The sequence below is a fragment of the Xyrauchen texanus genome, chromosome 3 (assembly GCF_025860055.1).
Source record: "Xyrauchen texanus isolate HMW12.3.18 chromosome 3, RBS_HiC_50CHRs, whole genome shotgun sequence".
Taxonomy (NCBI): domain Eukaryota; kingdom Metazoa; phylum Chordata; class Actinopteri; order Cypriniformes; family Catostomidae; genus Xyrauchen; species Xyrauchen texanus.
Window position 1 is genome coordinate 44,236,186 of NC_068278.1, and position 67,494 is coordinate 44,303,679.

Here is a 67,494-nt window from a genome sequence, read left to right on the forward strand (position 1 = left end):
GAAAAGTCACAACCTCCGCTAATGCACCTGTATGGCTCTGTAGATGGATAAGGCTCAAAAGGACAGAGCAGAGAGAGCACAAAGCAGGTGTGTTTTTACTCACAGACTGTTCTCAAGTTCTTAAATGTGCATCTCTGATCATTTAAGTGCTATTAGAACCAGTGAGAAGCACGGCGAGAGACACGGAAACCATTTGAATTAGGCACAGAATTCTACATGACCACCCCTGAATTTACTATGGCAACACTAACTGTACTTTAGGCTGAAATAGATTCATAATAAATATTATCATAATCACTACTTTAGCTCTATTAAATTTGTCTAGGCTACATTAGGGGAGTGAGGGAATATAATACATTTTGCTACAACTTTTAAATGTTTACATTTATTATTTTAAATGTTTAGAGTAGGCCTACTGTTGGTAATTACAAAAATGCAATAATTTGTTTTAGAGAAATTATATTTCATCTAACCACGGTAGTGAAGAAGATCCATGCTTCCATGTGATTACTATGGTTTTGTTACAAATACCACTGCAGGTAAATCTGCCAGCAGCCATATCACCCTGTTGCTAAGACTGGTTGACTACTAAAGTTAAGCAGGGCTAAGCCTGATCAGTACCTGATTGGTAGACCTCTTGGGAAAACTAAGGTTGCTGCTGGAAGAGGTATTAGGGAGTCCAACAGGGATTGCTCACCTATTATTCCTAATGCCCAAGAATAGTGATGTGGCACTATTCTGTAAAAAGGCACTGTCCTTTGGATGAGATTTTAAACTGATGTCCTGACTCTCTGTGGTCATTAAAAATCCCAGGACACTTCTTGAAGAGTACGGGGTGTAACCCTAGTGTCCCGGCCAAATTCCCCCCATTGGCCCTTATCAATCATGGCTTCCTAATAATCCTCATCCATTAGAAAATATCACTTTTGAAATTCCAAGAGATGACAGAATTTGAATCAAATTAAAGGAGTTCCAACTGACACAGGTACACTGTTAGAATACTTTAGTAACATAAATTAGGTGTTAACTTTTTATAGACGTTATAGATAACCTTACTGTTGTTGATGCCAGTAAATTTACATCCAACTCAAAATCAATGCTGTTATGCAGAATGAGCATTTAAAGTGGGAACAAATATGCAATATTATTGGTCTTTTCAATTATTTGTGAAATATAATAACAATATCACTTTTATTATTAGTTTGTCTTTGCATTTTCATTTTATAGGGCCTAGATATAGCCCTCCATCTGCTTCAATTTAAGAAACGCAAGATTTGGTCTCACATTCATGTTGCGTAAGCCTGCAGAATTTATTAACAAAACTTCAAAATTATGCAATGCATCAAATTAAGCAAATAATACAAATACTGAGTTTTTTTTTTTAAGTTTGTTTCTTTTGTTTCTTTTTGGGGGGGGTTAAGGGAATGAACTAGGCAGGTGTTCATCAAAAAAAGGTTGAGAACCACTGATCTAGAGCTTGTTGTGGTCTTTCCTACATCTGTACTAAAGAGAGCCATCACTTTTTTATAAGAAGCATTGCCAAAATAACCAAGAGCTCCTCACTGCAGACTGTAGCACAATGATGTAGTGGTAGTAGTTTTATTTCCAAAACGAAGTTGGATTATGGACAACACATATCTTGTTAAAAAATATGACTTACTTGAGATGACAAGTATAAAAAGATGAAAACATTTATCTTTATGTACCCTGCAATGATCGATTATGATACGGCACAAGTAGAGTAGTTTTGTGGAGATAAAATACAAAACATTGCATACATCCAGTATTTTAAAAAACAACAAACATTGAAGCTGCCAGAGAGAAACAAACATTTATTATTTGGAGGAATTTATTAAACATTAAAACTTACATAGATACAGGTCTACCAGCAGTAGTTAATCTACTCACTTTTAATTATCCACTAGCCTATTATAACCTGTCAAACAAAACTGCGAAGACCTATAGGCTATATGCTGTACTGACAACTAAATAACATAATATTGTAAAGAATCTAATATAATATGTAGCTGTGGGCATGCACATTAAAAACATCAAGTAAGTCACGGAAAACGAATATGTAGTGGATTCAATCCACTACGTCTTCGCGCTAAAGTCAGCAGCGAGGACATTTCTCAAAATGACACACATCTCAGTACCTAACAAAGTGTGTGTCCCCACCTTATCCATCCTATGGTAGTTTGAGGGCAAGTTGTCCTCAAATGGATAGCTTAAGTAAGTTGAATTCATTTATTAAAAAAGAAAGTTTATTTTAGTTAAAGGTTAGCCTGGATAGTCTGTAGCATAGTAAGATTATAGATTATAGAATGATATATATATATATATATAAGATGTGTGTGTGTGTGAATACATTGCTTTGCTTGTCCTTGTTTCATAAGGCGTTCTTCTTTAAAGGTGCTTTATGTAAGAATGACAACAAGTGTTTGAAATGGGTACTGCGGTCCAATATTGGAGTTGTCTGCCCCGCCCCAGACTCTACGTTGTGAATGTTGACACCCAAATTAGCCAACTCAGTATCCTCAGCAAAGATTTCTGCGTTTTAGCTGTCTCCATCTTTCAAAGGCAACTCCAATATTTATCATTGTTTTTCATGGTGGTTTGTAGACAGATGGTGAGGCTTTTTAGGTCGGGTGGAATCTGTTATCTCTGATTATGTTCGTTTGCTGACTTCCTTTGCTGCAGCATGTAGTGTTGTTTGCCTGCAAACGTGTTAAAATCTGGAAACCCGGTGGTGTTGAAATACTTTTGGTGAGTGGCCATTGGGCGGGATCACACAGGCCAAAACATAAACAGAAATTCCGGCCCAGAATGGAAACTTCAAAGTAGAATATACTAGCTGTAGCATTGTTATGGGAGATGCCATTATTTCAACTTAGCATGTTTCCTAAATCTCCAATGACATATTATGGTCATTTTATGATTTAGTACAGTAAAAATATTACATATAGCACCTTTAACATCAGCATTTACTGATCTGCTTGAAACTTTCTCCACAGCTTGGCCCTGGATATCATGGGTGTCTGTAACAGGGAGAATGTGAGAAAATGTTTCTCACATACTAATATTTACCCATCAGCACCTAGTTGGTTATTTTCTCATTTTGGTGTGAATAATCAAATGGAAGTTGACAAAAGCTCAATAATAAATAGGCTCTTCACAGATGAAAAGAAAATTGTCTTCTGAGGTAACTTTGTTTTAAAGCTCTGTCTTGCGCAAAAGGCGCCAAATCTAGCCTATCGGTCGAAAAAATGAGTGCTGGCATCCGAAACTTTCAGTTTATAAAAATAAAAGTAACAATCGTTTAACGCCAATTTGAACTGTTTGCTAGATTTATTCCTTCTTGCATGAACGTACGCGCATATATTTTATATTTATTATAAGTATAATAAAATCAAGACACTACTGCCCTACGGTCTGTAACAGAACTGAATGGTCTTGGATTAAGCACTGAGGTTGTGGATAACACGACAGAAGGGATGCTAGTCATTAAATTAAAATGTATTTGTAACTGTATTTTAAATTAATTAAAAAGATGAATGAGATTTAAAAACAAATTAAGAATATACAGTATAATATACTGGTCTTCCAGTTTTAAACAAACAAAAAAGTAAACAAATTAGTAATGAGATCAAAATGCTTTGCATATAGGGCAGGCACATCCTGGAGTTTGAAAATTGTTGTTTAATGATTCCAGATTCATTTTAGTCATCGTTTAAATCGCTGAATTTCTGCTTTTCCTTTGCGCTGTGTAACTGGATAAAGATTAGCATGGAAGGACAATCATCGTTCCAACAAATTAAATCAGCAATAACCCAATATTTAGCATCTCAATTTAGTTAGCCTTAATTTGCTGGAAATACCTCCTGCTCCATTTAATTGTGCACAAGTGGGGGGCAGTTAATCTACAAGAACAGTTAATCAGCAACAACTTGCATCCACATTAAAACCCCCATGTATTTTCAGTAATGGGCTACTTTAAAATACAGATACGTCAGTCCTGTTTACCTCTGGTGTTCACATGTTCAGCATGTGTGGCTACCTTTAGCACATTTATTTGGTTTGTCAAATTCACGCTTTAGCAAGGAAATACAGATTTCCAAATCAAGGGACATTTCTGGCAAAAGTAACCTGCAGCACCAAAGACAACTCAATTTTAAATCAACACCTATGTTACTTAAAGGTGGGGTATGTGATTTTCTTTTTTGACCATTTTTTCAAAATAACTTGAAATCCTATTCCTAACCCACTTACTGGCTGTAAATTAGAAGCACTGAAATGAAAATTAAGCAATTTAATCATCTGTGGAACGGGCAGGACTCGAAAAACTCCAGCCGATCATTTTCAAGACCATCTAGAATCATTGGACAGAAAATGTGTCAATCAAACGGTCGTACCATGCCCCCCTCCCCCCACCACCCTGGCGCGCGTGTCCCGTTCGTCATCAGCTGCTTTCAGATGGAGCGGCATTTACTACACAGAGCTGTTCATCACTGACAAGCTGGGCAATTTACCCTTCATTATCACGGCCCATCTTGTTAGTGAACTACGGCTCTGTGTAGTATACGCCGCTCCATCTGAAAGCAGCTGATGGCGATTTACTAATCAATGAATGCACTTTATGTTATGTGCTTTACTGACGAGATGCGCATAACAATCTCATCTGATAACGTTATATCGGTCAGCCCTATATTTAGCCATAAACTTCGGTGACAACCAGGACGTCCAATATATTTTTATATATTTTATATTTATACAATATATATTTACATTTCAAAAACATCAATTTTCTAACAATACTAATGATTTATGTGACTGTTGAATGTTAATAATATCTGGTGCAACTTAACGCTGAATGTTGTGCCATGTTGACGGTCTTAGCAGGTAAATGGTGACGTCATGCAGAAACTCCAACCTATGCTAGCCTGGCTCGCTCTCGCGCATCTGAGTTTTCGCTCGTGCATGATTGCGCGTCCATGTTTTTCGAATGGGTGGAGTCAGGGCCAGCGTTGGAGGAGAGAAGGTAGGACATTATGAGTTGTGTATTTTCAAAATCTGCCGGCCGTTTTGCAAATCACATACCCCACCTTTAACTGAAATACACTTTTGCTTTATGAATAATGCGTACGACTGTTGGCTCTGACATTCAAGTAGTCTTGTCTGACCAAATCTCTTATATATAAAACCATCAACAACCAATATCACCTTAAAATGATTAAGGTCAACACAATGTCATTTGTAATGCTGTACAATGGGAGAATTAGTCATGGTCCGTGTAGGGCTGTCAATTGGGCAGAGAAACTAAATTCAAATTTTTACCTTAAATATTTCCAAAATTCAAATAATATTTGATTATTATAGTCAGCTGATTTTTAAATTGACGTTGTTTCCTTAGTCCACAAGAAGGTTGCATTAAATACATAAACCATACAGAAACCATATTATTGCAAAGAACATTCTGTTTTCAACTAATGTGCATGAAATAAATAAATAGTTTGTCTGAAGTGGCTCAAATTATTGTAAATATACATTAGTGAAGATAAGATGGTGACTTCAAGAACTCCCGAACTTGCCAAGTCTGAACTACTTGGTATAGAGAAACGGCCAATCTAATGTCAAAACCAATATTTAATATTAATCATTAGCATTAAATACATAAACCATACATCAGTTATTTTATTGCAAAGAACATTCTGTTAAAAAAAAAAAAAAAAAGAAAAAAAAGACTATGAGCACTGCAGGCAGGGACTGTTCAAAGCATTTAGAAAACTCATAGCTCACCATCTGGTGGTGAGTTGGGTCAGGGGGTGGGGAAAGACTCTGGACAGACCTGGGAAGCCCAAGCGAGTAGTGCGGGTGAACTGGGAGCGTTTGGAGGAGGTCCCTGTCCGTGAGATCTTCAACTCACACCTCCGGTGGAGCTTTTCAGGCATCCCTGCGGAGGTTGGGGACATTGAACCGAGTGGGCAATGTTCAAAGCTTCCATTGCCGAGCAGCGGTGGAGAGCTGCGGCCTCAAGGTTTTAGGTGCCGCAAGGGGTGGTAACCCTCGAACACCGTGGTGGACACTGGTGGTCAGGAAGCCGTCCGACTGAAGAAAGAGGCCTTCGGGATTTGTTGTCCCGGAGGTCTCCGGAGGCAGTTGCAAGGTACCGAAGGGCCCGAAGTGCTGCGGCCTCGGCCGTGAGGGAGGCAAAGCAGTGGGTGTGGGAAAAGTTCGGAGAAGCCATGGAGAAGGACTTTAGGTCCGCACCAAAGTGCTTCTGGAAAGCCGTCCGCCACCTTAGGAGGAAGCGGGGAACCATTCAAGCTGTATACAGCAAAGATGGGGCGCTGTTGACCTCAACCGAGGAGGTTATTGGGCGGTGGAAGGAACACTTTGAAGAACTCCTAAATCCCAACACGCCCTCTATGGTAGAGGCAGAGCAGGAGGATGATGGGGATCAGATTCTATTTCCCTGGGGAGGTCACTGAGGTAGTCAAACAACTCCGCAGTGGCAAAGCCCGAGGAATTGATGAGATCCGACCAGAAATGCTGAAAGCTCTGGATGTGGAGGGGTGTCATGGATGACACGCCTCTTCAACATTAGCGTGGAAATCTGGGACAGTACCTAAGGAGTGGCAGAGCGGGTGGTGGTTCCCCTCTTCAAAAGGGGATCAGAGAGTGTGTGCCAACTACAGGGGTATCACACTTCTCAGCCTCCCTGGTAAAGTTTACTCCAAGGTGCTGGAGAGGAGGGTTAGGCCGATTGTCGAACCTCAGATTGAAGAGGAACAATGCGGTTTTAGGTCCTGGTGGGTGGAATGACGGACCAGATCTTTACTCTCGCAAGGATCCTGGAGGGTGCCTGGGAGTATGCCCATCCGGTCTACATGTGTTTTGTGGATCTGGAGAAGGCGTATGACCGGGTCCCCGGGAGAGACTGTGGGAGGTGCTCTTGAGAGTGCGGGGTGGGGGGTCCCTTCTTAGGGCGATCCAATCCCTGTACGTCCAAAGCGAGGGCTGTGTCGGGTCCTCGGCACAAAGTCGAGTTCATTCCATGTGGGGTTGGTCTCCGCCAAGGCTGCGCTTTGTCACCAATCCTGTTTGTGATATTCATGGACAGGATATCGACGTAGTCGAGGTGGGGAAGGTGTGCTTGGTTCGGTGGGCTGGGGATCTCATCAGCTGCTTTTGCAGATGATGTTGTCTTCATGTCATCATCGGTCCGTGACCTTCAGCTCTCACTGGATAAGCAGCGGTCGAGTGTGAAGCAGCTGGGATGAGGATTAGCACCTCTAAATCTGAGGCCATGGTTCTCAGCAGGAAACCGATGGAGTGCGTACTCCAGGTAGGGAATGAGGTTTTGCCCCAAGTGAAGGAGTTCAAGTACCTCGGGGTCTTGTTCACAGTGAGGGGACAATGGAGCGGGAGGTTGGCGGAGAATCGGGGCAGCAGGGGCGATGTGCACTCAGCTCTATCGCACCGTTGTCACGAAAGAGAGCTGAGCCGAAGGCAAAGCTCTCGATCTACCGATCAATTTTCGTTCCTACCCTCACCTATGGTCATGAAGGTTGGGTCATGACCCGAAAGAACTAGGTCGCTGAGTACAAGCGGCGAAATGGGCTTCCTCAGAAGGGTGGCGGGCTTCTCCCTTAGAGATAGGGTGAGGAGCTCAGTCATCCGTGAGGAGCTCGGAGTAGAGCAGCTGCTCCTTTGCGTTGAAAGGAGTCAGTTGAGGTGGTTTGGGCATCTGGTAAGGATGCCCCTGGCCGCCTCCCTAGGGAGGTGTTTCAGGCACGTCCAGCTGGGAGGAGGCCTGGGGAAGACCCAGGACTAGGTGGAGAGATTACATCTCCACACTGGCCTGGGAGCGCCTCGAGGTCAGCCCAGTCAGAGCTGGTTAATGTGGCTCAGGATAGGGAAGTTTGGGGCCCCCTGCTGGAGCAGCTGCCCCCGCGACCCGACTTCGGATAAGCGGTTGAAGATGGATGGATGGATAGCTTAATCTGAGAAACATTTATGAGAGCAAGATGCCAACGGCAAAGTACCTTCACCAACTGTAAGGGGCTGTTCACAGGAGGTTTTTACAGATATCCATATTTGTTTTTTTGTGTAAATGCGTTAGACGAACGTATTTGTTTTTTTATTAAGCGTCTTAAGCGAGTGCTGTTTTTTAGATGCTGTGTCTAATTAAAAAGAAATTTAAAAGCATAATGAGACACATGCTTTCTGTTAAACTGTATATTTTTTTGCGCTAATGTAGCCTTTTGTAGAACAAGAATGCGATCGATCTAAAGTCATCGTCAGTGCTTAACACACATACAAAATTCAATGTGCATTTATTTTATTAAATTTGATGAACATTCACATTTTTATTTGACAGCCCTAGGTCCGAGTACTACAAACAACATAGAGAGGGTCACATCCAAAACACACGTCACCTGCAAATAAAATCACATGGTTTTAACAAGTCTATATACAGACACTACAATATTTCTGTATCAAAGACATGAAATGTCCTGTTTGTGTTGTAGTCTGTCCTGGTTAATGACTGGGGTACAGGACACAGATGAGGTACAGGAACTGGCATTAATGTCAGGGTTGTGGAGAAATGGAATACATGTAATGGGATTAATACAAAATATAAGTAACTATTCCATTAAAGTTACATTTTAAATAATTGGTAATTAGTATACAGTTACATTCAAAAGGTATTTTGATTACTGAAGAGATTACTTTGCATTTTATTGTCATTTGTTTCATTTAATATTTAGTCCTTACAGATGGAAAACATTTATGCAAATGATGGGATCCAAAGTGCATTTTAACAGCGGTGAAACACTTTCTTAGGATTTATTACATTCATACGAGCAGACTGAGAAGTTTTAAGTATGTTGGAGCAGAAGAAATAGAAATAAATCTTGTGTAAATGGTCAGCTTTATGCAAAGCTAAAATGCCATTTCTAGCCATTTTACATGCACGTGTTACCAAGCATGATCATATTTTTTTTTTAATCAAGAAAATTCACGTTAGATTATAATACATTTTTTCTAGTAAGACATTTGATATTAGGGCAAAAATTATAGTCTTGATAATTTTTGTATCGTTTTCCTGTAAAAAATATAAACACATCCTTAAAACAATATCAAATTGATTGATCTTGTTTTAGAAACAACACTGCATAAGATATTTAGGTCACTGAGTTGTTATAGAAAAAAAAAAGGGGGAAAAAAAAGAGAAAACATCTACCAGTGCTGAAGTAGTAATCCAAATAATTTAGAATAAGTTTCTAAGTAATTTAACTGAAATATTTACAAATTACATTTTACAGCATGTATTCTGTAATCTGTAATGGAATACATTTAAAAAATAACCCTCCCAATCCGGTGTATAGTGATGTTTGTGCACCCAACTGTACAAAGCCTGTCAGACGGAGTATTAACCTTGTGATGTTGGAGTACCAAGAAGACAAATGGCAGGTATGTATGTGGAATGTAGGCAAATCAATTTCAATATTATTAACTGTCAAACCTCCCCAGTACTTGCCAGTTTACTAGGTAGACCTAGATAAATCTAATGTAGTCTAATACAACAGCCCTGCAATAAATTTGAACATTATAACCTGAGGTTAAGATTTTATATGTAATCTGTTTTTGAGATGTATTTGTCCATCTCATTTATGAATGAGGATAAGCTAAATATTAGAAACACCTGCAAGTATAACCCAGTACAGTTCAACAGCACTACAAACTACAGCTGATACATACACACACACACACCTCTAAAATATTAAAGACTAAATACAATATTAAACTGCATTCATTTTGTTTCTCTATTCATTATTTTTCCCCATCACTGGCTTTTGATATTTTAACTACATACTTATTAATATTTTTCAAAGAAAAAGAGGCAGGGTTGTTTATATCATAGTTAGTTTTATTGTAAATACACATTACAGTGAAGATAACCAGAGTAGTCACGTATTTCCAAGACGAGATGGTGACGTCATCAAGTACTCCCTACTTGGTATAGAGAAACGGCCAGTCTAATGTCAAAACCAATATGTAATATTAATCCCATTTACCGGGCATGTATACGAAAGTCATATGTAATATACACTCACTGAGGTCCTAATAATTTCCCGATGTGGTCTCCTGATGTTGTAGCCCAGGGGCGCCTGCAGGATTTAATCTGAGGGTACGCACAGAAATGGGCCTAATAAACCTTATGTCTAGGAGGGTCCGGGCAACAGATTTGGATGTTGTTACAAAAAGCAATACCAAAGCGTTAAATTCAGGTGACTGAGATAAGCAGCGTTTTATTTTCTTGAGTACGAGACGAGTAGCATTTATTCCAGTAACCGTTCAGACAGATGAGTTTTCGCGCTTATAAAAAAAAAAAAAAAAGAAAAAAAACAGCACCACAACGAAGAGCAGAACGCAAGTGTCACGAGACTCGTTTTTAATCAGTTGTAGTTGTTCTTTTTAACTTGACACAGCGCCTAAAAATGCAGTGCTTGCGTGAGAGATGCTAAAAACACAGTGAAACGTGACGCTGTTGTCAAAAGATGTCCATCTAGCGAATGATTACATGAAAGACAATTGAAGAACAGCGCGAGCAAAAATGCATTCGTTTTGAACCCTTGTTCACATGACGCAGCACTAGCTGAAGTTTCTCAAAGTTACCTCTCAAAAATACAGCCTTTGTTTCAAATGACTGTAGGTACATTTACACTATATCCAGCGCTGTGTTTTTTCTCTATTCGTAAACATAGATACATTTTTCCTGTGTGAGAAACCGCTCCAAGTGATTCAATGAGAGTGCTCTGAACGAATTGTACTGAATCACGACTCGATTAAGACCGTCTTGCAAGCCTGTTTGGCCAATTCACTGAAAAGAACAGACTCAAAATAATTATTAATTCACAAATTGGGCATTGCCTGTTCTTTTAAACTGCCAACAGAAATGCGAGACACGTTTCATGATTGGTGAAATATTCTGAGAGTCAATTTTTCTCAGGTCAGTCTCATGGTACTCACAGAGCGTACTGCCGTCAGCTGTTGAAGCCCATCTGCCTCAAGGAGTTGTGCATTCCGAGATGATATTCTCCTCACTACAATTGTTTAGAGTGATTATCGGAGTTACCATAGTCTTTGTGAACATTAACGAAAACACCTGGAGCCACGCAATTAGCGGATTAGAAATCGCATGAATATGTGAGTGTACAGGTGTTCTTAATTAAGTCCTCAGTGAGTGTAGATCAACATTTAAAATAAACAGTGCATTAAGTATTTGTAGAAAGTCTTTGTACAAAAGAACAGCAAAAATTGTATTTGGACAAATCACATCAATTAAGAGTCCTAAAATGCATTCACAATACTTAATACAAATTCAAACATCAGGTAGCTTCAAACTAAAAAGAGCATTTAAAACAATGAAAGTAATAGCCTTGTCCTAGCATTTTGAGCATGCGGAGAACAGTCCACTGGCATTACACCAAGGGATAGCTAGCAGATGTTGCAATGCCACAGTGGTTATTATGGTCCTTAGCCATGTAGATGTAGCCTTTGTCACCCCACTTCTCAGTCCAGCTAATAAAGGAAATTGATTTAAATTAATAGATTCCATTGTAAGGCTGTGCCCTTAAGAGTTTTTTTCCTACCCCAAGCAAGACTTATACACATGTAATTGTTCTTTTCGGGACAGTGGAAATGCACCCTTGAAGAGCATACCTGTTCTTTACGATCCAGTATTTCCTCCCTGCAACATCAGCACCTTCATTTCCATAACCAACCACCAAAACTCCATGGTCCAGTTCTTCACTGCTGCACTCCTTTTCATAATAGATGCCTAGAGTAGATGTTAGGGAAATAATGTTGAAATTGCAAAAATGTGATAGTAGTGCAACCAACATAATTGTCTTTAACAGGTTTAAAATGAAAAGGCCCGATAACACTCACCAGACTGGTAGAACTGGAAGGATTCATGACCAGCATCAATAGCAACAGCTATAGGACCAACAGCTGCAACAGCCTTCATCAGATCATGTTCTTTACCACTGGGAAGGTCCACGAAACCAGTGTCATTCGTAGCACTGTATCTGGGGTCATAGTGGCATTGCTGATCATCCTAGAAGCAAAAATAAATGGGACAGTACATTATACACTTCATCTGGAGTTGCCCATTCAAATGGCCAGTTAGTGTTATGGGGGTTAGAGGGAAGCAATAGATGGACTTATTGTACAAGTTACAAGATCCTTCAAAGATAGGACTCTTAATAGTACCATTATGACAACAGCATGCATCATTACAAGCAAGTAGTACCACACAATTCTTACCTTTGCAAGGTAGGGGTAGGACTCCTCAGAATCCAGTCCATTGTTGTCCTGAACATATTGGAAGGCCTGGTCCATGTGACCTCCATTGCAGCCATGATTGCCCTCCGGCCTGGAACAGTCCATCAAGTTCTGTTCACTCAAAGAAACTAGTTTACCCGTTTTACGGAACAGCTGTCCCTCCAAGGCCCCTGTAGAGCTGAAAGCCCAGCAAGATCCACACCGGCCCTAGAATTAAACCAGCACTACTTTAACAAAGAACAAACACACAAAGTATGATTTTACAAATGTTGACAGATCCATTTTTGCAAAGGACTCCATTTCATAGATAATAAAATAACATCTAGAAACCAGTCTGATGAAATATTCCTGATTTGAGCAAATTGGGTTTACCACATGTGACTGGTAAGGCTAATAGCATATTCAATGTAGTTGCAGCAGATGTAGATTACTTGGAACTGAAAAGCAAAAGAGTGACATTGGTAAAGCCGTTGTTAATGTGGGGGCTCACTGCTGTAGTCATACCTGGTCTTTGACGGAGGTGACATAGCCCTTCTCCCTCCAGTCAACCTGTTGTGGAGTCTCAAAAAAGCTGGGCTCCATGAACAAAGAGCCCCTTGATTTCTGTCTGGGGTTGTGCTTGTAACCATTCATTGTCTGCCTGAACTCTTCATTTGTCTGTGAGACAAAGGATGAAAACAAGCTCAAGAACACTGCCTCTGAACATTACACTTTAAAATTAAATCAACCCAGAATTACTTATCCATGCTTGCAATAACCCAGACATATTAAGGAACTCACCTGATCACCAAACTGGTTCATGGCCAGTCGGTAGGTGTGTTTGCCCATGGAATGCTCAAGGTTGTGCAGCTCAATTTTTCTAAAGTTCTTCTCCCAAACCATTCTCCTCCACGTCTCCCCTTTCTGAGGGGGAAAGAAAAAAAGACACAACACACAACACACATCTATCATTGTGCAATCACTAGTGTGCCATGACAATGCAGATTCAGTTTGTTACCAGTTTAACACTGTTTAGTTCTTCCATAGCACACATTTATATGAATAGGTCAATTGAATTTGATGTTTGGTTACAAACACTACAGACCTCATGGTATTTCTTTCCATGCCAACTCTTCCACAGATGCCAGTTGTCTTCTAACTGATGGTCTAAGCTTGGAGCAGTTAACACTGCACTAATGCATAGTGTGAGGACGGAAGCAAACAACATAATCCTCCGTGCACAACTGTTGATAGGTGAAAATAAGACTCGAACTGAATTGGTGTCACAGTACTAATATATATATATAGTACAGTGACATCAATTCAGTCATTCATATATATATATATATATATATATATATATATATATATATATATATATATACACACACACACAAGTAAAAAAAAAAATTTTTTTTTTTAATTGAATTTTTGTAAACAAATGTGCAGCATTTCAAGTTTTACTAGACAATAAAACATTCATATAAACCTCTTAGGTAAAGGTCAAAACAAACGGAGGACAATTAATATTGCCATTATGTTACTGCAAAGCTGATATATCCTATACAAAGGTGCATATTTACATAAATAAATAAAATAAAATAAAAACATTTAAAATGTTTTTTAGGTAGATAAATACGCACTCACAAATGACACACTTCCCAAAATAAGAACAATATACTCACATTAAACAGGCGAGTGAAACTAACAAACGGCTTTTAAAGCTTGGCTGACCGTAGACGCTGCCTCTTATTAGCTGAGGTTGATGACAAGCTACTGTTTTCAGCCAATCCTCTCTCTTATGTATGAACCAGAGAAAAAATCTCCTTCATTCACCCAAGTGATCCAGCAGCAGCACCACATGACCCATAAATCATTACAGGAATACAGTGATAATTTTGAATATCGGGTTTAAAATGTATATATACGAAAAGCCGTTGCCAATTATATTGCTACTTTTTAAAGCTACTGTTTATAATATATGATATAAAAGTAAACTAATATAATTAATTTACCATACTTAATTTAGTTATCTCAATGCTCTGCTGGCACTGGATATAATTCCCTACATTTATTTATAGACCTATTATATTTTAATATTATTGCATGTCTCTGTTCTGTGTTAATTTCCCATTTTTATTTTGTTTCTTTGTGTTTGTTGTTCAGGTAGGCTACATGCATTAAACAAAGAAGCATTTGACAGCATGTCAAAATGTGACCCAAGCCAACATGTTGAAACAGCAAATATGGGAAATCAAAATGAAAACACATAGCCTGTTGAAAGAGAAAATTCTCCTTCTAAGCATTTTAAAGAATAATCAGTGAATTTTGTTTCATATGACTCTTTTATTTGAACAAGTACAGTTGAAGTCAGTTTACACACACTTAGGTTAAAGTCACTAAAGCAAATTTTGTAACCACTCCACAGATTTAATATGAGCAAACTCTAGTTTTGGCAAGTAATTTAGGACATCTACTTTGTGCATGGCATGAGTAGTTTTTCCAAAAATATTTTACAGACAGATTGTTTAACTTTTCATTGACTATATTAGACGTTTCGGGGTCAGAAGTTTACATACACTGAGTTAACTGTGCCTTTAAGCAGATAGGAAAACTCAAAATTATGTCAAGCCTTTAGACAATTAGCCAATTAGCTTCTGATTGGATGTGTACTGAATTGGAGGTGTACCTGTGGATGTATTTTTAGGCCTACCTTCAAACTCAATGCCTCTTCATTTGACATCATGGGAAAATAAAAATCAGCCAACTCCTCAGAAAATAAATAGCAGACCTCCACAAGTCTGGTTCACCCTTGGGAGCAATTTCCAAATGCCTGAATGTACCACGTTCATCCGTACAAACAAAAGTTTGCAAGTATATACACTATGGGACCACACAGCCATCAGGAAGGAGACACATTCTGTCTCCAGATGAACAGAGTTTGGTGTGAAAAGTGCAAATCAGTCTCAGAACAACAGCAAAGGACCTTGTGAAGATGCTGGAGGAAACAGGTAGACAAGTATCTATATCCACAGTAAAACGTCAACATAACCTGAAAGGCTGCTCAGCAAGGAAGAAGCCACTGCTCCAAAACTGCCATAAAAAGGCCAGAGTACAGTTTGCAAGCGCACATGGGGACAAAGATCTTAATTTTTTGAGAAATGTCCTCTGGTCTGATGAAACAAAAATGTAACTGTTTGGCCATAATGACTATCATTATGTTTGAAGGATAAGGGTGAGGCTTGTAAGCCAAAGAACACCATCCCAACCATGAACCATGGGGTGGCAGCATCATGTTGTGGGGGTGCACTTTGTTGCAGGAGGGACTGGTGCATTTCACAAAATAAATGACATCATGAGGAAGGGAAATTATATGGATTATATTGAAGCAACACCTCAAGACATCAGCCAGGAAGTTAAAGCTCAGTCGCAAATGGGTCTTCTAAAAGGACAATGACCCCAAGCATACCTCCAAAGTTGTGGCAAAATGGCTTAAGGACAACAAAGTCAAGGTATTGGTGTGGCCATCACAAAGCCCTGACCTCAATGCGATAGTAAATGTTTGGGCAGAAATTAAAAGGCATGTGAGAGCAAGGAGGCTTTCAAACCTGACTCAGTTACAGCAGTTCTGTCTGGAGGAATGGGCCAAAATTCCAGCAACTTATTGTGAGAAGCTTGTGGAAGGCTACCCAAAATGTTTGACCCAAGTTAAACTATTTAAAGGCAATGCTACCAAATACTAACAAAGTGTAAGTAAACTTCTGACCACTGGGAATGTGATGAAAGAAATAAAAGCTGAAATAAATAATTCTCTCAACTATTATTCTGACATTTAACATTCTTAAAATAAATTAGTGATCCTAACTGACCTAAGACAAGGAATGCTTTCTATGATTAAATGTCAGAAAGAGTTTAAATGTATTTTGCTAAGGTGTATGTAAACTTCTGACTTCAACTGTATATGATATGTAGGCCTACACACTGTACTTCTTAGTGTTGGATAATAGCTTCTGATATTGGTGTTTAAATTTCAAAGCCACATGTGACAAATTGTCTTATATCTCAGTTTACAACCTTTTTGCTCTCAGTTAAGTGCAACAACAGATTCATAATTTTAACACACTGCATGAAAGTAAAGTTTGCGCCTTTAAGCTTGAGGAGAGCACAGATAAGATGCAGTATGGATAGTAACTAAACATTTCCCTGGAGAAAAAGTCTTCACATAAATTATTAAATAAAAAAAACTTTTAAAAATAAAGATTTAGACAAATTTTTTTTTTTTTTTTACCCAAATCAGTCTTTTCATTCTAACTGCATTATGGAATGGTTCTGCAACTCAAGTCCATTCCATTATTACAATTACAAAATGTTAAAATACATTTTCTTATTATCTTCATTATCAATTTTATTCAAAGTGCTAGTGTCTAATGATGGCATTCTGTGTGTGAGTCATATTTATATATACAGTATAATATGGTGTCATAACAGAGGTTTTGGTTAATGCAGGACATCACTTATTCAACACAACCCCCAACAGTTACCAAAACCATAATACAGCCACTGACATTTCTTTGTAGACCCCCAATTCAATTATTTATGTAAATAATCTCAAAAATTGTGCTCAACGTTTTCTCACAAAACTATTAAAACATTAATAGGTGTATGTATGTTGTTCGACAGGGACCCTAAGCAACATACACATCTGTCCATGATTTGTTTTTATTAATTAAAAAAAAAAAAATGTCATGTTGGTGTATTATTTATTTTATGACAGTTTTATGTTAAGGAACATTTTAATGTTTATTCTTGTAGGAGTTGTGGAAATAAGGAACTAATGTCCATCAATGGCTTGACGTACTTTCCTTCAACACTGCCACCATCTGAACAATAAAGGGCAATGCAACTTGGTAGACTGCCAGATCAATGACTGAAACTGAACTTTCCAGAAACATCTTCTCTTAAAAAATAAATAAATCTGTGACTTTTTAAGAAAGTCTAGTGCTTTGGTACACAGTAAAATGTGTCACATTTGACTTTGTAGAGTTAAACGTTTGAGTGCAACCTTATTTAGATTTGGCAACATCTACACTTTTTATTTTTTTATTTTTTTTTTATTTTTAAGATTTACATGTCTACATTTCATAACAAAATTCCATAAAATTGACATTTATAATTGTAATCGAAAATAAATTAATAACACTTTTTTATTATTTTATTATTTTTTTTATTATTATTTTTATTTTTTTTACAGATTAACATTTTTATTTCAACAATTTTTTTAATCAAATAACAGGATTTTATATATTTTTTTTCCATGAAATGAGTAAGGGGTCATTTAACTGATGAATAATAGTCACATGATCAGTAAAACATAAGTTTATCTTTCTGTCTTTTCTTTCGGTCTACCCTTATGTTATTTTGATGTTAAAAAACATATATTTAATGGCTGCATAAAAAGGAGAAAAAAAAAACAGAGAAAATGCAAAACATTACAAATAAGAATTAATATAAAAATAAGACTCAAGACTACTTAACCCTCCTATTGCCTTCAAAATCTGCATACACCTTTTGCATTCACGGGTCAGTTTTGACCCGGTGGAGTTTTAAGCATATAAATCATTAATAATCCAGTTCAAAAACCATATTTTAGCTCATTGTTATCTTAGCTGTTCATACATGTAAAAATATACTGAAAAATAGAAATGTTATTATGTATGAGGTCAGTATTTTTATTAAAACATTTAGAAATTCTTTAACATTTCAAAATATACATTAACTACAGCTAAAAAAGTGTCATACATGTGAAGATATTTTTTCTATCAAGGTTTAAATGAAATTTCATTTGAATATAACAATGCATTAAATGTATATAAATATTTAAAGTGAGAATGTCTTGTAATTCTCCTAATAACTTCCATATTATTAAATGTATCATTACTGCTGAAAAACAACTCAGTAGACATAATCTACGGAATCAAACAGTTTATTCCAACCAAACAACATCAAAACAACTATATACCGCAACTACACAACATCTGTACTTGTATAAAATGTTTTTTAAATAAATGCATTCTGTTTATTGCATGAACTGCTGAAAATGTATATGTGATTATGCTACATGCTGGTTCATTATCAGATCAGTCTGTAGAGAATGGCAGAGTAAAATGTTGACTTTTCTTCCTTCTACCCTTATTCAGATTATGTATGCTTTAACTTTTCCTCTTGCTACACCTCCCTAAAGGCAGCTTTTCCTTTGATATAGTTTATTTGTTTTGTTTGTTAAATCTGTTTTGTCAGTTCTGTGTGTGTGTGTGCTTGAGACTGTATATGTATGTGTGTGCATGTTTGTAAACAAGATAAAGATGAGACAGAAAAGTGTGTGAGAGCATGGGAAAGAGGATAAATGTAAATAAAGTATTTAAAGAAAAATCGAATTCATAAATTTGTGAAAATACTGTTGAAGTCAGATGTTTACATACACCTTAGCCAAATACATTTAAACTCAGTTTTTCACAATTCCTGACATTTAATCGTAGAAAACATTCCCTGTCTTAGATCAGTTAGGATAACTACTTTATTTTAAGAATGTTAAATGTCAGAATAATAGTAGAGATAATTATTTATTTCAGCTTTCCCAGTGGTCAGAAGTTTACTTACACTTTGTTAGTATTTGGTAGCATTGCCTTTAAATTGTTTACTTGGGTCAAGGACAACAAAGTCAAGGTATTGGTGTGGCCATCACAAAGCCCTGACCTCAATCCGATAGTAAATGTTTGGGCAGAAATGAAAAGGCGTGTGAGAGCAAGGTGGCTTTCAAACCTGACTCAGTTACAGCAGTTCTGTCTGGAAGTGTTTACTTACACTTTGTTAGTATTTGGTAGCATTGCCTTTAAATTGTTTACTTGGGTCAAACGTTTTGGGTAGCCTTCCACAAGCTTCTCACAATAAGCTGCTGAAATTTTGGCCTATTCCTCCAGACAGAACTGCTTAGGCCTCCTTGCTCGCACATGCTTTTTCAGTTCTGCCAACAAATTTTCTGATTGAGGTCAGGGCTTTGTGATGGCCACACCAATACTTTGACTTTGTTGTCCTTAAGCCATTTTGCCACAACATTGGAGGTATGCTTGGGGTCATTGTCCTTTCTGAAAAACACATTTGCGACTGAGCTTTAACTTCCCTGCTGATGTCTTGAGATGTTGCTTCAATATATCCACATTATTTTCCTTCCTCATGATGCCATCTATTTTGTGAAATGCACCAGTCCCTGCTGCAGCAAAGAACCCCCACAACATGATCCTGCTACCCCCATGCTTCACGGTTGGGATGGTGTTCTTCGGCTTGCAAGCCTCACCATTTCAACAGTTTCATTTTTGTTTCATTAGACCAGAGGACAAGATCTTTGTCCACATGTGCACTTGCAAACTGTAGTCTGGCTTTTTTAAGGTGGTTTTGGAGCATTGACTTCTTCCTTGCTGAGCAGCCCATATGACGATATGGGACTCGTTTTACTGTGGATATAGATACTTGTCTACCTGTTTCCTACAGCATCTTCACAAGGTCCTTTGCTGTTGTTCTGGGATTGATTTGCTCTTTTCGCACCAAACTACATTCATCTCTAGGAGACAGAATGCTTCTCATTCCTGAGCTGTATGATTGCTGCGTGGTCTCACAGTGTTTATACTTGCATACTATTGTTTGTACAGATGAACGTGGTACCTTCAGGCATTTGGAAATTGTTCCCAAGGATGAACCAGACTTGTGGAGGTCCACAATTTTTTTTCTGAGGTCTTGGCTGATTTTAATTTCTTTTGATTTTCCCATGATGTCAAGCAAAGAGGCACTGTGTTTGAAGGTAGGACTAAAATTACATCCAGAGCTACACCTCCATTTCAGTACACATCCTACTCGAAGCTAACTGGCTAATTGTCTAAAGGCTTGACATAATTTTCTGAAATTTTCCAAGCTGCTTAAAGGCACAATTAACTTAGTTTATGTAAACTTCTGACTCACTATAATTGTGGTCTAGTCAATTAAAAGTGAAACAATCTCTCTGTAAACAATTGTTGGAAAAATTACTCATATCATGCACAAAGTACATGCACAAGTCCTAAACGACTTGCCAAAACTGTAGTTTGTTAATATTAAATCTGTGGAGTGGTTAAAAAGTTTTTTAATAACTTCAACCTAAGTGTATGTAAACTTCTGACTTCAACTGTATATGCATAATATCATGCATAAAGCCACAGTTGATTTGACCCAGGAACGTAAAAGATGTAACAGTTTGATAAAAATGGTTAAATCTCGTAAATAATGTCTTATGTTCTTATGTCTAAAATAATTATGTGAATTTTGGTAGTCTTGACCAAGTCACAAAGTTTGGTTCTCGTACAAAAAACTTGGTGGTATTTAAAAATAATGATTTACCTCTACCGGGTCAAAAATGACCAGAATGCTTAGGGGATGCAGGTGTGTGTGTGTGTGTGTGTGTGTGTGTGTGTGTGTGTGTGTGTGTGTGTGTGTGTGTGTGTGTGTGTGTGTGTGTGTGTGTGTGTGTGTGAGAGTGTGTGTCAACTGGTCCACAAACATTCACAGTTTGTGTGAATGTTTCACAGTTTTTTAGAATCACTGTTTGTCAGAATTCAGTGATTAATTTAGTAAATAAAAAGCCATCCAGTACAGGCATCCAGTATCCAGTACAGGTACAGTTGGCAAGGTTAAGGAACATTTAGGTAATTGTTGTCATCATACTCTGCCTCTTCTTCACTCTGTCTGCGTGGGCTACTGGGCTGGTCTTGATTTTTCTGCACGACAGAAGTTTGACTGTGAGGAAGGCTTCCAGGATGCAATGCAATGTGCATTAGGGTTTGCAACTTACTTCTCCTCTTCTAAGGGGAGAGACAGGGGTCAGATTTGCTGGGGCAAATGCTTGAAATGTGGTCTTTAGTATTTATTTAGAGTTAGAGTTCAGTACTCAGTATGTTAGGACATAACAACCAATGTTTTGTCATTCTTTGATTAAACATAAATGTAAATGTTTCATAACACCTCTGCACCCTCACAATCTCTTGATAAACTGTGGGGCTTTTATGCTAATTTAACCTTTCTATTTTTTTATTTCAAAATATGTTACAAAGTGCAATCTTTGCTACAACAAGATCTGCTCAAGTCTGCATGACTTTGCTTTACTTGCATCATACTTTAAAGCCAGGATGTCAATGAAGGGAACGAAACGTTGTGTCGATGTAGTGAAATTAGGGGTCACTCTTGAGAGCCCCGAAACACCTCAATCTCTAAGAAAAGGCCAATGGGAATTGCCGAGTGGACTTTGCATGCCACTTCCCTGAACTTAAGGGTATATAAGGAGAAGGAATGCCCACTTTCATTCAGGATTTGTGCTGAGGAGCCGTGATAAGGTCCCGGCCATTTCAGCGTCTATTACAGCACTGTGGCAAGAGGGACAGTAACCGAGACATTCCCCATCTGTCACTCACTCAATGTTGTGTCGATGTAGTCACACAAGGGGTCCCTATTGAAAAATGCCACAACCGTGTTACGTGAACTGCCGATGCAGGTGCAAGAAAGCTGCTGCATGCATAATAGCTGGTGCATCAGACTGCATGTAAACTCCCCCAACGCCCCAAAAGACATCATGTAGTTCCCCACATCCCTGCGACGTAACTAGCATGGGAGCAGGCCGCCCCTCTAGCTTCTCCCGCAGGAAGGAAAGTACTGACCCGATTGCACATTTCTAGGGAACTTCACTACGGGAAGAACACCACTTAGCGAACACACACCACTTCAGGGAATACAGCTGCCTTGTAGAAGGAGCCCTGGCATGAGTGGTCGTGTTTACCACTGCGGGCGGGAACATTGCATACACAGTGCATCTGTGCCAAAGGGGGCTCCCATCATTGCATACCAGAGCGGGCAGTGGGAGGATTCCAGGGAAGTGAACAGATCTACGCTGTCCTGTCCAGGCACCCCAGCCCAACTTGGAGACGCCTGTGGTGACCACGACGCATCTGGACACTTGCTGTAGGGGAACTCCTGCCCATAGAAAATCAAGGTCTGTCCATGGCTGAATAAGTGGTGGCAGAACAGCCACGTGATGTGTGCCGCAGTGCTATGCCCATCTTGGGGCTCGACTCTGAAGCCAGTGCTGAAGCGGTCTCATATGCATCAACCAGAGCAGTGTGACCACCGCAGAGGATGCCATATGCCCCAGGAGCCCCTGAAAATGTTTCAGTAACTGACTGCGCATGCTCGCTTGTGAGGCGTGGGGCGGGCGACTGGCGAACTGAATCGCATAGCCAAGTTGGATGGTCCTGGCCAGCCACCGCGACGGGTTTGAAAGCGTCAGCCATGCGTCCAAGCTCCGGGAGAGGAGCACTAAGGGGACGATCGCGTCTGACATACATGGGGGTAGGGATTCATGGCAGGGGGGAGCAGGCAACGCCAAATCAAGGAGCGTCTGCTTTTTGCAAGGGGCTCTATGCTGGGGCCAAGAACTGGGCTCGGGCTGTGGTGGAGCCGCCTGGGCTTTCGATGCTGCAGGGGGACACCCTCAGCGAGCAGACAGGGAATGGGATCTTAAGCCGTGCCAGGGCAAGATGTGCTGTATAGCCTCCGTCTTCTTCTTCACTGCCGAGAACTGCTGGGCAAAGTCCTCAACAGTGTCGCCGAATAGGCCGATCTGGGAGATGGGCACGTTGAGAAACCGAACTTTGTCGGCTTCCCTCATCTCGACCAGATTCACCCACAGGTGGTGCTCCTGAACCACAAAGGTGGATATTGCCTGCCCCAGCACTCGCGCCGTAACATTCATCGCTCGGAGGGTGAGGTCAGTCGCCGAGCACAGCTCCTGCAGCACATCGGGTCAGGACTACCCATATGCAGCTCTTTCAGTGCCTTGGCCTGTTGTACTGGTGGCAGAGGCGGCCTATCCAGCAGCACTGTAGGCTTTGGTCGCCAGAGACGACGTAGTCCTACAGGCCCTGGAGGGGAGTGCCGGACGATCCCGCCAGGTGGCGGCATTTTGCGAGCGAAGGTGCAACTTAATCACCTGAGGGACCTCCGTGTACCCGCGTGCCACCCCGCCGTCGAGGGTAGTGAGGGCGGACGAACCTGGAAGTCGGTTTCGGGCAGCAAAAGGTGTCCTCCACAACTTCGTCAGTTCGTCGTGCACTTCCGGGAAGAAAGGGACCGGGGGGAGGGGGGCATGGCCGTGAGCATCGCCCTGAACCCAGTAACCAATCATCTAGTCGCGAGGGCTCAGGGGAGGATGGAGGGTTCCAGTCCAACCTGATACTCACAGCGGCCCAGGCAAGCATAGCGGTCAGCTTTGTATTGCCCTCAGACTGGGCAGGCAGACCCGAAGGTGGCAGCCCAGTCGAGTCCTTGCCATCTGATATCTCCAGTGCGCTCTCCGATGTAGCGATCGAGAACTCATCCAGCTCGCGAGTCCCGAAAGAGATGCTAAGTTGGCCATGAGGCTAGCTGGTTTCATCTCGGAACTCAACAGGGACAAACGAGTGTTCTGGGGAACGGGAGGTCCGTTGGGATTTACCCGGCATGACCACGCCTATTGAACTTCCCAAATCGCCTCCAGCACCAGCCCGATCGGCCTCGTACCTGTAGGTAGAAGGCGCAGCGCTGGGGTGGCTGCAGTGGCTTTCCTCCGGAAGTAGGAAAGCCACGACCACAACGTTGCCATGGTCATATTCTTAAAATGAGAACATGAACCATCCACAATTGCTGCCTCAGTGTGATTGCTGCCCAGACACATGAGGCCTTTTTATAAAGACGCATCTTTACGTTCACGTCAGTGTGATTGCTCTTAAACAGGGAATATACTCTCTTAGTAGCGCTGTTGAAGCGCCCAGGGGCGTAATCTGTACTAGGCATGCAGAAGGAGAGAAAGCCGCTGGAATGCACTGTATAACCAACAGCATACGCTTCTTTTAGAGGTGAATGGAACAGCAGTTGTATTCAACTCACTGATACACAACTGCTCGGCTCCGAAGAAAATGTCTGAATGAGAGTTGGAATTCCTTCTTTTATATCCTTATATATGCATGCAAATTCCACTCGCCTATTCCCATTGGCCTTTTCTCAAAGATTGAGGTGTTTCGGGGCGTTACTACATCGACAGAATGTCGAGTGAGTGGCAGAAGGAGAACTGTCTTTACTTGTTCTCCATTACCCTATAGCAAACCACTCCAGCGATGATTCCACATAGTACTGCAAATCCTATGCCACAGGTCAAGGAGATTATCATCGTGATGGGGAGACCAGAGGGCTTTGAGAGAGCTGAGTGACCTGAGAGAAAATTAACAATTACAAATATGTAATTTGTGTCTGAATACTGATAAATGTGTTATTATCTATCTTTGATATTTTCTTGTTAGTAATAACAAACATCGCTCGATTAAAATCCACATCAAACCAATTTGTCAAATGAGAAGGAAAAACAAATCTTGAAAAATAAATTCACTGTTCACACTCTTCTTCTTTTTTATATCATCCCTCATCATTCTTTGTATTGTATTGCATGTTAGATTTTGTCAGAGGGTTGCATTTATCATGCATTTGATTTCAGTTTATGATATTTACACTCACTAACCACATTATTATGTACACCTGTACTGACATATTCATGCAATTCTCTAATCAGACAATCATGTGGCAGCAGTGCACTGCATAAAATAATGCATATATGGGTCAGGACCTACAGTTAATGCAGTGTTTCCCAACCACTGTGCCGTAACACACTAGTGTGCTGTGAAAGAGTGCCAGGTGTGCCATAGAAAATTATAAAATTCCACACAATAAATAAATGCATGAAACAAAAATAAGTATTTTGGGGATCCAAACTCCTCACCTTTCTGAGAAATCCGCCGTTTTGAAAGCATAATTTTGTGATTGTGAAGAGCAATGATTAATGTGCAAAAGTGAGTGATATTTATATAAATTAAGGGTATTTCACATGACTCGCGTCAGCACTGCTGAATACATTGAAGTCTATGAAGTGACGTCACACCAAAGTGTTTTTCGTTTGTGCTTCACCAATAATGTATTTGAGAGTAGGCCTACTAAGCAACAAGAAATATTTAAAAACTGTCCAAAAAAAAAATTGTGAAGAGACACTGAATGTCTCTGTGGCAGCGGTCAAGTGTCATCCTTGGAGTAGATCCTTATAGTCTCATAATTTATTTTAATTAAATATTAACTTATCGTTTTCGCCCAATGTTAGCTGGGATAGGCTCCAGCCCCCCGCGACCCTGTACACAGGATAAGCGGTTGACGATGGATGGATGGATGGATGGATTAACTTATCGTTTATGAATAGGCTATCAGAGACCCCAGTTATTTAACTAATTTAAATTCATCAAGAAAATGCTTAGACCTAAACATAAACGAGTCTTTTTATTACTTTCTGCTATCAAAGCAACTGCAAGCTTTTTTTCTCTCTTCCAAATAAATTTTTTCAATGTTTCTTTTGCACACCTCACGTCTTTTTACGGCAAACTCATAAAATCGTCCCTCTGTGACGCTTTCTGCAACTCTTGTCGCATGGAGGGCAATGGGGTGCTTGACGCTGAGTACAGCCTCCAGAACCAAATTAAAACTGCCACGAGAAGTCGTCTGTCCGAGGCAAAGATGCAAAATCTAATGAAAATTACCTCAGCATCAGTCTCCCTTGATGCGTTTGATCACGCACAGGTGAGCACCCCGTTTAAATCGATGTGGAACAGGAAGACATTTTTAGTTTAATTTTTTACGTGTTTTGTTCATATTTTAATCGTATTAGTTTTTTGTCATATCGCGTTGTTCATATGTCGTGTTTTAGTGGCCTCCGCTGTCACTGTGGGGGAAAAACATTCATCTGCTTCATGTGGTGTCTCTGTTGTTCATCTGTTCTCTTCATAAATAAATAATTACATAATCTGCTATATGCTCGTCCTGTAAATTCATGATTAAAAATGAAAATGTGAATGAAAATAAAATCTATTAAATGTCTTATTATCTTTAAAATATGAAAATTAAAATGACGGGTAATAATAGATTATGACGGAATTTTTACGACCCTGTCCGTCAAAATGACGAACGATGAGAAAGTCTAATGCAAGCACTGTATGTCAAACATTACAAGTAAACACGCTACTAAGATGGATTTCAACCATGGCATGATTTTTGGTGCCAGACGTGTTGGTTTGAGTATTTCTATAACTGCTGATTGCCTGGGATTTTCACGCACAACATTCTCTAGAGTTTACTCAGAATGGTGCAAAAAGACAAAAAACATCCAGTGAGAGAGGTCAACAGAGAATGGCCAGATAGGATCATGCATACAGAAAGGCTACAGTAACTCAGGTAACCACTCTATACTGTGATGGCTACAACAGCAGAAGACCACGTTGAGTTCCACTTCTGGGAGCCAAGAACAGAAAGCAGAGGCTGCAGTGGGCCTACCATCTGTGTACCTCAGCAGAAATCAAGATTTGTCAGGTTTTCCAGTCTTTAACTGTCCAGTTCTGTGAGCCTGTGCCCACTGCAGCCTCAACTTTTTCTTCTTGGCTGATAGAAGTGGAACCCGATGTGGTCTTCTACTGTTGCAGCCCAGTTGCCTCAAGGTTTGACATGTTGTGCATTCTGAGATGATATTCTACTAACTACAGTTGTACAGAGTGGTTATCTGAGTTACCTCTCTGTCAGCTCAAACCAGTCTGGCCATTCTCCGCTGACCTCTCTCTTCAAAAGGCGTTTCCATCCTCAGAACTGCCACTCACTGGATGTTTTTTGTTTTTGGCACATTCAGAGTAAACTCTAGAGACTGTCGTGCATGAGATCAGGAGTTACAGAAATACTCAAACCAGCCCGTCTGACACCAACAATCATCCCATGGTTGAAACCACAGAGATCAAAATTTTTACCCATTTTGATGGTTGATGTGAACATTAACTGAAGCTCCTAACCCATATCTGCATGACTTGATGCATTGCACTACTGCCACACGATTGGCTGATTAGATAATTGCATAAAATTAGTAGGTGTAGAGGTGTACCTGAAACAGTGGCCAGTGTGTGTATTTATTGAAAAAGCAGGGATTTTAAAAAGTGAAATAGTTTAGTTTCCAAGAATGGTTAACTAAGGGGTTAACACAACAGAAAAGTGCAATTACACCTTGTCTGCTTTCTCCTCACCACAAACGTGTCATACTCTATTCTGAATCTAAAACGATACACAGATATAGGTGTGAACATGGCAATAGTTAAATAGGTTATACTTATAATTCCTTAAAGTGCCATTTGTTGGAACAAAAATTGGCATATTGGGATCTAACCAAAAGTATGCCTAGTGTTATATGAAGAGCATTGTTGAAGAAGATGCCTTAATACGTAAGAGGTATATTCCCACCATTTTTTGTCTCTTTCACCAGCGTAATTTTTCCATTCAGACTCCGTCTGGGAAAGTGGCCAGTTTATAGCAGTAAGTCCCAAAGTCGCTCTCTTGTACTCTTTCCAGTATAAAGCTGAGATTTGATTCCACAGAAATACGTTTAGTATAGTTGCTGTCCAAGATAGTGAGTCCAAACTTAGGGCTGAACACAAAAACCTTCTGATTTGGACACCTGCTTAATTCTGCCTGGATTACCTTTGTGTTTCCTGTAACCTTAAAACTAAAAGATGCACTCCAACCCAAGACAGACTTAATCACATATTCATCTGTTAAAGCCCCTATGACAAAGAAAGAGAAGAAAGACAAATAAATAGGGTGTAAAGAGAAAAGCTAATTTAATGGGTTACACAAGAATATATCTCAGTCTAAAGCGAAAAGAGTCAAAAGTCTCGATAAGCAAATGTGTGTTTTCCCTATAGTGGGTTTGTATGCTGGTTTCACGCTTATAAACCCCCTTAAATTAGATTATTAATTTTTTTTTTAATTTATCCTCCAAATTAAAATACCAAGATCATAAAATGTTTCGCTTTAGCAGTAAACAACGGTACGCAATAATACATTATTGCATACAAAATTGTTTTACACATTTTTTACATTACACTCTTTTAAAGATGTGTGTGTGTGTGTGTGCGTGCATGCGTGATGTGTGTTTCAGAATTGTTTTACTGTATACATTTTGCTGAAAAGTCAGTGTAATGGAAAGTTCCACTGTGACAACTTACTACATCTGTCCACTTTTGCAGTGGTGCTCAACTGGTGGGTTGCAACTCAAAATGGGTCACAAGTCTCTTCTAATAGAGTAGCAGATAGCAAGTTAAACGATGCTAAATGCAAATAATAAAATTAAACTAACAAAATAATTCATATTTAGGGTAGTAAATAAATAGGCTTATCACTTGTCAAAAGAGTGGAAAATACACTTTCCATCTTTTGTAGTTGACATCGAAGGCTGCATGTTTAATCAAGTTATAACAGTATTTTGACTCATTTGTCATTTGATAATATTAATACTAATGCAATATCTGGCCTAGTGTTTGTTCCACTGAGTAAGCTGGTAAATAATACTTGTATTGTTTTTTATGCAGTTAATTGTAAATGTTCCTATTCAGCCTAATGTCATGTTAATAATTTTGCATATTGTTGGGTCTGTGCCATTTATTGTAATATTAAATATGGTTAATGTTTGATAAAATCTAAAGTAAAATCTGGGTCCTTTAGCAAAACCAGTTGAGAACTAAAGCACTGTTGGTGCATGTTGTCACAGAAGACCAAAGGGTGTTTAATTAACTGTATATATTTTCCTTGACAATATCAGTGCAAATTTAAGCATATATAGATTGAGTTACTACTCTGGAATCATGACTTCAAAGTGTCTTTCACAAAGATTAACATGTTTATATAGTTAAAAATATCTACACTACCAGTCAAAAGTTTTGAAACACTTGACTGAAAGCATCCCAGGGTGATATCTCAAGAAGTTGGTTGAGAAAATATCAAGAGTACGTGTCTGCAAATTCTAGGCAAAGGGTGACTACTTTGAAGATGCTAAAATATAACACAGTTTTGATTTATTTTGGATTTTGTTTAGTCACAACATAATTCCCATAGTTTCATTTATGTTATTCCATAGTTTGGATTTCTTTACTATTATTCTAATGAGAAAAAAATATATATAATAAAGAATGAGTAAGTGTTTCAAAACCTTTGAACAGTAGTGTATATAAACACACCAAATGAAGCAGTAGGTCAGAAATGTTTATTCCTTCTATTAGGTTGCTTTCCAACACAGACACACAGACACACACACACACACTTTGGTAAGGACTTTCCATAGACATAATTATTTTCATATTGTACGAACTATAAATTCTATCCCCTACCCCTAAACCTAACCCTCACAAACAACTTTCTGCATTTTTACATTTTCAATAAAACATTGTTTAATATGTTTTTTTAAGTGATTTGAATTATGGGGACACTAGAAATGTCCTCATAAACAACATTAATAGCCCAATACCCTTGTAATTACCAGATTGTAACCTAAAAAAAAGTCCTCGTAAGCCACTTAAACCTGCCCCCACACACACACAGAGTCACAAACTTTTATAACATACATAAATGGTACCTGTTATAAGTGTTATGAAGAGTATCAGGCAATGGATCCAGTGTTTCTCAGGTAAGAGAGATGATTTGGTTTGTCCGATCCTCATGGTGTCTCACTCTATACAGGATGTGCTTGATTGTGTCTAATGAATTTCTCAGCATAGACAGAAAGTTTCCACAAAAACAACCTGGCAGCTCTATAGCCATCAAGGCGGGGACAGGCCAGGGCTTCAGTAAATCTGATCTATTGAAACCAACATAACTTCCTGTTCAGAATGATCACATATGGATATAAACAGTATCTAATGGGTGGTTTGCAATTAAGATTTCTATTTTGTTCTCAGTTATTTGTATTGGACAGGTAGATTGAAAATAATTGGTTATCTTTGAAAACTATCATTTGTTTGAGTAAACATGTAAAATATATATAGTTTTAACAAAATATACTATATTTCTATTATTTTATTTTAAAGTATTGCTCTGTGAAAGATGTCAGCGATGAGAAACAGAAAACGTGTTTTCACTTTCATACATAACTGAAACAGCTATAACATCACTGTGCATGTTTGTAGGAGGAAGTGTGCTCTAATACACAATCAGCTCTTTCTTGTTCTCTCTTGTGGTCGCACTGAGGCGAAAGGGCTTGAACTAAAAGCTCTAAAACCACATATTCTTTACCCATCATCCTCGACTCTTTAAGTAGGTCACTCATGACATTTTCACAGTAATCAACAGAATCAGAAGGATTTAATTCACTGAAACAGTTTAACACAGAGATACAACCAGAAAACACAACTGAAGTAATGTGTGATAATTCATTTAATATGGATGATAAAATAGAATTATTGTGTTCAATTAGACATAGCTTGATACACAAAACAATCTTTAATATATCTAAAAATCACTTATTAATTCATTTTTCTTATTCCTAAAACGTTTTTTGTATCCTGGAGAATCCAAACATTTAATAGGCTAGAGAGAGAAGCAATGAGTGAGTCTATCAATTTTTTTTAAAAATATTGAAAACGCTGCAAATACTGAGGTCATGTGACTTTGTGGATGCAAAACCATCAGCTTGCTATCTTTATCGAAATGTAACATGGCAGCATTTTTTGAGAAAGCAGCTGACCTTCAAGTCAGAAGTATACTTTCATGATTTTCATGTTATTTTCATGATTTCTACAAGCTGTAATATTAAAAATAAAATCAATATTTTAGAAAAGAATGGAATATATTATGCGGGCTCTTATGTGTTGGAAAATAGCAATAAATACATTTTAAGAGGTACCTTTATATTCTTTGCCCTCTTATTACAGTATTTTTTTATTTTATTTTTTCATTTTACCATGTTGCATTTTATTTATTGGGGGCTTTTATCATATTCCTAAAATGTAACTTACATTTTCTTAATATTTCTAATATTTGTCTCTAAGAAAACACAAACGTTTTGAATCTCTACTCAGCTTGCAAAATCCAGTCCCTTAAGAAATCTGCAGGCTTTGATTTTGATTAACTAAGATTTGGAAGCAAATGTAAATGCGTTAAAAGGAGCTGATGGTAGAACTTATCTTATTGTTGTCTTAAAGCATCATCAGATCAGCCAAAACATTTAATAAATGAACACGCAAGCAGTGAGGGATTAGTAGAATTATTTTAATGATGAGAATTCCAATTCTGCGGAAATCTGTGGCACTTTTCTTTTGAGTTTCCATGTGGGCCTACTTCCGATTATGTGGCAGCGGGGGCGTGGTCAAGTGCCCGTTCGGGGGAGAAAGCGGTAAGGGCGCTTGCACCTGAGCCAAATTATGTCTAACACCTGTCTCTAATTTCAGTGAGCATGGGGAGAGCGGCATAAAAACGGCCACAGAACCTCCAGACGGGAGAGAAAAGGAGCAGACGCGTCAGTCTAGTGTTGGCGTGTACAGAGGTCCTGCATGTTTGTTGAATGCTGTAAAAATATAAAAGTTGTGAACACTGCTGTGGCCATTAAAAGTCTGCTTAGGAAAAGAACTCTACGTCTTCGTTTCCTCCTTGCCCATCTTAACTCGTTCTACAGATGACTTGTGCAACTTTTTTAAATTAGTGTTTTGTTTTTTTTTGCAACCTTTATGGGCAGAGCTAGGTTAGATGTGGGAGTTGGCAGTTTCATGTCATTAATACCCTGCTGTGATAGCACACTCAGTAACATCATGCTGTGCCTTATTCAGTGCGGCCATTTTAAGTTGCCACTAGTTGGAGTAAAAACACAAAAAAAACAACATGAAATAAAGTACAGTGTGAAAATGTACATGATAGAACTTTTAAATTATGCGTTTTCATCTGTCTAGAGTAGATTGTAACTGCTTTTTGACAGTTTTATACTGTCCATTATTAACAATACTATCATTCTGCTTGATACAAATGAGGTAAATGTGTCAACCAATGACATTTCAAACATGATAAGTTCTCAATTTTTTCAAATGAGTACCTCTTTAAGCCTAATCACACTTTTAGGTGTAACACACCAGTACATATGTAGTACATATTCCTTTTAATCAATACCACTCCCCTGGGTCATCATACCATATCTGTGAAGGTCAAGGGGGATCCATTCTCGTCAGTATTCATGGTGAGGAACTGGATCCAGTTCTGGCGGAAGCCCTGTGTATAGATGCCAGTTTCCACAACCAAGCCAAAGTAACGGCGTCTTCCACTTTTGTTGCGCAAAGCAATTTGAGCTTCACGTTCTGTTACGTTATTACTGACATTGATGATCTGAAGGATGAACAGGTACAGCAAACCACCTGTTATGATACTGCTGTACCACACACATGTAAAGCAAAGTGCTTTGCTACACACACACACACACACACACAAACAAACAAATGTGTCATATTAGGCCATGTTGATAATAGCTGTCTATGTGCATCCATATTTTCCAGTCAGTATAAAAAGTAATTTAAATTGTGTGTACCTGTATTGGTTGTAGACTCCAGGGCAGTATAACATGGCTGTGAATATACTCTGGTGTGGACATATACTCCGTAAGACCAAACTGATCCCATAGAATGATGTCAACAAGAAGAGAAGCAGTGTCAAAAGGAACTGCCTGTGATTGGCTTGCCCAACACAGCTATTTATCCTGTCGTAAATTGTAAAATCACACACACACATAAAGATAAAAACACAAAGTAAACCAGGGAAACACAGAAATATGCACTGAAATAATTAAGTGTTTTACACACACACACACACACACACACACACATGTTGTGTTTCCATGTTTTATGGGGACTTTCCATAGACATAATGGTTTTTATACACTGTACAAACTTTATATTCTATCCCCTAAACCTAACCTACCCTCACAAGAAAACTTTCTGCATTTTTACATTTTCAAAAAACATAATTTAGTATGATTTATAAACTGTTTTCCTCATGGGGACCAACAAAATGTCCCCACAAGGTCAAACATTTCGGGTTTTACTATCCTTATGGGGACATTTGGTCCCCACAAAGTGATAAATACACGCTCACACACACACACACACACACACACACACACACACACACACACACACACACACACACACACACACACCTTAACCTATACACTATACCCTACTATGTGGTTTTACAGAGAATTATGTGGTCCATAGTCACACCCTCAGACACATTTTGTGCTCTTACTTAGTTTTAGTCAAAGGTCTGGCTAGCATGGTCCATGTTCATGCTTTCATTTATGCCTGTGTGTGTTGTGAAGAAGCATGGAAACAGATTGGCACCTTTACTGTGCTGAGTGCTGTGTTCCTGTGACCTTTGCACATGTCTTGCCAGTCTGCCCTGCTCCAGTGACATCTTCTGGGAATCAACTTGAACAAACAGTATGTGTGTGTCTTTGTCTTTGTCTGACTGGGTAGTGTATATACATACATAAAAGGGTGTCAAGGAGATCATAAAAAAGAATCAAATATTGCCATGAGCCGATTATTACCATGTGATACTTCATTGTGAAATTACTCTCCTAATTCTGTAGTTTCTAGAGTGTGTATGGTCAATAATGCAAAATTTACATCGGAAATGAAGCACTCTGACACCACAAGACTTGTGTCAGAGTGTCAACGCTCCACTCAATGCCACGTGCTGATTTGTCCTCCACAAACATTGCAGATAGCACCATGGAGGGGTATTTTTACGAGTTTATTTATGAATTGTCTTGTGTGTCATCATAATTCACTACAGCTTCATAAGTTTGGTTTTATATACCTTTATGAAAAAACGAAAAAACCAAAGTGGCTGGTGGGCAAAATAAACCTTTTTACCCCAGTGTTAGCAATGAAAACAGCATCTTTCTGTTTTCCTGCTCCAATTTTCCTTTGCGCCACCACTAAACTACCAGCATCACTAGAGAAATTATATTTGACCCAAGTTATAAGATTGCAGTCTGAATTGAATGTGGTGACATAAAAAGCATGCACCGTGAAATAACTCCAAAACAGTGCGCTTTTCTGTTGCGTTGTGCTCGCTGGCTGTACTCAACAACAAAAACATGGTTACTGGTTTAGTCCGACTCATGACTAAATGAATCTGAGCCGGTATTTTTAAAACAGCGATTCACCAACTCAAAAGTTTTTGAATCAGTTTGACGAATCCTTCAGTGAATGAACTTACTGAATTACTCGGAGGTCAAATGTGATAACATATGATACAATTTTGCTAAAGATAATAAATCATTTTAATACATAATTTTAAGTTATTTAAACAAAGTTAAAGAATAATATATATATATATATACACACACACAGTGCCTTGCAAAAATATTCAGACCCCTGACCAATTCTCTCATATTACCGAATTACAAATGGTACACTGAAATTTAATTCTGATTGATATTTTATTTTAAAACACTGAAACTCAAAATCAGTTATTGTTAGGTGACATTTCTTTTTATTGTGGAATATTTTTATGAATAATAAATAACTGAAATATCTTGCTTGCATAACTATTCAACCCCCACGTATTAATATTTGGTCAAGCCACCTTTTGCTCCAATAAGTGCATTAAGTCTTTTGGGGAACATATGCACCAGCTTTGCTCCAGGTTGTTCAGGTTGGTTGCGTGATGCTTGTGGACTGCAATTTTCAAATAGTGCCACAGATTCTCAATAGGATGGTAGGACTGAAGGACATTTATCTTTTTGTTCTTGAGCTACTCCAATGTTGCTTTGGCCTTGTGCTTGGGAACATTGTCCAGCTGAAAGGTGAATTTCCTCCCAAGCTTCAGTTTTTTAATGACTGAAGCAGGTTCTCTTGCAGTATTTCCCTATATTTTGCTCCATCCATTCTTCCTTCAATTCTAACAAGATGCCCAGTCCCTGCTGATGAGAAGCATCCACACATCATGATGCTGCCCCACCATACTTCACTGTAGGGATGGTGTGTCTTGAGGCATATGAAGTGTTAGGCTTGTGCCACATATAGCGCTTTTAGTTTTGGCCAAAAGGCTCTATCTTGTTCTCATTTGACCACAAAACCTTCTCCCACATCACAGCTGGGTCACTCACATGCTTTCTGGCAAACTCCAGACGTGCTTTCAGATGGTACTTTTTGTGTAATGGCTTCTTTCTTGCCACCCTCCCATACAGGCCAGCGTTATGCAGTGCTCTTGATATGGTTGTTTGGTGCACCATTACTCCACTCCCAGCCACTGAACTCTGTAGCTCCTTCCAAGTGATTGTTGGCCTCCCTGTTGCTTCTCTCACAAGTCTCTTTTTTATTAGAGTGCTGAGTTTTGAGAGACGGCCTTTTCTTGGCAGTGCCTGGGTGGTGTGGTGCAGCTTCCACTTCCTGATTATGGATCCAACTGTGCTCATTGGGATATCCAAACATTTGGATATTATTTTGTACCCTTTCCCTAATCTATGCATTTTTATTTTATTTTACTTTACTTTATGTCTAACTTCTGTGGAATGCTCTTTGGTCTTCATTTTCCTTCAGATTAACAGCCTGACCAATGATCCTTTGATAATGTGTTTTTTTTATCCAGAAAATGTGATTGCAACATTAATGATTCACAGGTGGATGCCAATGGTAAAGTAATTGTGTCCTCATTAGGGCGTGGTAACCTGGCAGCTTCCACAGCACAGGGGTTGACTACTTATGCAAGCAAGGTATTTCAGTTTTATATATATATATATATATATCCCAACATAAAACCAATGTCACCTAACAATAATTGATTTTTAGTTCCAGTGTTTTAAAATAAAATATCAAACAGAATGACATTTTATTGCACCATTTGTAATTCAGTAATATGCGATAATTGGTCAGGGGTCTGAAATATGTTGTTTGATTGTAATCTTTTTGGAGATTTCAATCTTTCACTATTCAAGACTGGGCACTGAGTGGACTGACTTTGGTAGCAATGCTTGAGGAAAGCACAAACAAAGTCCCTTTCAACGCAAGTCAGTCAACTTGGCTGCCATCTTGGTCACGCTCCCACAATAAAAGCACAGCTCCTTATTTAATGGGGAAAGACCAAAATCTCCAAAATGGTTGGTTAAGATTGTGAGAACAATGGGATTATATATAGTGCTACTTTAGCTCAGATCATGCTCAGATCATGCTGAAAAACAAAATTTTTCAGGTTGGTCTAACTAATGCTCATGTCCATACTTTAGTTGACTGACAGGCATTTTCTTTCTCTTAAAGGTGATTGGCTCTTTTCCCAGTAAGGCAGGACTTCCTTTTCTACACCCACTCTATTGGGTGTTCCAATTTCTCCCATTTATTTATCACAAGTGCTCCGTCTTGGGCTAAATACTTTGCCATTGGTCAGAAAAAGATGCCCCAAACTAAAACTATAAAATTGGTGTAAGCCAATGATGTTATGTTGGATGCTAAACAGATCAATGTTTTTATAGTGCCACAGAGCCACAGTGTTTACACTTTTCGAGGGAATCAACCTATGAATTACTTATATTAATGAATGGACCTGTATAATAAGTTTAAATGGGAGAAAGTATTTTAACATTGAAAAATATACACACATCACCTATAAAGATAAGAAGTAGGAGTGAGAAACCCACCAGACACAGTGGTGGTCCATTCGTAGGACACATGTCCCACAGATCCGGCAATGCCCTGCTCTTGGTGGACGCACTAGTCGGCACACAGGGCACCACTTCTTCTTTTCTTCAATCTTCCCCTTTGACTGGTTAATTCCATTGCAGGGGGTGGAGTCTTGGGTTAAGTTTTTGCTCTGATTGGTTGTAGAGCTGCTGTTGAGGGCTAATGAGTGAGAATTGACAAACCCTGGTCCCTGTTTGGTGCGCACAAGTGAGATGAGTGTCAGCAGCATGCCTGTTGTCGCAGTAACCACCTGCAGACTACTTACATCTCCTCTGGGAAGGATCTCAGTGAGGAAAAGGTAGTACATATAGGCAAGGGAGAAGAGTGCCAAACTGAGGAAAAACAGTGTACGCCTTTTCCTTTTGTGAGTAACATAGTAATACCAGAGCACCAGTCCTGGTAAGGCAGTCAGGGTTACAACTCCCAGCACACAATTGATTGCTGCCACCCTCAACAGGCCAGGAAGCAATACCATTGGAGGTAGGACAGACAGCTCCAATCGGAGAGGTCCTATGGCACAACAAGGCAAACCCAAACGATCAGCAATGCGAGAGACGAAATGAGAGAAGATGTTTGGCTTGTCTGGTTCTCTTCTGAGTAATCTAATGAGAGGAGATGACAGAAATGAAGGATGTATTTGTGGCTATATTACTTAAAAAGCAATGCAATGAAAAGTATGTCATCATTAACTCACCTGTATGTGATTCCAAACCCATATGACTTTCATTCTTCTATGCCACACTAAATGAGATGTTTAGTAGAATATCCTGGCTGTCCTTTTCCACACATTGAAAGTGAATGGGGATGAGTTCTGTCATGCTCCAAAAATGACAAAAAAGCAGCATAAAATTATGATTTATAGCAATTGGTCCATACAAATTATGCACTATTTCCCAAATCTCCTGAAGAAGACTGAAAATTAAGTAATTCTTTTTTTAAATCTATCCTTTTACTGTAGCTCTCAAATCTCATTTGATTCACCATCCACTTTCATTGAATGAGGAAATATATATATTTTATAATAATAATAAAAAAAAAAATTGTATTCCATAAAAGAAACACAAGTATAGGTTTGGAACAACATCAGGGTGAATAAATGATGACAGCGTTAATTCACAAAATTTTTAGGAAGAACTATTCCTTTAAAGATATAGAAGATGAACAAATGTAATGACAAACAACATCTACATGCCATGACCTCAAACGACACTCCCCTGACCTTTCACAGGCATCATCAAGTTCTTCACAGCAGCAGTACTCTCTTTGCTGGTCGATGTCTCCACAGCAACATAAAGGGTCATCTGGTTCTGGAGGCTTAAAACGTTCTCGTTTCATCTCCTTATGTCAGACACAGCCTGCTTCCACTGTGGAGTCAAGCTTTCTCCAGGATTAGGTTAGATCACAAGTTTTCACCTGTATGAAAATGGTTTATTCAAATTGTAACAGTGTTTCAAAAGGAGATTCAGATATTTAAGCAGCTTCATGTTTAGAACTACATGTAGTTTTTGCAGTTAGGTGACAAAAGACTTTTTCAAGCTCATTATTGGAGTTTATTTTAGTACAGCTCTACCCTTGAATACATGTTGTATGTTTGGTTAAGAAAAGGGAACTTGTAAAGAAATCAAATAATTTGTGAAGTCACCATTAGGGTGATTAGTGTTACTTCTGGTGAACTTAGACCCTGTTAAGTTTAAGTCATACATACTTAATTGTATTTTACAAAAGTGCTTATTTATGTGCTATAAAAAGTACTGAGAAGTATACTATATGCCATATGGCTAACCTAGAATCCAGTCATAATTTCCCCTATACTGTAAAAGAAGTGCTATAACTCAATTTAAATAATTAAATAAAAACAATGATACTATAATCACAGATGAGTCAAGTTTACTTGTAACTAGCAAACAGTTAAGTTCATTTTATTGAGCCAAATATGTATGTTTACAAAGAAAAACCAAATTGCCTTTTGGTCAACGCAACTGGATGAATCCTTGAATATTTAAATATATTCTCTTCGTTTTATTTCGCATTATTTTTATAAATTGTCTGAAATCATTTTCCGCTTCATGTCTGGACATGAGAGGTTTGTTTTAATGAAAGGTAACATTTTTTTATTATGATTTATTTATTCCAATACATGGGTTCTTTCATTCTTATCAAAATGTAAAATATCAAAATTCTGACATCTCTGGAGCATTCCAGCTTCTCTGCTCATTAACAACTGAAACCACTCTCCATCTTTTGAATTAAGGCCATCATGTCTCCTGTGGATCCTATAATTGGGCCATCATAAACTTTTTCCTAAGAGATTGCTCTCTATCACAGTTGTCGGTTAGAGAAAATAAATGAGTGACATGTGTTTGACATGTTCCAAATTACATTGGTTCCCTTGAGTCAAAAAATAGGTTTGCCCTGCAATGTGTTATGTGATTAAAAAATTAACCTTTCAATATAATGATTAGGAGTTATGTTTGGAAATACCTAAATCACATATATTTCCCAATAATTGTATTTTTAAGTAATATATATTAAAAAAAAAAATTTAATTAAATCAGCAAATTTTTTTTTTACCTACAGTTGAACAACCTCCCCAACACAGATCGAACTGCATCCCACAGGAAGTTATTTTACGTTCAGTCTTCGCTCTTGGATCACTCTTCTCTCAGACAGCACTTTTAGCAGTTTTATGACACAGCAGACAACTCCAGAGGTTTGTGTTCCGCCTCCGTAATGTCCAGTCGCTGGATGTTACCATGTCATTCAAGGAATTCCACCTTCACTGTCCACTTTAATCCAGTTTGTGCAATGTCTTTAAATATTTCCCGACAAAGAAAGCATATTGAAGTCCATGCTCATCTTCATTCCGTTCAAAAATGTTAATTAATCTAATGATATCCTATATACTATGCCTATGATATCCAATACCACCATTAAAGAGAAATGCGCCTTATGTTTGTTTAACAGTGTAGTGCGGCTGGTGAAGACTGTCGAGACTCAAAAACCAGAGTGAGATAATTCACCGCACTCGCGCTCCACTCACGCCGTTGTGAGAGGGCAGGCGTGTGAGAAGGATATGTTTACCGATTAGGGTTGGGTGGTGGTGTTGAAAAAGGAAGTTGACAGGTGTTACCGTGACAGCGACAACGTGAAGCAACGCGGGGAGAGACGCGCGCATACTGGATGGGCCGGACACCGGGTCACCGACACCCTGTCACCTCATTCTTTAAAACATCTATTTTTTTTATTTATTTATTTTTTTTTAGATCTGTTTGAATATACTATATGTTACTGTAGGCTCAGTGTGCACCTTTTCTTTTCTATTCTACACTGAAATAATAACCTGCAATTGTTACCTCAAGGATCTACAGTATTTCTAGTTGAACTAACCTATAAAAATAACTCTAGTTGGTGTATGTAACCTAATGTGTCAGGTTGATTTAATCAGAATAAATTTACATTATACAGATCCATTTAAAATTAAATGTATGAATAAAACCACTCTGTAACAAACTGCTGTAAATTGTATAGCAACGTTTTACAATAGTATCCTGTATTCTATCAATTACAGTCTGTTATTGTATTTTGCTATGAATTCTGGCAGATGTTGTCCAGTGACAAGTTTGTTGTATAATTTATGGCTAAGTCTTCCAAAAATACAGGTCTGTTTGTTTGAAAACAAAATTATAGCACCAGCACCGATCTTGGGATTTGTAGTATTAGAGAACTATTTAATGTTATTTATTGACAATACATTTATCTTATTCAAAGTCAGCATTATGGCGATTAGTGTTCCCCTAGGGACTTTAGATCATCTTCATCAATAACATCATTTCAGCCATTACCAAAATGTTTAAAGTAAAAACATTTGCTCTATGATATAAGGGAGATTAAGTAGTTTGAAATCTGACATTAAACCAATGTAAGACCTGATCACATTTACAGTATTTATTGTGTGATTTATTTTTTAGGTCAGTGTAGCATACAGTATCTGTGGATATATTTTATATTTTGTCTGATTTGTTATTGAGACAGGTCACATATTTTTTTAAATGCATAATAACTATATATTGCAAATATCATTTTGTTATATGGAACCAATTAGACACCTGCAGACATCAACATTATTGATACAAATCTCATCAATGGTGATATTGATTTTCAGATGAAATGATAAACACTGAACATTACAAAACAACATTTTTAAAGAGCACCTTTTTTAGATTACCAAAATAATTATTTACAGTGTATTCTATTTTATTCTAAAGAAAATTCATTTTCAAAAATATGCAGCACCAGAGACTAGGGGCTTGGCCATAGAACAAATAAAACATGTAATTTAATTTTAATTTAATTGATCAATTGTCACACATTATACATACATTTCTGCATATACATGGTGAAATTATTTATTTTTCACATATCCCAGCTAAACTAAGCTAAGCTGGGGTCAGAGTGCAGGGTCAGCCATGATACGGCGCCCCTGCATACTATGCTAAAAACAAAATAGAATAAATTAATTATACATTAAGAATTTTAACAATACTGTACACATGTATATGAACCTGTCAATCTGGTGAAATAGTTTTTGTTTAGAGTGTGAGGGGACCTGGGTTCAAATTCAGACCAAAAAGCCTGCATTTTTAGTATATTTGGGGATGATCTCCATGCTCTTTCGTTGTACTGAAAAGATCAGCTTAGACATTTTACTTAACAACTCCTTTGCATTTCAAGTTTCGAGCAACATGAGGTAGATTAGCACAACAAAACTGTATTTTTATTAATTAATAAAGTAGTGTTGATAATAAAAAAAAGCTAAAATATGCTGTCGGAGAAATCATCAATTTACAGTATGTCTACTGTAGATTTGGTCAGTCCAATCAAGTTGCACATTCCGCAGATTATTTGATCATTCTATTATCAAAATCCACTTGGTATAAAAATCGTAGAGGTGCTATAGACCAGTTCTATAGACTTTCCAAAACATCTGCATTTCATTTTAGCATTTCTTAAGGCAGAATCCTGCATCTCAATTGACCAGGTGTGCTAATCCTCATCCAGCATGATTCTTGAAAGTCAGCCATTCAAGCATCCTTCTGGTGGCCAGCAATTGGTAAATTATTGAAAAGCAAGTGGTCTCTCTTGGGGGTGTGCTGGGAGGTGATAGGGGGCAAACCGGTTGGAGTCCCTATCCAAAACGAAATACCAGGCTACCCCAAGTACAGAGTAGGCACTTTCTCATATCACTTACAAAACACATGACTAGGATTTATATCAACCCTTCTTCACCCCTAACTTGGTTGTTTTTATGCTCAGCAGTTGACGCACCTGTCTTTAGCAGCCACATTCAGATGTCAGAGGTCAAATGATTGGCATAGTGGTGATGATATGTGACGTACAGTGTATAATAAATTACATTAAATTTATGGTAAAATAACAACAGCTGTGGATTAACAACAGACCATTATTCAGGCTTTACAGATGTAATTTGGATGCCTCTATGTTTTACTGTTCACTACCATTTATATTATTAAATGATATGATATACTAACCTTCTGGAACTTTTCTCTAAAAGTCTGTTTTTTGTTTTGTTTTGTTTCTTGTTTTATGTTTGTTTGTTTTTTACTTTGAAATGTATTGTTAATCACTGTAGTAACTACAAAAGGCCACATGATGATTTAAAGTTTATCAAGAGTGGTCCTTCGAGGAACAATAAGTAATACACATGTAGAGACATGTTGCACAGTGTTACTCACACAAACACAAAACATCATCAGGGTAACACTTGTGACACTAAAATAATGCAATAAACATTAACTAAACTATAAATATAACAGAACACCCCAATGAATACTACAGAACTGATATTAAAAAGAAGAAGAAATATAGCTGATGGGTCACGCAGGGACTTCTGGGAGCACTGATTATTGATTTCCTTTAAAAGAGTATGTATTCCTATGTATTCTCTTGTTAATCATAATATACATTTTACTTACATTATATGCTAACAAATATACAATATTTTACCATAGAATTGCATGTATTGTCATATTTTTTTAACCTTGTATGTTAACTACTTGTTAAGCAAATAATACATTCTGTTACATTTTTACATTCTTATACAGTTAAAATTATGGACATTTTTTACAGTGTACTTGTGCAACAGTTCAGACATATGTGAATTCTTTCAAAGTAACCCCTCCTTCTGATATCATGTTTCCTCAAGTGGTGACCTGACCCCTACTGCCTTTTCAACAGGAGGACATAGTGTTCCCTCATTAACACAGTATGCTGCTACTGCATAACATTCCAGACACCTGTCAAAGTCAACATCATGCTTCAACTACAGTTTAACAGAAGAAGGAAAAACAGTCTCTAAATTCTCTCAATTGCACAAGCCCTGATTTAATGAAAACTCACTTCTACTTCAACTGTACTGTAATATGTGTAGGGCTTCTGTGATGTATGCAAGGCAAAAAATGACATAGTTTAAATTCTTTGCATCTGGTACTGGCATAAACATTAGGAATGTGGCTTTTACAGCAATCTGATACTGTATATGGTTATATTTGTAGACTATAAATATATTATGTTAATGTACGTTGTATGTTTTGTATGTTTTCACTGATATAAAATAGTCACATTCTTGTACATATGTGCAACTTATATTTCAAAATACTATACCAGGAATCATGTACTGTATATATGACCAAATATATGAACTATAGTTTTAACTATAATATGGCAATATACTAGATTCCTGTGCAAGGCAGTAAAAGTCTGAATTTGCCTATAACTTGGAAAAGTATCACAAGTGCTTACATAAAAGAGCCTGCAGGGTATTCTCCAGAGGCTTCAGTACAGGGCGACAATTATACTGTAGAAAAATGTCTGTAGCACACTTTGCTGATAAAACAGTCTGTAATGCAACAGGTGTTCCTCTGCTGTGCCTGTGTCCTCATCGTTTGAGGCAAGGCAAAGTAAAGAGATTACACAAGCAAAATATGAAGAATTTATCCCTCCAACTGGTCTTTATAATCTGCTGATTCAGGCTCCATTCCCCCCGTAGGTAAGCAGGACCTCAGGTGTGCTTTTGTGTGTGCTTGTGAGTATTTCATCAGAGAAGACAATTAATCATCACAAACCATTTGGTTTGGTTATGCAATGAAACAGAGCCATGATCACTGACAAAGTGAAATAAAGAAACAAAAACAACTACACACAAACACTCTACAAAACATTTAAAGACAGACAAATTCTATAGATCAGGTGTGGTTTATTCGGGGCCGTAGCTCTTCTGATAGCATTAGGCATTTCATCAATATCATGTGGTCAGTTGTGATTAATCAGACTCCGGTCGCTGCCATCTCACTTGACACCGAAAAGGTGTTTGATATGGTAGAACATGAGATTGTCTTTTTAAGATTTCAGAAATGTACAGGTTTTGGAATACTTTTATTAGTTGGATTAAGTTACTTTATAGACATCCAGTAGCAGCAATACAAACAAATGGATTAATTTCAGATTATTTTACTGTGGATAGGGGCACCAGACAGAGATGCCCTCTTTCCCCATTATTGTTCTGTCTTGCCCTGGAACCATTATCTGCCATGATAAGAAAGGAGAATGATTTTCCAGGGGTGATGGCGGGAGGTGTGACGCATAAGCTTTTACTTTAAGCAGATTATATTTTATTATTCATCTCAGACCCTACTAGATCTATGCCTTGCCTCCACAGAATGATTAATTCCTTTTATAAATTCTCAGGATACAAAGTTAATTGGTCTAAACCCGAAGCTTTGGCTCTGACAGCATACTGCCCGTTAACGGCTTTTCAACCAGGTGCCTTCCAGTGGCATTAAGTATTTGGGTATTTTATTCCCAGCAATATTTGGCTCATTGGTCGCTTCCACCTGAGAGAGCCCCTCACTGGTTTTGTATTGAACAGGAAGTTCTTGCCCCTATTTCGCCATTGCAAAGCTTTTCTATCAAACTATTCAGAGAAGTTAAGTTACACCTTTACCTCGCATTTGCACTCAGTATGGACAAAAGTGTCCAGAGTGTTTAATTTATTTAAATGTTGCCTCGAGCATATGGCTGAACCCTAAATTAGGTATTAAGAAGTCCCCTTTCAGCTGGTCAGAGTGGATTGTGTGGGGGTTACTACACATTTTGGGATTCCCAGATCTCAGTTCTTTAGGTATTTACAGCTGCACCACCTGCTCTGTACTATTTTGGGGAGTAGCATACACCCCTAAAGCGGCAGATTCTCTGGGAGTGGTGATTACTGCTTTTGGAAAAGGTCATGAGGCATCCGTGTATTACTCCCTGCAAATTCAGAGTCTGGGGGACAGAGCTTTAACTTCTATCAAGAAATTATATTAAACTTGGTATTGGAGGAGGGAGTGTGGGCTAGGATTCTAAAAAAACGTCAAGTGTGTATCTAGAGATGCAAGGGTGCAAATTATGCAATTCAAGATTTTACATAGATTCTATTGGATCCTCACTAGATTGTATAGGCTTGGTCTTAAAGAAACACCCACCTGATTGTCAATCAGAATATGGAGACACAACCCATGTTTTTTGGTTGTGTGTTAAAATCCAAACATTTTGATTGAAGGTTCAGAGTTTTATGTATGACGTTGTAAAGTGATCAATGGAAAGGAGGAGGCAAGAACCGGCTTGATAATATAAATAATAGTTTTAATGATAAACTTAAAAGACAAACACACACATGACGGCCATGTCCGTTAATCTCTCTCTCCCGCAAAATCCTCTGCAGTCGACCTTTATCCTTCTCGAAGGCTTGATTAGCCTAGGTCCCCGCCCTCCGCCCTGCCACAGACTTATTGGTGCACTCAAATTTAATTTTGCCCCAGACTTTGTATTTTAGGTGATAGGACAGTCATCAATATAGGGGATAAACACATAAAAATTGGGTCCTAACGAGTATTATGATTGGCAGACAAATTGTTTTAATGGGATGGAAGTCGGCTGGAGCGCCCTCATTTCAAGAGTGGTGCACGGAGATGGGGAGCGTTGTGGCTTTCGAGGAAGTGTCGTTTAGAAAGCTACGGATCTGGGATTGGTTCGATAGGAAATGGGGCATTTATTTGGCATTTTTGTAGGGCTCTCAGGTAGGGGCAGTGGAGAGAGAAGCATAATTTTAAATGTGTGTGATTATTATATATATTTTTTTATTATTATTATTGTTACAATAATAATATATATATAATATAATATATTTTATAAATGATTGTTTTTTTTTGTGTGTGTGTCTACTTTTATGTGACCACATTGTTGTTTGTTGAGGGTCAGGGTGGGGTTGGGTTAGGTTGGGGATTGGAGAGGGGGAGGGGTAATAGTGGGGGTTACATTTTCTTTGTGATATGGATGAATCAATAAAGAAAATGTTATTCAGAAAGAGACATAATCAATTTAGTCATCACTTTAGTAATTTAACAAAAAATCAGTGTGTAAAAATATCTTACAGCACATACTAGCTCTGAAGTCTTATCTAGGCTCAGTTGTGATAGTGCAGCTTTTACTGTAATGCCTCACAGTAATGCAGTTGGTATTGAGCTTCTCGTGGTGTAGACTAAAAGTGAACCGGAACCAACTGGAGGAGTGTGTTAAAAGCTTGTGTAGTCTATGATTAGAGCTCACACATACACTGCAGGCGACCTTTAGGCTCAATGCACTTAGTCTAATGCAGACTTTCTAATGCATCTATAGTCGTCTTTCTCTGTCTGAGCGAATTGACTTATAATGATCCGGAAACTTAGTTTATCCATCATCGTTATGCATTTTATGTCTAGAGGAGACGGCAAGAGATAAATTGAATGTCCTTACTTTTGCCATGACTGCTGTATTTTCTTGAAACAAATGGAACGAAATCATAGATTGACAGACAGAGCAGATTGTAGCATGTGATCCTTGGTAAAAATAAACAAAAGTCCTACCAGTGGGACTATTGCAATTGTCTAGTACTATTATATGCTGCACTTTAAAATAGAATGAGCCATATGTTCATAATGACCTTCAGTAAAAGGTTTTAGTATCAGTCCTGAAAGACACAAATTGTATTTGCAAATAGTCAGACAGAGAGACACAAATCATCACTATGGAGTATTTCAGCATATACTCAATAAGCACTTCTTTCAAAAAGAAAGGTTTTAATTGCCAGCCAGAATCAAAAACAGTGTGTGCCAAAAAAGCACACATAAGAGGACATAAAGGCAGCATAAAATTAATCCAAACGACTCCAGTGGTTAAAACCATATCTTCAGAAGAGATATGATTAGTGTGGGTGAGAACCAGATCAATATTTAAGTCCTTATTTGCTGTTGACTGAGCTTCACTTGTATTTAACCTGGAATATTCCTTTAATTCAAAACACATTATTTACAAATTACATGAGTCGGCATGCTTTGACCAAACACACATAAATAAAAAAGTGCAAGGGATTGTGGGTTTTGCCTTCAGCTACAATGCTTCTCCAATGTGCATGCTCAGTGGCAGATGCAACAAAATTAAGTTCACAGTGCTTAGCCTAACAACGTTCCCACAGATTTTCCATGATGTTTATGATTACTGGATTTCATCCTTTAAGACATGAATCGAAATCACGGTTCCCCTTCTGTCACTCACTCGACGTTGAGTCAATAAATTGACACTAGGGGTCGATCTTGAGAGCCCAAAACACCTTCAGATCTTGAGAAAATGCCAATGAGGATTGGCGAGTTGCATTTGCATGCCACCCCCGTCCCTCTGAAGGTCACGAACACTGCCTCACGTGTCTAGGCCAATGTCAGGTTGAGGAAGCGTTCGTGGATGGTTCGTGCTCTCACTGCAAGAACATGACCATGGTCACTTTATGGGCCCGGCTCTCCTTCTTCCTCTTCAGCCGTCCCCCTTTCCGGCCCTCCTACCTACAGGTACGCACCAATGTGGCTGACGCTGGAGATATTTCGCAGGCTTCACTGGGTACAGTCCTGCCGGGTAATTCCACAGTGGCCGCCCACCCTGAAGCACTCGCTGGCCTCTGTCCACCTCTGAGATGAGACAGGTAGCTTGCCTCTGTACCAGCCTAATGTCTCTCCCAGAGCCCGAGACCCGGCTGAGATATCGATCACTGCGGCTGAATTACTTGTTTCTCGAGTTGGCGCTCCACCCGTGGCCTCACACCCCCCCAGTTCCATTCTTCCCGGAGGTGCATGATGAGCTGACACGGTCGTGGAGGGCACCTTTTGCTGCCTGGACCAGATCCTTCAGCTCTTCCGTCCTCACTACCCTCGACGGTGGTTCGGCCGAGGGTTATGCCACGATTCCCCAAGTGGATAAGGCGATAGCGGCACAACTGTGCACACTGAAAGCCCCACCAGGCGGAATCGGCCAGCACTTCCTTCCCGAGCCTGTAGGACGACATAGTCTCTGCAGGAACCCAGGAGCTGGTGTACAGACCACTACCTCCCTCGGTGGAGGGCCGGGAGGTACATTTTTTGTTTCCTTCTTTTCTGTTTGCCACACCCCACATGGGTTGCGGCACCCACATTGTCAAGAAAAGAGCAGTATCCTCTCTCCTCAGGTTAGAACGCTTGCGTTCCTGGTCACTAAACACCGGCCGATTACAGCCCAGGCATCACAAACGTGGCACCCCACCTTCTCGGTTCCCGGCTGCACCACTCAAACCACAAACCACATCCCAGAGTTTCGAGGACGCCCCGAGAGGCCTTCATCCTCAGTCGCCGGCACGCCTTGTGCCGGATGCAGGAAGCAAGGTAAGTACTCAGCGCTCCCGCCTCGGGTCGGAGCCCCACTCCCCGACACGGCTCTCCCTGCTTACCCCCACTGCGAGGCCCCACCCCCAGGAATGTCAGATGCGATCCTTCCCTTAGTACCCCTCCCCCGGAGCTTGGGCACGTGGTTATCGCTTCCCAACCAGTCGCACTGGCTCTGCCTGGACCTGCGAGTGCTGAACCGGGCGTTGCACAGATTCCCGTTCAAGATGCTGTCACAGAAGCACATTTTGTCGTGCAACAGGCATCAAGATTGGTTCGTGGTGGTGTTACATCTAGCGATTGTCTGTGTTTCTGTATTTCTTCTGTTTCGTGTCTTGTTGTTATCCTAGGTTACTTCCTGTGCTTAATTGATGGGGATGCCGGCGCGCGAGGCGTGTCCCAGCTGATGGCATAAAGAGGGCTTGGGTGTGGCGAGAGGAAGCGGGAGAGACCGGCTTTGTTCGGTGTTTGAATTGTTGTTTGTATGCAAGTGTAAACTTTTGGAGTTAACAAATAAATCCTTAGACATTTGTTTGCCGAACTTTCTCCTGCCTTTCTTTGTTACTATCTGAGAGCCAGTAGTAACAGGTGGTAGACCTGAAGGACGCGTACTTTCACATCTCGATTTTACCTCGACACAGACCCTTCCTACAGAATGCGCTTGACGGTCGGGCATATCAGTACAAGGTCCTCCCCTTTGGCTTGTCCCTGTCCCCCCGCGTCTTCACGAAGGTCGCGGAGGCTGCCCTTGCCCCGCTAAGGGAAGTGGGCATACGCATTCTGAACTACCTCGATGACTGGCTGATTCTAGCTGATTCTAAGAGAGAGTTACTATGTGCCCACAGGGACCTGGTGCTCACGCACCTCAGCTGTTTAGGGCTTCGGGTCAAATGGGAAAAGAGCAAACTCTCCCCGGTTCAGAGCATCTCTTTTCTCGGCATGGAGTTAGACTCGGTGTCAATGATAGCGCGCCTCTCGAATGAGCGTGTGCAGTCAGTGCTGAACTTTCTGAAGTACTTTCAGAGGCTCCTGAGGCATATGACATCCTCAGCGACAGTCACGCCGCTCGGATTGATGCATATGAGACTGATACAGCACTGGCTCCAGACACGTGTCCCGAGGCACGCATGGTGCCGCGGTGCACATCGCGTGGCTCTAAAGCCCACGGCTCACCACCTTTTCAGCCCTTGGACCGACCTTGCGTTCTTGCAGGTGCCTCTTTCCCTCATGGAACCTCTCTGTGGTCCTCTCAGGCCTACGGAGAACCCCCTTCGAGCCCCTCGAGTCACTTGAGTTAAAAGCAGTCTCTCTGAAGACTGCCGTCCTGACCGCGCTCACTTCCATCAAGAGGGTCGGGGACCTGCAAGCATTCTCTGTCAGTGAAGAGTGCCTAGATTTCAGTCCAGAAGACTCTCACGTGATCCTGAGTCCCTGACCGGGCTACGTGACCAAGGTTCCCACAACCCCTTTTAGGGATCAAGTGGTGAGCCTACAAGCACTGCCCCAGGAGGAGGCAGACACAGCCTTATCATTGCTGTGTCCGGTGTGCGATTTGCGCAACTATTTGGATCGTACACAGAGCTTTAGACACTCTGAGCAGCTCTTTGTCTGCTTTGGTGGACAGCGGAAAGGGAACACTGTCTCCAAACAAAGGCTTGCCCACTTGATTGTGGACGCTATAGCATTGGCCTACCGGGTCCAGTCAGTGCCCGCCCCCTTTTGGGTTGGAGCACACTCCACGAGGAGTGTGGCATCCTTGTGGACACTGGCCAACGGCACCTCTCTAGCAGAAATATGTAGGGCAGCGGGCTGGGCAACACCCAATACCTTTGCAAGGTTTTTCAATCTCCAGGTTCAGCCGGTCTCCTCTCGTGTTCTTTCAGGTGCAAGCAGGTAAGTAAGTTTCATTACACGGACAGCTGGCCGGGTGTACCGCTTGTGCATAGAGCCTTTCCCCTCCAAGAAGGTGAAGCCATGCACTCTTCTCTCCCATGCGTGTTCACAACTTGTGAAACCTGGATGTTCTTCCTCCTAACCCTCTGACTCATGAATTCTGCAGAGGGATTCTTGGTCAGACCCAGTACTTGTGCTACATGCCCTGTACCGAAGTAAGTGCTCCACAGGTTTTTGGTTTCCTTGTTAACCTCCTGTGATGTATCATCCATAGCACTCCCCCTTCCTTGTGGTAGACCCGGGACACTTCCAGGTCCCCTACCAAGGGCAGGACTTACCACCGTGCCTCTCCCATGTCTGGCCATTGGGCCCGTATGGTGTATTTGCCACACTTTACCCTCCCCTCCTCTCCAGGGCAGGGTGTGGCCTCCGTGGGGTCTTTTCCCCTGAAAGAATAGGAACGGAAAAGAACGCCTTCTTTCATGAGAATTTTTTTAGGCCCCAGCTGAATCTATTTTTCTACGGAGAGAAAAAAGGCCGGCTGGTGCGGCCTGCTCCCATACAGTATTTGGTACATCTCCTTCCTCCCCCCTTAGGGTTATAGGGAAGCCCACGACGTCTTGGGGCGTCTGTGGAGGCTCCGTGCAGCCCGAGTGCATCTGTTCCTACACTCATAGTAGCTTGCCTACACCTGCATCGGCAGTTCACGTGACCAGTTCAGTTATTGTGGCGTTTCATATATGGGACCCCAGTGTCACTATTTTTTCAGTGTTTTTAAGTATTTATTAAGCGTAATTAATGCTATTAAGTGTAAGTATCTTCAGTTTGAAATGTTCCACTCTTTGATCTGTTCATCCTTCTTTCACAGTTGAGTGAGGGAGAACTGAGTTCTCGGGTTGGATTTCCACATCTGTTGTAGGCTAAAACTCAACACCACAGACCACATTCATCTGTTCTTATACTGATCTCCCAGTAATAGACTCTGAAGACACTTAGGCACATGGATCTTGCCGATGATTTTAAACCAGTACGGAGAGAACTATATAAAGAACCACTAACAGAGACTACATAATTTTGCCCTAGTGCATGAAGGAGGACAATATTTTAATTAACTGCCACAATGTTAAAGGGATAGTTCACCCAAAAATTTTAATTCTCACATCATTAACTCCCAGACGTGTGACTTTCTTTTTTCTGCTGAACACGTACAAAGATTTTTAGAAGAATATTTCAGCTCTGTAGGTCCATACAATGCAAGTGAATGGTGACCAGAACTTTGAAGGTCCAAAAAGCACATAAGTCATCATAAAAGTAATCCATATGACTCCAGTTTCAGAAGCCATATGATCCCCTTTTACTATAAATGCTCCTCCCTCTCCAGTAGGTGACAATATGCATAAAGAAAGTGAATCAACAGAAACAAAAGAAGAAGTATGTGAAACTGAAATTTATAGTAAAAACAAATATATATATTAAATATAGATCTGTTTCTCAACCACACTTAGCTTCTGAAGATATGAATTTAAGTCGTGAGGAGTACATTTATGATGACTTTAAGTGCTTTTTGGAGCTTTAAAATTCTGGAAGATCTGCAGGGCCTCCGCTGGCCAAATTGATGCCCTTTGCAGAGCTCCTGCTATCAAGTCCTTGAATAAAGTATAATATGCGAATAAGGGTGGCCGATGGAGTTTCTGGTGCCCACCTGGGGTAAGATGGTGCCCCCCTATGGAGCTGGTGCCCTACAGAGACTGCGTAATATCCATATAGGGAATGGCGGTACGGAAGATCTGGGATGAAGCGTTCAAGTCCTCCTGGGAAGCTCGTACTTATGAGGTCGGAAATTGTCAATACAATGTGATTTGTTTAAATGATTGAAGTCTGAAAGAAAGCACCATTTTGCAATTTCAAATTTGTTTCTCTTTTTTATTACTTATTGGCAAATGTTGCTCAATCGACAACATTTTTGGCATAATATTATCACAAAATAAAATTATAAAAATAATAATTGTTTTCTTTTAAAAAAGCAAAGATATTGGTTCCTGTGAGGCACTTACAATGCAAGTGAATGGGGGACCATTTTTGAGCACACAAATATTCACTAGTTTCAATAGCCACAAGACATGGATATGTGTGTTACAGTTTTTTACAGTCGCTTTGGCACTATCCTCGAATGACTATTAAACTTTGTCAAACTATATGACTAACTATATGGACATTAGGTAATTTGTTCACTTGACTATAGTCAGATCAAAATAGTTTGCATTAATTTGCTGTTGAATGATATTACTCTCAAATGCAGTTATACACATGTTCATTGTGTAAATCCCTAAATGCTAAACAGATCAAAATAGTTTGCATTAATTTGCTGTTGAACGATATTACTCTCAAATGCAGTTATACACATGTTCATTGTGTAAATCCCTAAATGCTAAACAGAACAACCAACAATCACAATAACCTGTCACATATATATTAGATACATAATAGTTATGTGGTATTGTTCTAATAGTTGTCAGATGGATAGACTTATGCTAGATGGGGAACAATTCAATTTCTTCACAATTTAGAGCAACCAAACACAAATGCTGTCCATTTAGCTGACAGGTGAAACTCATAACCTATCAGTTCTCAGACACATTTATACTGCAAGGGTAAGACTGAATTTCACAGCTGTGGAATATGGAGCAGGCAGGAGACAGACAGGGGCAAGAACCTGCTTGTGCAAGAGGAAGGGGTTTTAGAGTGCGGAGTGGTATGGTGAGGGGGAGGGGAGAGAGAGGGGGGCAGAGAGAACGAGGAAGAGCCAGAGACAGGCAAAGGCACAGAGAAATCTCAAATGAGATACGGGCAACAATTATAGACCATGTCATCAACTATGGCCTAAGTATGACAGAGGCTGGTCAGAGAGTGCAGCCTAATCTGGGCCGGTCCACGATGTCGTCAATAGTTCAGACATTCAGGAGAGAAAACAGGTGTAAATATTGTACTACAATATTCCTTCACACTGGTATTCCAGTAAATTAGCTAATACTTGTCTCAGAATTTATGTAGAATACATTGACTTTACTGTGCTGCAGTGGCGGATTTAGGCATGGGCATCATGGGTAGTCGCCCAGGGCGGCATCTTGAGGGGGGGGTGGCACGAGGTAGCGGCACACCCCCAGTCAACATCATTGGGGGCATTCTCATTTAGAATCACCACCACATACAACTGTACAGGGTACCTTTTGAGAGGAATGGTGAGAGAGTGAATGAGCTGAGGTACCAGTATGTACAGGTATGAATTCATCATTGTACACTACACAGTGCTGTAATCTCCTTGTCTTTCAGTATTGACAAGTACTATCTCTATATGCAGAATGTTACACAATGTAGGATATGTGTAACTGTATGATTTACAATATCTACTGTAAATTATTTCCTAAATTGCTTTACTATCTTTTACAGAGTGATGGAGCAGGAGGCTGTTGAATCCCCACACATTTGTGTACAGTATGTTGATAAGGCAGGATTTGGCAACTTGACCAAATTCAGGAGACGTGGCCGTAATATTATTTGATCACCAAGCCACCTTTGATGTGCCAGGCCAGCGTGGAGGGAACATTACATGTGTGCTCCCATATGTGGGAATGGTGTACTCTGCCACATTCCAATCATTGGGTCCTCAATTCTTGGAAACTCATTCCTGAGACTGAGAGGGGTTTGGTAAGAAATGACTTGCCAACGTATGCTACGTTGTCCCAAATTGTAAGTTTCAATCGTTCAAATACAGAGAGGGAATGGTTTGTTGCTTACCCATGTTTTCTGATGGAGTTACTCCCACCATACTCCCCATTCCTAAATCCCATTGAGAGGTTCTTTTCTGCATGGAAATTGAAGGTTTATGATCACCATCCTCACGAACAGTTGTCCTTACTGGGTGCAATGTATGCTGGTTGTGAGGATATCACCGTAGATTGTTGTAGGGGTGGCTGCATCATGCCAAAAGGTTTTTCCCTCATTGCATTGCGAGGGAGGATATCCGGTGTGATGTAGATTAAATGTTTTGGCCAGACAGAGAGGAGAGATTGGAAGACCCATGAGGTTGATGAACTTTCAGCATATTTTCTGTTTTCTTGCACATATTGTAGTTCCTGAATTTTGCTGTTGTATGTATTTTTTTTCTGTACAAGCTCTTTACATATGTTTGTTTGGCTGTAAAGTGTGTACATACAATGATGAAAACTGTTTGAATAATTTTTTTTGTTGAAAATATAGTGTGTGCCGTGACTTTGACATCAATACTATTCAGCTGCCTACATAAACAATGTTAGCAATTGGACAATATTTCATAGTGGGTAACTATCACACTTTCAGAGTACACTGTCATTTGACAAGATGTCTTTGCATTTTGACTGTCTTGGCCCAAGCAATGATAAAGGAATCTTTTGATGACTATGATTATTCATTGATTGAATTATTTGCATTTGAAACATGAGTTAATTCTATGATTAATCACCTTTTGCAGGTCACATAGAGTGGTGTGCTGAATTTACCACATGATTTGAGGATTGTACTTCGAGTTTTGACAATTGTACGTTTTGTTTTAGTAAATGTGCCAAATTGATATACGGACAGATGGACAGAAAGATAGATAGACAGACAGACAGACAGACAGACAGACAGACAGATAGATAGACCATGTTATCATCTATTAAAAGGCATTATACTGCTCTCACTGAGCATATTACCTTGAACACTTGAAATATTGTTGGTCATTAATGCAGCGTTTACTGGTCTGCCTTTCCCAGTAAATGTACTTCTAATTCCATGTTCTTGTGGAAGCAGCACTTACTGAGACATTAACTCAATGAGAAGAAGACAAATATGAAATAGAAACATGATCCACTAAGGCAAAGAGGGTGTGATTTTTTAGATCTTGCAGTAAAGAAACAGATTGCCAACTGCATTAAGAACATTATGTTTACAAAATAATTATTCATATATAAAATATTAAAATATAATATGAAAATATTTATATTTAACCACATCCTCCGCAGTTTTAGCAATAAATGCGTTAAGTTAATTTGCCTTAACACAAATTGTATATCCTTTCTTATAGTGTATGCTAAAATGAGAACATTCCTTTCCCATGACTTATAAAAAAAAAAAATACATCTTTTATATATTTAAAATATTTTTATTTTATCTTATTTTTGTATACATTTTGGTTAGTTTATACATATTTTTTTTATTTTAGTTCACTTGAGGGGTATTCCAGAAAGCAGGTTAAGCGATTTACCAGGGTAAATTTAGTCAGATTAAGTGGATAACCTCAGCTTTCGATTCCAAAAACTGGGGTAAATTCCATGGTATGTTGGTAGCCATAACAACTTACTCTCTGAACATAAGCTGCTCCAGAGTAGGAGTTTATTTCAGGTAGATGTCAGCATAGTTCAGTAGAGTTTGTCAGTGCATGCTTGCCCTTTTGATAGGGACACATGGGCGTGGAAACTCAGATTACGCACACGATTATACTTTTAAAGAATTAGTTATGGTAAAATACAATCTTCACCTCACAAATCTTCTGCTCCCCGGTATTTCCAGTCTCGCACACCGCAGATTTGCATTCAGAAGTGAACAAATTGTGTACATTGTGCTTTTTCTTTTGATGAGACATTTTTAATACTGTAATATTTTTAATGTAGAACACATTGGACAGGCCTTCACACTCTTCAAAGGGCTTTATGTATTTAAATTTAGCCTTTCTAATAAATAATTTAATTTCATGATATTAATTTAATAAACATATCTATAAATATCAAAGAATAATTTTATTATAGCAACCACATTCTTTTTACCGTTCCTTCAGTCAATTAATATTCATGTTATTTATAACATTACATTCCATAGTATCAATATGAAGGTTGTGTCTGGCAATTCAGAGCTTAAGCAATTAATCACTCATTCTTCTTCTTCACTAACTACACTACTGGTCAAAAGTTTTGAAACACTTGACTGAAATGTTTCTCATGATCTTAAAAATCTTTTGATCTGAAGGCGTATGCATAAATGTTTGAAATTCGTTTTGTAGGCAGAAATACAATTGTGCCACCATATTAATTTATTTAATTATAAAACTAAAATTTTATATAAAAAAAAATTACGTTTTTGAAATTGATGACTTGGATCAAATAATAAAGAAAAGCAGCCAATAAGTGCCCAACATATATGGGAACTCCTTCAATACTGTTTAAAAAGCATCCCAGGGTGATACCTCAAGAAATTAGTTGATACAATATCAAGAGTACATGTCTGCAAATTCTAGGCAAAGGGTGAGTACTTTGAAGATGCTAAAATCTAACATGGTTTTGATTTATTTTGGATTTTGTTTAGTCAAAACATAATTCCCATAGTTCCATTTTTGTTATTCCATAGTTTTGGTGACTTTACTATTATTCTAAAATTCTCTCTTCAAAAATTAGTTTTTTCTCTCTTCAAAATTGTTTTTTCTCTCTTCAAAAGCATAGACAACTTGTTATACTAAAATCTATGATTGTAATTCAATTTCACCATGAAAGTCTGCACATGACACATAGCAAAAGAGAAAGCATTAAAAGCATAAGATGACATGTTTACTGATAGTGGCACCTGGTGGCCAAGGTTGGTACCGCATTCCTTTTTTTGAAGAGAGAAAAAATATTAGAAGAGAGAAAAAAAGATTTTTGAAGAGAATTTTTTTATTTATTTATTTTTTTGAAGAGAGAAAAAAAATCCTGAAGAGAGAAAAAAAAAATAAGAGAGAAAAAAAAATTTAAGAGAGAAAAAAAATTAAGACAGACTCAAGAAGAAACTGAGACACATTTTTTCCCCCCACCGTTTTTTTTTTTTTTTTTTTCTCCACCATGCGGTTCAGGGCTTCCGTAATTAACCGAGAGTTCAGGGTTGATGTCTCCTAAATTAACCTTGCTTTCTGGAATACCCCTCTGTACTTGGCTTTATGAGATACCCTACTTTCATTGGTTAGTTTAGAAACGCCCATCCCGGTTTGAAAACACCCACAGATTTGAAAACACCCATTACTGTTCTGCAGAGACTTCGAAGAATGTGGTGTTCACCTGTTCGCTGAGGGGTGATGAGGGTGGTGTTCCAGCTGTGGAGAAAGTAAGGTGAGATAAGGAAATGAGACAGAGGATGATGTGTTCGCTGGTCATGTGTTTTTCTATCGATGACATTGAGAAACATCTCAGTGGAGGATGAAGGCCTGTTTTTTTGGGAATTTTTATATCAACAAACTCAACTGTTCTAGATGGAGGTGGTATACTCAGCATCTGCAAAGAACTAGCTGAGAGAGGGGGAGGGGTTTGAAGGATCTCAATATAAAATACAATAGTCAGATGCATAATTTATATTGGGTTTGACTATGCTCATGTTAGGGAGGGCCAGTTTTGTTATCTAGTGTCTAAATACTTTTTGGGGCCAATGTAGTGTAAAGACCATAACATATTAAGAAATATTTGAAGGGAGCAGATCTCAGGCAACAAGATGTCCCAGAAATAATTGTACCTCTTTGCTTCAAATCTTTGCTCAGGTGTGATTGAAGAGACTGTGGGCACTTTAATTGCCATTGTTGTGGCAGCAGGACCGGTTGCTGTGATACTACTCAGTTCAAAGACAAACTGAACTTCCTGCGGAAATGACGGCGCAGTGACGGCAATGGAGTATGGTGGTTAGGAGAGTGAGGAGGTTACTGAAAAGGCCAAAGGTATAAGTAAACAAGCTGGCACAAAGCTGGCACAGTATGCGACAGAATGACATCAGTGAAAGGAAAGACATTTATCTCACCCATTACTAGAATAATCAGGTGATTGCATCAATGAACATATCCAGTGACCCCCTCATCCCAATTTTTGAGTTCAAATTGATGGAAACTTGTTATGAAATTGAAACGCATAAATCTTGAAATAGGTACAGTAAATCATGAAAATATTTTTTGAGTAAATGTTTATGTACATTTATTTGATTTCCTTTGGTTTAAATGTACGAATGTATTTTTAGACTTTATACATACCTATGTTTTATACATTATACATTTTAAAACATTTAAATGTTCAGTGTGAACCATAAACTGAAGAAAACTGATTAGGTCCAGAATATGTAAATGATATGTAAAACTTGTACTCACACACCAAAAAATTAACTTTTTTTTATGATTTTTTATTTTTTTTTATATCAAATTCAATTTAGTAATCTTTTAAAAATGTTAATATTTTAAGTTTAATTTAATTTAGCTGAAAATTACAAAATTTGATACATTTTGTTATGAAATTGAAATGTGTATCTTACAAAATAGGCTAAAATATTGTTTTGAGTGTATTGATATTATTGTTTGATTTAATTGTATGCTATATATGCAATTTTCATATTAAACAAAGACTAGCCTAAACAATCATAAATAATGTTTTATTTCTTGTATGATTGACAGCAATATGTTTTTCGGTCATTGATCAGGTGTCCAGGAATTTTAGAGGGCAATGGTGGTAACCCTAGTGACCACATCATGACCCAGACAAGTCTAAAACGAGCAAGAGCTGCTGATGAATGAACTGTTTAGCATTTGTGATTTCTGCGCGAATGGCTAATAAAATTACAAATTTGTTTCAGTTCATTTATTTTTGGGGGATGTCTTGCCTGAACAGGCTGCTTCAGATCATGTCACAAAATGTATCATTTATAATGAGGTATTGTGGTAAGAATTCAAATGTGGCCACTCCTTTTCTTATGTAATCGTTTTTGCAATGTATTTACTCTTGTCTTGAAATATTAGTGTATTGCATGACCCAACTTCTTAAAGGTTTACAGTATATAGAAAGATGGCCAGTCATTCAGCAAACATTCATAGGCCTACTGTATGTGTTGATTTCATGCAATGCTCTTCATTTGTTGATGTGACTGACATGAGCATCAATTTTAGGAGCCATCTGTGAGAAAATCTGAATAATTCCAAAGGTTTTACCAACTGAAAGTTTCACTTCTTCTCACTGCTCAAGTTCTGCAATATTGCCGAACACTGAAACATTTTTATGGTCTTTTTCTCAGCCAATAATGTAGTCTCTATTTTTATCCATCATCCACTGAATGTGATAATTGTTTAAAATACTAGATTCATGGAAACTTCTTAATAGTTAACAAAATCTCATTAATGATTTATAAAGGACCAGAATATGCCAGCTGTGTTCAGGCCCTGAGGTAATTCAACACCTCAGTTTCCACTAGAGTCACTTGACAAGTGTTAAAATCATTCAAAAGTTACTGTTGTTGTAGGTCAATTCATTAAAAAATTTAAAATAAAGTTACCTAAACACACCTATAAACAAGAGAAATGCGATTGAGCACTGGTGTATTCCTTTAACAGTCATGTATTATTATTATTATTATAAAGGATACTTTAAGCATAAACTATAATCTTATATCAGTACTCGCTACATAAGAACTTTTCTCAACATATAGACCTGATCTAGGATCAGTTTTCCTCTCTTGATCTCAAGACAATACTCATACTATGCTTTAGTATCTTGTTTTGATTAAAGAACTTAATAGCAGAGTTCTCATTTTTACCTTTGTGCCTTTTGTCACATCCATCTGGGTCCTTTCTTAACACCTCAGAAAGAGCCAGATGTGTACAAATTTGTGACTGCATGCTTTTGTCCCATGTGTTTAAGTTTCTTTCCTGTGAAAATCACCCATGTATTCTCCTGGCTGAAATAAATAACTTGTATTCTCTCTGGTGACTTTTGTCTCATGTTACATGAGTAACTACATTATGATATTTCTTCCAGGCCAGCACAAGCCTGTTTTTAAGGATGGCAAAAACAGTCACCAAAAAAAGTGGATTATTATTTTTATATTATTTTTTTTTGATTGGTTGAAACCAAAGTGGGAGCACAGAGTGGAAGGCTTCTTCCACTCACCTTATCATGAAACCAAAACCATTTTTATATTAATGTCAATGAGAAGGGAACTACTAAAGAGTTTCCATATTTTTTATTCTTTGGAACTGAACACACAACAGCAACAACAACACATGGTAAATGCACCACTACAAAAGCCACAATAATCTAAACACACACCCATGCACACTCCAACTCACAAACATTCAAACAAACTCACTCACAGGAATATGATGAACAATAAAAGGAATGCACATAGAGCAGAAATCACACTGACACAAAATAAGATTCAAATAAATAAGGGAAGCCTCAATGATCCCTTTCTGACTTCCATTGTTCCCATTATTTTATAACACATTGCTATTGTTCACAGAGAAAACAGAGTGGGGAATAAACACTGTGCTCCTAACACTTGCAACAAGGACTCATAGGAAAGCAGGTGTTGAAAAAAAGAGAGGATTAATGTTTTGTGTTTTTGTCCTTACAAGAGTTCAGCACAGAGAGGTCACAGAGGCATTTTCTCAAGATATTCAAATACAATCTAGTTCAGAAACAAAGTAATTGTTTTCCTTTTTGTAACTGGTAGCTACAGAGTGTGTTTTTACCCTTTTGAAGACTGGATTCAGATTAGCAATGGCTACTGGCTGACTTTCATTTGTGTAGTTTTGATTAGCTGAACAGAATTAAGAGTACATTAAGACTAGAGGTACACATGCAGAAGGGAGCACTGGGAAATACACTGCACAGCACAGGGGAGGACAGATGTGATGTCAAATGGTCACATTTAGTCCTCAAGTGAGCGGAAGGAATTCTGCATGTCTTCCAGCAGTTGAGCATAGTCAGCTTTGATCTTTGTCTCACCCTCTTTGACTGGATCCTGTAAAACAAATACATGTAATTACATAAAATTAGTTGCTCAAACTATAAACTTAATGCTGGGAATGATATTAATTTAAATAGGCGTTGCACCATTTAATTATTTATTAAATTGACCAAATTCAACAGCAATTCATGGATCTCATTTGACAACTAAAAAAAGCTGTCGTCCACCATCTAATGCAGGGGTGCCCAATACGTCGATCGCAATCTACCAGTCGATCGCAAAGGCAATGCTGGTAGATCGCACAAAATGTAAATGTACTTTAGTTAAATTTTAATAAAAATAAATATAATGTCTTTCCTTCTTTTAGTTTCTGTCTGACATGCACTTGACGAGAAAATATTGACCAGGCGAGGTTTTGTTTATTCAGTTGCCATGACAACTAGGTTTGCGCATAAGCGCCTTCCAAGGACTTCTGAGAACAGAGTGGGAAATTGCGATGCTCCTGCCCGGATTAGGCAAAACTGTCTGATTCCATTCAGTGCAAGTCATCAGAATAAGGTAAATGCCCTGGCTATTGTAATCTATTGTGCTGTAGGTGTTTTGGGTTTAGTTTTAAAACTGAATGATATCAACATTGAACATTACTATATATTTGTTTTTATTAATTAGAAGATGAATTCCATGTAGGGATACATGCAGTAGTCCCAACAAGCATTTTCTTATTTGAAATGAAACTGTGTTTTTTTAGTTGGTAGATCTTATTGAGTTGGTCATTTAAAAGTAGATCATCACACAAAAAAGTGTGGGCACCCCTGATCTACTGTATCTAAATTACAAGAGCAATCCCACGTCTGGTACCTTAAACTTCATGGAGCTGATTTTATACAGTATTTCTCCCATGTGTTCACGGATCTGTGACCAGGTGATTTTGTTATCACTCTGTGCCGTGGTTTCAACGGCATGCCGAGCCATGTCATAAAAAGCTATCATGTTGGACAGGATCCCCACAGTTTTATAGAATGGACAGAACCTGGAAGAGAGCGAGAGAGAGAGAGGCAGGGAGACAGCAGTTTAAAGGCTGTAGGAACGAATTAGCACAGATTGACAAACAGGCAACAGATAGGAGGTGTACAGATGATGGTTTTATAGGTACATTAAGATGGGCTGTACCTGTCATATGGGGTGTAACCATTCTGTTGCAGGAAGTCATCTTTAATGAGTTTTGCCACCTCCAGAGTGATTTTATCTGTTTCAGCCAGAGATGCCTATAGGCAAGGGAATAAAACAAACCCAGAAGTCTGAGGAGTACATTCAGAATCAACACTAAAAACATACATACAGTAGTGATAGATTTGTGTTAACACCATTACTAGTGCTAATGTCAAACAATTTTAATGACCATTTGACAAACTATGTGTAACACACCCACCCACACATCTAAAATTATGCACTACTGCTAAGCAACCACACATTTTTGCATAGGACACAAATTCAGTCCTCCACACCTTTCCAACAAGTTGCACAATCTCAGCCAGGTCCTCCTCTTCCTGCAGAATCTCTTTGGCTTTCGTACGGAGTGGCACAAACTCTGGGAAGTGTTTATCGTAGTGCTCATCCAGCGCACGTGTATATTTACTGTAACTGATAAGCCAATTAACGGACGGGAAGTGTTTCCTCTGGGCAAGCTTCTTATCCAGACCCCAAAACACCTGAGAGAGAAATCAGAAATGAGAGAAAAAAGGGAGACAGAATGACTACAAAATCTATTACTGTTTTATATATTTCATCAAATACTGTGAGTTAAATGATTATAAAATGATCCTAAAAAGATATAATCACAAAATTATATTGACAAGCAACATGGTTCACCTACCTGCACAATGCCAAGAGTAGCAGATGTCACAGGATCTGAGAAGTCACCACCAGGGGGAGACACACTAGCGAGAAATCATCATTTCAAAAGGGGTCACAGAATAATGGGGAAATTACCATGTCAAATTCTTAAAACATCTCAAGTTATAAATCCCACAAACAATAGTTCAAAATAAATAAACTATATGACCTTCACAAAATAAATGTTAGTATCATTACCTGCTTGTTGTATCACTTAATATACAAGCTATACAAGCTTGCCTTCAACATACATATTTTATTAATACAGCTCGGAAAGTGTTATTTGGGTGTACTTACGCTCCCACAATGCTGACGCTGCCCTCTCTCTCTGGGTTGCCCAGGCATTTGACACGACCTGCTCTCTCATAGAATGATGCCAGACGGGCTCCAAGGTATGCAGGATATCCACTATCTGTGGAAGAAAAAGGGAGTATTGATTATCTAGAAGGGTAGAAGGTTGGTTTTGATTTATGAATTATACTTTGTGGTGGAAACAGAACATTGTGTGACTGGTAAACTGTACGCACCAGCAGGCATCTCAGCCAATCGACCAGAGATCTCCCTAAGAGCCTCAGCCCAACGAGAGGTGGAGTCAGCCATCATACTGACGTTATAACCCATGTCTCTGAAGTACTCAGACAAAGTAATACCTGTTCACACATAACATACTATGAAGCGTCTCAATAAATACATTTAAATACAGACTATACAGACTTTCTCTTTAAGTTTTTGTTTAATTTACAGTAATTTTGCAGATGATAATCAGTTTCATAAAACTGGGTTCACCAGCATTCCTTTATGAACATGACATCTTGAGTTTACCCGTGTAAATGGAGGCTTCTCTGGCAGCCACAGGCATGTTAGAAGTGTTGGCCACCAGTGCTGTTCTCTTCATAATGCTCTCCACCTTCCCATCCACTTCCATGGTAAGCTATTGGACAAGATTTCTATCAATCATATAAACCAGGCCTCTCCTTTTAAAAATCAAGACTTAAGGTGCACTCAGTAATTATTTCCTCAAACTCACTAAAGACATCCATTGTAAATTTGCAATACATGTAGGAAATCATGACCACTCATAAGAATTAAGACATGGAGGCCGCCATGTTAGAATCACATGACCAGCCGAATACTACTCTCTTAATCTCAGTAACCATCCTGACTGTGATTGGCTAACTGTGAATACTACATTTCCACAATGTCATCTGAAATTGAAAACAATTCATTTTAAATAGTACTGCATCCAATCCACTAAGTGTCAGTGTAAGTCCAAAATGACACAAAGACAAAAGTTACTGACTGCACCTTTAAAAGGAATAGTTTACCAAAAAATGAATAATTTACTCACCACACTCATGGCATTACAGATGGGTTTTTACTTTCTTTCTTCCGCAGAACACAAATGAAGATTTTTAGAATTATATCTCAGCTCTGTAGGTCCATACAATGAACGTGAATCATGACCGAAACTTTGAAACTAGACATAAAGGCAGCATAAAAGTAATCCATATGACTGCAGTGGTTTAATCCATTCTTCTTAAGCAATCCAATCGGTTTTGGGTGAGAACAGACCAAAATGTAACTCCTTTTACAATATAAATCTTGACATCTGCAGTCTCTTTGGCGATTCAAGCTTGATTACACTTCATAACGCAATCTGGTGCTCTGCAAATGCGTCAAGTACTAGGCAGTGTAATAGATCTTAAAATCATGATCGTGCCTAGAGACTGCAATGGCAGGATATACAGTGACATTTTTTTATATATATTTTGGTCTGTTCTCACACTGGTTCGCTTCAGAAGTCATGGCTTAAACCACTAGAGTCATATGGATTACTTTTATGCTGCATTTATGTGCTTTTTGTAGCTTTAAAGTTTTGATCACCATTCAATTGCATTGTGTGGATCTACAGAACTGAGATATTCTTCTACAAATATTTGCTTGTGTTCTGCAGAAGAAAGAAAGTCAAACATCTGGAATGGCATGAGTAAATAATGAATTAAAACAATTATGCAATAAATTATTGAAACATGAGTAAATGTTTAGTGCTAAACAATGCAAGTTCTTACATGAAAGTGCTTATCTCATAGCGCTCATGAACATGCAATGGACGTCTTAAATTTTGGGTTGTTTCTCACTTAAACACATAGTATGCCTTCGGAAAACATGGAATATGACACACGAGCCACATGGACTACTCTTATAATACTTTTGAGTCCTTTTTAAAGCTTTAAAGTGAGGCAATATCCATGTCCATTATATTGAAAAGACGGGCTGTAATATTAATTAAAACATCTCCTATTGTGTTCAGCATAAGAAGAAATGTAATATGGGTTTGAAACAACAAGAGATTGAGTAAATAATGACAGAATTTGGGGTGTAATATTCCTTAAACGACTCCACCCTCTCTAGCATTTTTCCAGCAGATGAGAATTTCACATCACATTCACAAACATTTATAATGGGCTCAATTCTTCAATCCATTCACAGTAATAATAAGGTATTTGTGGCACTATTTTGTGAGTTGCCATTCTGAGTTTAACCCTATTAACTATTAAAGTGACCCAGTTTCATTCTGACCTCTGGAAAATCTCTTAATACTTCAGACATCTCATTTCCACGTTCTCCACAACCCACGTAAATGATGACATCACTGTTGGAGTACTTGGAGAGAGACTGAGAGATCACAGTCTTACCACAACCAAAAGCTCCAGGGATGGCTGTGGTCCCTCCTTGAACACAACTGCAAAACAAGGGGGATATTAATTTTAGAACAGTAAAACCTCTACTGTCTCAGATGTGAATAGACTATTAGTGTTTGTGCGTGCAAGTGCCTGCTTGACACTCACGGAAAGAGGGCATCCAGTACTCTCTGTCCAGTCAGTAAGGGGTGGTTGGCTGGTAGCTTCTCAGTTACAGGCCTCACCTGTCGCACAGGCCACACCTGCAGCATGGTGAACTTCTCCTTTATTCCTTCAAACTCCAGTTCCAAAACCACATCCTGATACACACACAATGAAAAGGGATGTTCCAGTGTTTAGTAAGTAAGATGAGGTTTCTTCCTCATCCTACTTAAACATCTTAGGAGTTTTTCCTTGCTACTGTTGTCTTTGGCTTGTTCACTGGGGATTTTTGACACTTTGGAAAAAGTTGTATTGTGAAAAGTACTATACAGTTGAAGTCAGAAGTTTACATACACTTAGGTGGAAGTCATTACAACTAATTTTTTTAACCACTCCACATATATAATATTAGCAAACTAAAGTTTTGGCAAGTTGTCTAGGACATCTGCTTTGTGCATGACAAGCAATTTTTCCAACAATTGTTTACAGACAACATTTTTCCCTTCTAATTGACTATATCACAATTCCAGTGTGTCAGAATTTTACATGCATCAAGTTAACTGTGAAAATGATGTCAAGCCTATAAACAATTAGATTCTGATAGGAGGTGTACTGAAATGAAGGTGTACCTGTGGATGTATTTTAAGGCCTACCTTCAAACTCAGTGACTCTGCTTGACATCATGGGAAAATCAAAAGTAATCAGCCAAGACCTAAGAAAAACTTTTTTGGACCTCCACAAGAATGGTTCATCCTTGGGAGCAATTTCCAAATGCCTGAAGGTACCACGTTCATCTGTACAAACAATAGTACGTAATTATAAACACCATGGGACCACGCAGCCATCATATAGCTAAGGAAGGAGACACATTCTGTCTCCTAGAGATGAACATTGTTTGGTGCAAAAAGTGCAAATCAATCCCAGAACAACAGCAAAGGACCTTGTGAAGATGCTGGAGGAAACAAGTAGACAAGTATCTATATCTACAGTAAAACAAGTCCTATATCAACATAACCTGAAAGGCTGCTCAGGAAGGAAGAAGCCATTGCTCCAAAACCACAATACAAAAGCCAGATCCTCTGGTCTGATGAAACAGACTGAACTGTTTGGCCATAGTACCATCATTTGTAGGAACACCTTCCCAAGCATGAAGGATGTGGGTGGCAGCTAGAGGATGGATACCCGACCCGAGCCCGACGGGACCCGACGGTACCCGATGGGCCGGGCCGGGCCGGAGTTCGGACACATATTTTGAAATAACGTTCGGGTTCGGGTCGGGCTCGGTCACGTCGGCGCGATAAGGCATTGAACATTTGAAATTTAAAACAGCTT

At 38.9% G+C, this 67,494-nt stretch overlaps 3 protein-coding genes and 1 long non-coding RNA gene across 8 annotated transcripts in view; all 4 read right to left on the bottom strand.

Annotated features, from left to right (window-relative positions):
• Positions 1 to 11,252: 11,252 nt before the first annotated feature.
• ctsll (cathepsin L, like) lies at positions 11,253 to 13,561 on the bottom strand. The gene is made up of 7 exons (XM_052098502.1): positions 13,439 to 13,561; positions 13,135 to 13,257; positions 12,859 to 13,011; positions 12,337 to 12,561; positions 11,959 to 12,127; positions 11,731 to 11,848; positions 11,253 to 11,589 (listed from the first exon to the last, which is right to left on the bottom strand). Exons 1-7 carry the CDS (start codon positions 13,559 to 13,561, stop codon positions 11,490 to 11,492), a joined length of 1,011 nt encoding a protein of 336 aa, XP_051954462.1. The 3' UTR covers positions 11,253 to 11,489.
• A 7,238-nt stretch (positions 13,562 to 20,799) lies between these two features.
• LOC127620872 (uncharacterized) lies at positions 20,800 to 30,037 on the bottom strand. Its single transcript, XR_007967820.1, has 4 exons — positions 29,918 to 30,037; positions 27,751 to 28,070; positions 24,536 to 24,651; positions 20,800 to 21,218 (listed from the first exon to the last, which is right to left on the bottom strand). It is a non-coding gene; the product is annotated as an uncharacterized LOC127620872 (long non-coding RNA).
• Positions 30,038 to 30,910: 873 nt separating this feature from the next.
• zdhhc23a (zinc finger DHHC-type palmitoyltransferase 23a) lies at positions 30,911 to 40,059 on the bottom strand. 5 transcript variants are annotated; one of them, XM_052093297.1, is made up of 5 exons: positions 39,580 to 40,059; positions 38,224 to 38,417; positions 36,962 to 37,514; positions 32,849 to 33,016; positions 30,911 to 32,725 (listed from the first exon to the last, which is right to left on the bottom strand). In XM_052093297.1, the coding sequence occupies exons 2-5, from the start codon at positions 38,303 to 38,305 to the stop codon at positions 32,452 to 32,454; spliced, it is 1,077 nt and encodes a 358-aa protein (XP_051949257.1). In that variant the 5' UTR covers positions 38,306 to 38,417; positions 39,580 to 40,059; the 3' UTR covers positions 30,911 to 32,451. The 5 variants fall into 5 exon arrangements, with proteins under 5 accessions (XP_051949257.1, XP_051949235.1, XP_051949249.1 ...); XM_052093275.1 differs by having other exon boundaries at positions 36,962 to 37,606; XM_052093289.1 differs by having other exon boundaries at positions 39,576 to 40,059.
• Positions 40,060 to 60,682: 20,623 nt separating this feature from the next.
• The window catches only part of atp6v1aa (ATPase H+ transporting V1 subunit Aa), an 11,248-nt gene continuing 4,436 nt past the window's right edge, over positions 60,683 to 67,494 (bottom strand). Inside the window, exons 6-15 of the mRNA XM_052100306.1 lie at positions 66,169 to 66,320; positions 65,900 to 66,062; positions 64,142 to 64,250; positions 63,847 to 63,969; positions 63,617 to 63,731; positions 63,300 to 63,363; positions 62,932 to 63,135; positions 62,597 to 62,691; positions 62,285 to 62,456; positions 60,683 to 61,480 (exon numbers count right to left, since the gene is read on the bottom strand). Of these exons, the coding sequence (XP_051956266.1) occupies positions 61,388 to 61,480; positions 62,285 to 62,456; positions 62,597 to 62,691; positions 62,932 to 63,135; positions 63,300 to 63,363; positions 63,617 to 63,731; positions 63,847 to 63,969; positions 64,142 to 64,250; positions 65,900 to 66,062; positions 66,169 to 66,320 (1,290 nt within the window). The 3' untranslated portion in view covers positions 60,683 to 61,387. The remainder of the gene's footprint in view (positions 61,481 to 62,284; positions 62,457 to 62,596; positions 62,692 to 62,931; positions 63,136 to 63,299; positions 63,364 to 63,616; positions 63,732 to 63,846; positions 63,970 to 64,141; positions 64,251 to 65,899; positions 66,063 to 66,168; positions 66,321 to 67,494) is intronic.

Bases quoted from the DNA above. Each gene is read 5' to 3' on its own strand.
- ctsll (XM_052098502.1), bottom strand. From the start codon at position 13,561: ATGTTGTTTGCTTCCGTCCTCACACTATGCATTAGTGCAGTGTTAACT. The intron at 13,012-13,134 runs GTGAGTTCCTTA...TTTGTCTCACAG, and splicing joins TGAACCAGTTTGGTGATCAG to ACAAATGAAGAGTTCAGGCA. The intron at 11,590-11,730 runs GTATGCTCTTCA...TTCCTTTATTAG, and splicing joins TACTGGATCGTAAAGAACAG to CTGGACTGAGAAGTGGGGTG.
- zdhhc23a (XM_052093275.1), bottom strand. From the start codon at position 38,339: ATGAAACGAGAACGTTTTAAGCCTCCAGAACCAGATGACCCTTTATGT. The intron at 37,607-38,223 runs GTCAGGGGAGTG...TCCTCTCATTAG, and splicing joins CTTGATGATGCCTGTGAAAG to ATTACTCAGAAGAGAACCAG. The intron at 33,017-36,961 runs GTGGGTTTCTCA...AATTTACGACAG, and splicing joins ATGGACCACCACTGTGTCTG to GATAAATAGCTGTGTTGGGC.